The sequence below is a fragment of the Aotus nancymaae genome, unplaced genomic scaffold, assembly GCF_030222135.1.
Source record: "Aotus nancymaae isolate 86718 unplaced genomic scaffold, 86718_ANA_hifiasm-v0.15.2.pri h1tg000046l, whole genome shotgun sequence".
In the NCBI taxonomy this organism is placed as follows: Eukaryota; Metazoa; Chordata; class Mammalia; order Primates; family Aotidae; genus Aotus; species Aotus nancymaae.
The window spans coordinates 13,012,510-13,084,598 of NW_026988460.1; the positions used below are offsets into that span (position 1 = coordinate 13,012,510).

At 39.7% G+C, this 72,089-nt stretch overlaps 1 protein-coding gene across 2 annotated transcripts; it reads left to right on the forward strand.

Annotated features, from left to right (window-relative positions):
* The first annotated feature begins 13,540 nt into the window (after nucleotides 1-13,540).
* LRRN1 (leucine rich repeat neuronal 1) lies at nucleotides 13,541-52,007 on the forward strand. 2 transcript variants are annotated; one of them, XM_012468501.3, is made up of 2 exons: nucleotides 13,541-13,572; nucleotides 49,431-52,007. In XM_012468501.3, the coding sequence occupies exon 2, from the start codon at nucleotides 49,706-49,708 to the stop codon at nucleotides 51,854-51,856; it is 2,151 nt and encodes a 716-aa protein (XP_012323924.1). In that variant the 5' UTR covers nucleotides 13,541-13,572; nucleotides 49,431-49,705; the 3' UTR covers nucleotides 51,857-52,007. The 2 variants fall into 2 exon arrangements, with proteins under 2 accessions (XP_012323924.1, XP_012323925.1); XM_012468502.2 differs by lacking the exon at nucleotides 13,541-13,572 and adding an exon at nucleotides 14,666-14,726.
* Nucleotides 52,008-72,089: the final 20,082 nt, after the last annotated feature.

Here is a 72,089-nt window from a genome sequence, read left to right on the forward strand (position 1 = left end):
ACTGTTTTACATCCTAGACAACCTCTCAGTCCGAGGCAAACTGGGATGGTTACTCATGCTATCTGTGGTTTCCCAACGCACATGGGGCAGAGTCAACCCTAATATCTCTTTTTTAACATCATTCCTCGTGTCCCCACCTCAGTCCCCAAATGATCCTCTCAGGCCCTGTTAAAGCTCAGAGACAAAAAAAAAAACAGTGCTTAGAACACAGTAGAAACTCAACAAATATTTGCTGAATTAATGTCATGTTTGTCTAGTCTCCAGTTCATAGGCCATCGTGTTTACATGTAGCTGATGTTTGTCAATGTCTACTGAGTCAAATATAGATGAAAGCAGTCCATAATTGATATGGTTTTGCTGTGCCCCCACCCAAATCTCAATTTGAATTGTAACTCTCACAATTCCTACATGTTGTGAGAGGAACCCGGTGGGAGGTCATTAAATTCTGGGGGCGGGTCTTTCCCTTGTTCTCATGATAGTGAATAAGTCTCACAAGATCTGATGGTTTTAAAAACAAGAGTTTCCCTGCACAAGCTCTCTTTCTGCCTGCCACTATTCACATCAGATGTGACTTGCTCCTCTTTGCCTTCTGTGATGATTGTGAGGACTCCCCAGCCACATGGAACTGTGAGTCCAATTAAACCTCTTGCTTTTATAAATTGCCCAGTCTCTGGTGTTTCTTTATCAGCAGCTTGAAAACAGACTAATACAGTAATAAACAACAAGGGCAATCTTGGAGTTAAGGGAGACTCTGAGGGAGCCTCTGTCCCTATGTCTTGGTGATGATAGAGGACTTGTGGTTGATGGCACATTTATGAATATCACATCTCTGGCTTTTCCTCTCCCCAGCAGTAGGCTCCCCAAGTCACTGCTCAGCTGCTAACACCATTTAGGCCCCATTTGGGCCCCCAAAGGTCCAAAGGCTAGACAAAATATCTATTGTCTCAAGCAATGTGCTAATAATTTAACATACATTGTCCCATTTAATTCTTGCAACGTGATGCAGTTACTATTATTATTCCCATCTATTCATTAACTAATGCTTCCAAAAGTCAAGGGAATAAATCCAGAGCCCAAGCTCTTGGGCACAATGACATGGTGTATCCCAAGTTATCATACAGTGATGGACATGTTATATCTAATAAGACGCCACCTCATCGATATCTGATGTCTTCGGGGTACTTTGATAACAGTTATTTTCTGATAATTGAGAGACTTTAAAGAGCCAAAAGATTATATAAACAGACGTCTGTGTAGTTTAAGGTAGCTTAAGCTTGCCCACTGCTTCTTTTGACTTTTGGAGCTCTGTGCTAGGGCTTGTAAATTTGAACTTAACTGTAGGCAGTTTTCCTAACTGCAAGTACTCTCAACTTAAAAATGCTTCTCTTGAAAGGCCCCAAATCTGCTCTTCTGAAAAGAAATCCCATAGAAGACCTTTGTCAGAGGTTTCTTTATTTTCTCCCTTACACTCCCTTTCATTTTATGTGAATTGGGTAATCTTATATTGATACCTAATTGAAGAAATCAACTAAAATGTAAATGTAGACAAAGCCATACTCCTTGGGTATAATATTCTTACAGGAAAGTACTTGTTTAAACACTTCTACTTTAATTTAACCTTGGAATACATAGAATCAAGGAATTTTAGCAGTGGAGAGAATCTTAAAAATAATTTAGTTTGGTCATTATCTGACTTGATCTGCAAAGCTTTGGGGACCTGTTCAGTGCATGACCAGCCAGCAAGGCACCATCATCTCCAAAGAACAGTGACAAGAGAAAGCTGAATAGGAGCTCCTGCTCTGGCCATCTTAATGAGTGCAGATGACAGGGACAGGCCCACCCACACCCAGTCCTGGCTTCTAGCTGGCTTCCTGTTCTACACTGGGCCTGGGTTTAGTCAAGCAGCACAGAGGCACAGAGAGCTGCATAAAATGACAGCTACGGCTAGGGGCTTAGATCTTCTGGCAAGGACAATGGCAGTATCATTTGGGAGAGGCGTGCAGAGTTTCTGACCACACTAGACCATAGTGTGATAGGTATTGAATGATGAGCAAGAATGACAACATTGATTCTACCAGAATAGGCACATGAGATGTCAGGGGGTTTTCTCTGGGGGCTTTTTCCTGGCTGGGCAACATTTACATTCTCTAGCCCTTCCAGAGACCATGTAGACTAACTCGCACCTTTTAGTAAATATCTTCCTGCCCAATTAGCTAGAGTAGATTTAGTTGTTGTGACCAAGAACCTGGATAAATTTGCTATTATGTCTTGATATGTTTGTTTCTTTTTTTCTTTCTTTTTTTTTTTTTTTTTTTTGAGATGGAGTCTCACTCTCTTGCCCAAGCTGGAGTGCAGTGGCACAATCTCAGCTCGCTCACTGTAACCTCTGCCTCCCAGGTTCAAGCAATTCTCCTGCCTCAGCCACCCCAGTAGCTGGGATTACAGGTGCATGCCACCATGCTCAGCTACTTATTGTATTTGTAAGTAGAGACAAGGTTTCACCATGTTGGCCAGTCCGTTCTTGAACTCCTGACCTCAAGTGATCCACCTGCCTCAGCCTCCCAAAGTGCTGGGATTACTGGCATGAGCCACCACAACTGGCCTGATACGGTGTTTCCTTATTATTTAATTTAACCAAAGAGTTCTGGGTGGGAAAGAAAGTATGAATACTACAGATACTTTCAGTGGTCTCATTTTACACATAAAGAACTTAGAGGGTCAGAGATGGAAAGTGATGAGTGTTAAGACTGAGTATAGAATCCAGTTCTCACTAGAGGCTCACCAGGAGACATTCCAGGAAGTGATCTGGCAAACCACATCCCATATAACTGCCCTACCCTTAAGAATCAACCATGTGGTCCATGGCTGGCCCTCCCTGTGCCCCAGTCAGAAAGCTCTAGTATCACAAATGGAAATTTCATTACTTTTTATACATCAAAAATTTTCAAATACCCTACTATTTACTTTCAAATATTATTTTGTGAATATGCTGATGAAATGTGAGCAGTATTCCTTATGGTCCTCATTTTAGAAAGAATTAATATATCTGGGGACAGCTCCTTGGACACTACTTCAGTCCATTTTGTTTTTTGAATTTAGAATCTTTTCCCCCAGTAGGCATAGTATCAGTGTTGATATGATCAAAATAGTGCAGGCCTTTCAGATTCTGGTATTATGGCATAGATAGAATCTGGGACTATAGATCACATCAGAGTTGAGAGCATGAGATCTGGTATCAGCCTGGTGATCCAGGGCACGTGATCTAACTTCATTAAGGTCTCAGTGGCCTCATCTGGAAAAAATGAGTCATAAACAGCATCTGTCTCTTGGGATTATTCTAAGAATTACATAGAATTCATGCAGAAATTGCACCATGCCTAGCACACAGTTCATCCTTAATTAGCCATTATTATTACTATTATTATTAAAACTAAATCTTACCTGTGATGGAAAAAAATTCCACTGTAAATCGCTTCCTGCTTTCCAGCCCCAGATTCCTTCAGGAAGAACTGAAGTATGAAAGGCAGAGAACTCTGAAATGTCTGGAGGGCATTTAGTCATTTGTCCCAAGGTGTGCTGGCAGTTCTGTTTTCTTCCCAGACACTGTAGTGAAAGGGAGCAGGTGCATTTGGGTGGTGCAGTCTACATTAGACATCATACACATGGCACAGCCTGCCACAGTCTGTGGGAACCCCATTCTAGAAGCCCACCGCTCACAGAGCCTTCCACTATCCCAGCATCATGAAGACATGGTCTACACATTCCGCCATTTGCAAAGTACTTCCCTGAACAGTTTGATTTGATCTGGAAACTGAGGAGGCAAGCCAGATGGATGTTTTTACTCTGACTTCTCAGGGAGCATGTGAAAACTGAGAGCCTGTCAATGGCACATTGAGAGGTACATGGCTGGCAAATGACACATTCAAATCTTCTGACTTTGGTTCAGGACTCTAGAGATAGCTCTCTCTCTCCTCTCTCTCTCTCTCTCTCTCTCTCTCTCTCTCTATATATATATATATATATATATATTACAGTTAACATATTTGGGTAGTCAATTCTGAACCAATTTATACACCAATGTACAGGAGTTTGCTTTTCTCCACAATCTTCCTAAAACTTATCTTTCATCTTTTGATAATAGCTACTATAGCAGGCGTGAAGTGATAGCTCATTGTGATTTTGATTCTCATTTCTCTGATAATTTGTGATTTTGAGCATTTTTTAAAATCTACATATACCTTTTGGCCACTTGTACATATTCTTTTGAGAAATGTCTATTCAGATATTTTGCTTATGTAATTGGGTTATTTTATTACTATTGAATTAAGTTATTTATATATTTTGGATATTAACCCATTATCAGATATATGGTATGTATCAGACATATATATTTTCCCATTCTGTAGGCTGTTTGTTCACTCTGTTGATTATTTCCTTGGCTGTGCAAAAGCTTTTTAGTTTGATGTAGTCCCACACATATACTTTTGCTTTTGTTTTCTAGGCCTTGGGGTTCATATATAACAAAGTAGCAGACTCTTAAGAATATATCCCCCCAGGAGGCAGAGATTGCAGTGAGTTGAGATCACATCACTGTACTCTAGCCTGGGGAACAGAGTGAAACTAAAAAAAAAAAAAAGAATATATCCCATGAAATTCTGGGAGGCCTGGACATCCTAATTAAAGTTACACGAATATAAGAGAAAAATCAAGAAAACTAGATTTTAGCCCAGCTCTCTTGTTAACCAGCAGTGGACCTTGGGTAAGGATTTAAATCCATTCAAATTTCCCAAATGCACTGAAGTAAATAGAAATGTTGGTCTTCTTAAGACTTCAGTTTGCTCATCCGTAAAATGAAAGGGTTGAGCCAGATCATCTCTGAGGGTCTTTACAGCTCCCAAACCCTCTGGTCCTTACAGAACTGAATTACAATATGACCTTGCTTCTAGTAACTAGATAAATCACCATTATCTGCAGCCTTCTTTCTCCAAGGCTACAAAACTCAAAAACTCAGTCTCCTTTCCAAAACATAGCTAGTATGTGATGCAAAGTTTGAGCAAAGTGATACAGACTCAAGAGTACAATGTGAACTGAATTCAAGAAAATATGGTTTTTAACAGATGATTGGTCCAGTAAGTGAATACTCAGTTATCCATGAAAATGCAATAAGGGCAATGTTTTACTCAAAAGAGACTGTTAACATACTCAGAGATAACAAGCATGAGAGTTCACTATTATAAAAATAAAATAAAGTGCAGGCAAAATGGAGACAAACTTGACAAAGAAGGTACAAAATGAAATGTAGAGGAAATTCTGTAGGCTTCAGTGTTTCTGCAAAATGTGTATAAGCCAACTGTGTCTCCTCTAACTGCCAATATTTCTTTTATAGCCTCATAGGCCCCCAGGACTAAAAGTAAGTGTGGATATTAAATTTATGATAATAGGGACACTGAATTCCAGTGCAGTAGTCTCTAAGCACTTTCTTGTGAGGAACAATTCTGAACTTCCTTAAAGTTTTATGGTTACTGAAAGAAGAAAGATGGTACTGAAAGAATAAGGAGTACATGCTTCTGGCGAGGCAGCTGACAGTCTTCCTCTCGCTGCTTGAAGTCTCTGAGAACTTTGAGAAGGCACTATGTTGATGGTAATTAGAATAGCAGTCAACCAAGAATAGTTTTAAACAGAGGACTTGAAAGCCCTGCCCTAGTTCTATACACATTTTGTTTGCTGTAATGGTGCCCTCCTACTTACAGGATGTCCCTGAACTAGTCATTTTCTCTCTTATCTTACTAGACTTGTTATGAAGACTAAGTAAGATAACAGCCAATATAAGGAGAGATGACCGTATTTCTAATATATGTTACTGTAATGCTAATACAGACTGCAAAATGCTGCAGAAATTCTTCCTCTACTTTCTAGGCACATACCTAGCCTACATTCCCCAGCTTCCCTTGCTATTAGACGTAGCTACGTAACTGAGTTCTCACCAATAGTAATATGAGCCATTTCTTACGCTGGCCCATAGAACGTTCCTGTGATCCTTTAATCTCTTTCTCTCCCTATCCTCTGTGCAAATGGAAAAAAAGCCTACAGCCATAGAGGAGGAAGAACCAAAAAGTGGAAGTCACCAGGGCCTGGACTGACCAGGTAGAGGCCACAGGGCCCAGAAACACACTCTGTTACTTGTGTATGAAATAAACTTGCCTTATTTAAGCCAGTGATGGTCTTTGGTTTATTTGTTCTCAGTGACAATTATATTAACTAATAATATTAGTAAGTGCTTGCTATATGCTAGGCACATCCACACCTTTTTTTTCCTTTTTTTACCTTGGGATAGAATATATAAACATAAAATTTACCAACCTAACCATTTTAAGAGTACAGTTCAGTGTTACTAAGTACTTTCCTAATGTTAAGCAACTATCACTACTGTCCATCTCCGTAACTTTTTCATCTTACAAAACTGAAACTCTACACCTATTAAATAATAACTCCCGATTCCCCACTCTCTGCATCCCTCACTATTCTACTTTCTGTATGATTTTGACTTCAAATAGCTCATATAAGTGCAATCATACAGAATTTGTCTTTTTGTGACGAACTTATTCCATTTAACACAATGTCCTCATTTCATATTCATGTTGTAGACATGTCAGAATTTCTTTCCTTTTTAAAGTTGAATAATATTCCATTGTATGTTGATATCATGTGACTGTGTCCCCACCCAGATCTCATCTTGAATTGTAGCTCCCATAATTCCAATATGTTGTGGGAGGGACCCAATGGGAGAAAAATGAATCATGGGGGCAGTTCCCCCATACTGTTCTCATGGTAGTGAATGAGTCTCATGAGACTTCATGGTTTTAGAAGGGGAATCCCCTTTCACTTAGTTCTCAATTCTCTCTTGTCTGCTGCCATGTAAGACATACCTTTCACCTTCCACCATGATTGTGAGGTCTCCCCAGCCACGTGGAACTGTAAGTCTATTTATTAACCTTCTTTTTCTTTATAAATTACCTAGTCCCACGTATGTATGTCTTTATCAGCAGCATGAAAGCAGACTAATACAAATGTATATACCACATTTTGTTTATACAGTCATCCCACAATAGGTATTTGGGTTGCTTCCATGTTTTACTTATTGTGAATAATGCTGCTATGCATGTGGGTGTACAAATAATTCTTTGAGACCCTGCTTTCAGTTCTTTTGGGCACATAGTCAGAAGTAAAATTGCTGGGTCATATGATAATTTTAGTTTTAATTTTCTGAGGAACTCTCATACTGTTTTCTACTGTGGCTGTATCATTTTATAGTCCCATCCATAGTGCACCAGCATTCTGTATTAGTCTGTTCTCACACTGCCGTAAAGAAATACCCAAGACTGAGTAATTTAAAAAGAAAAGAGGTTTAATTGGCTCACGGTTCTGCAGGTTGTGCAGGAAGCATGGCTCAGGAAGCTCAGGAAACTTTCAATCCTGGCAGAAGGCCCAGGGGAAGCAGGCATGTCTTAAATGGCCAGAGAAGGAGAAAGAGAGAGATGAGGGAGGTGCTACACACTTTTAAACAGCCAGGTCTCACGAGAACTCTATCACAGGAACAGCTCTAGGGAGATGGTGCTAAACCATTCACGAAGAATCCACTACCATAATCCAATTACCTCCCACCAGGCCCCACCTCCAACATTAGGGATTACAATTTGACATGAGATTTGGGCGCATACACAAATCCAAACTGTATCAGGTTCCAATTTCTCCACATCCTCGCCAACACTGGTATTTCTTTTGTTTGTTTTTGTTTTGCATCATAGCTATCCCAACGAGTAGGAGGTAGTACTTCATTGTAGTTTTGATTTGCATTTCCCTAATGATTAGTGATGTTAAGCTTCTTTTTTTATTACTATTCTTTCAACTTTTATTTTAGACTCAGGGAGTATGTGTGCAGGTTTGTTACATAGGTATGTTGCATACCACTTCTTTAATCCTCACAAAACTCCATGATACAGGTACTATTACCGGCCCAGAGAGCTTAAGTAACTTGCTGAAATTCACACAGTCTGTTGGGCTGGAAGGTAAACCTAGGAACCCCAACAAGAGCTCTGGCTCTTAATTGTTACACTAGACTACCTCTCTCAATACAAAAAACATGACTAGGTGTGGTACTTGGCCCAGAGTTAGTTCTTAGTTTATGTTAACTATTGTTATACAGACAAAAGACGAATCACAATGGAGAGCAAATAATTAAAAACAAAGAAAATTCTAAAATTCTTCTGTCAACTGAAATCTTTACAAAAGCAACCAAATATTCTTTTATTTTTTAGTAATTTTGGCTCACTAAAGGTAGAGTAAGGAAAATAGAAAAAGTTGTATATGTTAACTTGATAATCCAAAGTGTAGTTTATGTCTATAGATCAATAACCAAAATAGCATTTTTTTTTTTTTTTTTTGAGATGGAGTTTCACTCTTGTTACCCAGGCTGGAGTGCAATGGCGCGATCTCGGCTCACTGCAACCTCCGTCTCCTGGGTTCAAACAATTCTCCTGCCTCAGCCTCCCGAGTAGCTGGGACTACAGGCGTGCACCACCATGCCCAGCTAATTTTTGTATTTTTAGTAGAGATGGGGTTTCACCATGTTGACCAGGATGGTCTCGATCTCTTGACCTCGTGATCCGCCCGTCTCGGCCTCCCAAAGTGCTGGGATTATAGGCGTGAGCCACCGTGCCCGGCCCCAAAATAGCATTTTTAAACAAGTATGTTTATTATATGTGGTAACAAATAATTCAGAAAGTCCTCATTTCTCACCAGCAAAACATTGGTGGAATTATGCAGACATTAAGCATTATAGCTTCAAAGACTTTTTAATGATACGAAGGAAATACTCATGAAATAATGTGATCCAATTACATAGAAACATTCATTTATTAACTGATTCATTTATTTTTAAAAAGTTTACCAAGTACCTATTACACAGTATAGGCCCTGGGCTAGGAGTTGGTCATATTATCCCTTTCCAAAGAGTATATGGTCTAGCTTTCAGTGTAGGTTCTGTAAACAGACTGGCAGAGTCCCTCTTCTAGGACTTAGTTTCTTTATCTATGAAATAAGAAAGTTGGATTTGATGACTGATATGGTTTGGCTGTGTCCCCATCTAAATCTCATCTTGAATTGTAGCTCCCATAATCCCCACGTATTGTGGGAGGGACCCAATGGGAGGTAATTGAATCATGAGGGTGGATTTTTTTCCCTGTGCTATTCTCATGATAGTGAATCAGTCTCAAGTAAGATCTGAAGGTTTTATAAGGGGCAGTTCTCCTGCACATACTCTCTTGCCTGCTGGCAGGTAAGGTGTGCCTTTGTTCTTCCTTTGCCTTCTGCCATGATTGTGAGGACTCCCTTGCCATTAAAACTATGAGTCTATTAAACCTCTTTTGCTTTATAAATTACCCAGTCTTGGGTATGTCTTCCTAGCAGTATGAAAATGGACCAATACAATGACTGTCAACATCTCTGCAACAACTAAGTTCTACAAGTGGGAACAGGACCCTTTATTAAGTCAGGAATAAAACATTATTTGGTATATTTGCAAAGTTGCAATTCGACTAAAATTGTAACAGCATCATAAACCTATTAATGTTAGTTTCATTTAGAACCACCCCCATCTTGGTTTACCCAAGACTAAGGGGTTACCTGAGATGTTGAGACTTTTAGGACTAAAACCTAGAGATTCCCAGGCAAACTAAGATGCTTAGTCACTTTAGTTCCATGTCAAGTTTTTAAGCTTAAATGCAAAACTAGTTTTAATTACAGAAACCTCAATTAATGCCTTTTTTGTGTTGGGATATTTTATGTACAGTAAAAAAAAAAAAAACTAGAACAGGAACTATGTGTAAACCCACTCATCAAAAATTCTTAGAGAAACAAAACATTTGGTATGAAAGTTAACAATGACACAACAGTCACATAATTTTAAGTTGCAGTCATCACCCTCTAAGAACTTGGTGGTAGTTGTTTTAAAACTATAATTTTAGTTCAGAAATTGGAAAGAACTCTAACTACTGGCACTCTATTAATATTTCAATTAGAGAGAGACATATTTTCAACTTTGAAAAATTGCATTTAAGTGGCATATGATAATTATCTTTTCAAAATACAGATGTTCTTTTAAAGATTATTCAAATATGACTATCCTCTGAAGTTTCTTTTTTTCCCCTCATTTACCACATAAATCAGTAAAATTACGCTAATACCAATTATAATGTTCCTTCAAACCAAAGCTAAAGAACCTCAAGGGGCTAGTGAAGGAATCCAGAGAGGTTTGTAGTGTCTCAACACAGCCAATCTAGGGGCAAGAACTCTTTACATCAACAGTAAGACTTTGCTCTCTTGGGAACTCTGGGGCTCTTGTCTCCAATTTTGTTCTCCTTCAAAGATTCCAAGGTCTTCTACCATACCTTAGTAAACAACCATTAAGTGCTTTTTTACTAACTAATAAATTCAGGATCCCAGGACTGTGTGAGCTGACTAGGAGTAATTCCGAGGGATCTGAGCTCTTTAAGTAAGAAGCAAGTGCGAGATTTGGTTTCGTTATGCTGGTACACTGACTTGGTGTTTCCTCTTCATCCATCCCAATGACAAGGAGTTTTTAAGTATCAGTTAACAAGATAGTCTCGAAACCACTTTGCAGAGTTAAAAAATGGTAATTTCTAAAATTTGAACCAATTACCAGTTTAGGCAATTGAGCAAATTCCTAATAATTGCACCAAATTTCAGACTCTTTTATAATTGCCATGCTCATCTGTCCTCTTCTGTGCACAGCAAGCCCCATCCTCTCACCCAAATTCCTTCCCCCATCCCTGACACACATGTCTTCCTAATGATAATGCTCTCTCTGTCTGGAACCAAATACATGCAGTGGTCAAGTAGAAACAGGCAAAGCTGCCTTTCTCACTCTTGTTTTGGGGAAGAGGGAAATTAGTTTAAATAAATGACACGCTAATTTAAAAATAAATGAATTGAACAGTGGGGAGACAGAGTCCATATCCTCCACTGGAACAGCTAGTGCCTTTGAGATATTCTGTCACATGTGGAATCATCAGCCCACCTGTCTGAACTGATGTCTTCTTTTAGTTTTCAATACCTGCCTAATAATGCCTAGAGTTTACAACTGTCTTTGAATGCTTACTGTATACTAAGCACTCTCCTAAGCATTTGACGTGCTTACTCCCACTTAACCATCATAATCCTTTGGGATAAGTACTGTAATTAACCCTACTTTAGAGCCAAGGAAACGAAGGCTTAAAGAGATAAAGTGACTTACCCACAGGGACACAGCTCATAAATTACAGGGCTGGGATTTAAAACAGTGTTGGCCTGGTTTCAACATTCATACATTGGTCCCTGACTCATACCATTCTCACAAAGTCTCTTCCAAAACCTGGAGGCTGTTCTAGATTTTGTCTCCTAGGAGCAACTGTCACCATCATTAATTGCTCCAAATGCTCCTCTAAGACTTCTCTGTAAAGCTCCTCCTTGAAGGGCACAACCTCATCTCTCTTCCACTCCCAGGAAGACAGGCTGGAAACCTAATGGAGACTCCCTAAGGAACCTGCATTCTATCTTTCCCTGACCATTCAAGTTCTGTGCTTCTACCAGAGGCCACCTTCTGTCAGACAAACTCCATGCTGTCTGCATGCTAACTCCATGGATAATCTGCATGAAAAGGGCGGAAAGAAACAAAATCATGTTACAAAACTTGGGTGAGGGTCTAGACTCAACTTGCTTTGAAAGATCTTAAATCTTATTCATTTGTAGACAGCAGTGGGCCTTTTTCTCTAGCTGTTCCTCTGGTCTGCACGATGTTCTAGCCCAAGTGCTAATATCATCTTTTCTTATAGCCTTCTAAAACACAATGTGACCATTGATGTCTACATGACACAATTTCAGGATAACAAAGTATGTGAACACATAAGGACATCAAACGTTTATCAGACCTATGCGAGACACCAAGAAATGTTAGAAGGATCAAGAATATGATTACTGACATTGAATTTATCCCGTGGCTTAGAAGAATCCAAAAGATTATTCTCCAGTAATATATCCTTCCAAATTCTCCGGAAGTTTTAAGCTTAGACATCATAATGAAATGTCACCACAATCCTTTGTCCAAAGTGGTTCAGTACCGAGGGTCTAATGATGCTTTCGCTTAAAGCAGATTCCCCCAGTAAAGAGTGCCAAGGCTTCTCTGGAGCCCTGCTCTGTGCTTGCTGGCGACTTTGAAATTGAGACGCAGGTTCACGTGCAGTTTCCGAAGACCCATTCTCTCCCGACCCTCCACTTAAGACTGCGTTCTCAGTCCTCTGCCGCCTATTTAAACACAACTTTTACACCTAACTAATCAGAAAGCTGTAATTTCAAAGTTTCAGAAACGTTTTCAGAAAGCCTCCTCAAATGGGGAGCGGCTTCGCCACTGAGGTAAGCGTCCGAATCCTCCTTCCCGCGGCAAGGGCACCGGCCCGGGCCAGGTCCACGGAGGACGCCCCCGGGCGCGCACACACAGCCCGAGGACGCGCCCTATATTTTAAGACTCAGGGTCGGATTTCACCCGGAAACTTGGCTGTCACAATCCCGGGCCCAACTGTGTCTGCTTCTCAGCCCCGGAGCCCAAGTTCTGCGTTGCACAGAGATGTGGCCCCATTGTGCCTAGCTGGCCTCCTAGCACGGACGTTTTTTTCCTCTTGGTATGTCTTTTGCTAAGAAACAGCAGTGCGCCTCGCCTCCCTACCCAGCCGCAGCCTGCTGTCCCCTAGACAAAAAGCGGCGGCCGGCTGCTCCCTGCAGCGGCGACCGCGGCGGCGCAGCGCGGCCCGACCACCCGAGGCCCGCCGCGCTGCGCCTTTGTTGGGCGGGCTACAGATGGTGCCCAGCACGGGGCTACGCCGAGGGCGGGGGCGGGGGCTGGAGGGGGAGTCCGGGAAGGGGGTCGGGCGGGAGGGGAGGAGACGGCGGAGCAGCCAATCCGCGCGCGGCCCATCAGCTGACCGCCTTTGCTTACACCAGGTGCACGCCGGCTGCGGGGAGCACAAAGCGGGGCGCACCGAGGGCGCCGGCTGCGAGCAGGGAAGCGAGGCGAGGCCCGTGCGCCCGCGGCTGCAAGCGCCCGCCAGGCGGGGAAAGGGGCCGGCGGCGTCAGACCGGGCGATCGCCAACGCGCAGCGGCATCCCTACGCGCCTGGGGCGCCTTCCTCCGGACCTGGCCGCTCGCTGCCCCGCCCTCTGCACCCCACTTCTCCGACCCTCTTTCCCAATCCTGCCTGCCCCTGCTCTGGCCTCCAAGAGCCGACTGAGCTCAGCCCCGTGCAGCAGCTGTTGCTTGTGTCGCCGCCTCGCCTCCTGTCTTGGTGCTCTGCCGGGGGTCCCCCGAGGAGCCAGTGCGCGCTGCGGGCTGGGAAGGAGGCGCCGCTCAGCCCGTCCTCCTCCACCTCCTCCTCCTCGTCGTTCTCCTGCAGCTGCTGCTGCCGCCGCCGCCACGGGTGTCAGGTCCGTGCGCACCCCGACACCCCCCACCAGCTGGGCCTCGGGGTAAGTGCCCTGGCCAGCCGGGCCGCGGCGGGAGGTGTGGGAGGCAACGAGGTGACGTCGAGGCAAACTTGGTGGCGTGGGGGACCCTAGAGGGTCTGGGGAACCGCAGGGTAAGATCGCGGGCCTAAGGGGGACCAGGGGGCGCGGCTCATGGAGCTGGGGAAAATGAAGTGAGGAAACGGGAATATAGTGCCCCGTCTACCCCTGTTTCCCCCTACCAAAGAGAAAAAACCAGGGTGTGGGAGAGCGACAGTTGGGAAGGAAGGCCGGATAGAAACAGGCAAAAGGCAGTGACTGGAGCCGAGCCCGCTGGATTTCAGGGGCCGACCAGGGGAGGGTGGTGCCCAGGGACTGGGAGGGAGGAGGGCTACCGGGATGTGAACTAGGGAAGGCAGCTGGGGCTGGAGGAAAGCGCGGAAAGGGAGGCAGCTCAGGGAGTTGGAAAGAGGGCCAAGAGGAGGGAAAGGAAGGTGGCGGATTATGGGGAGAGAAAAGAAAAAGGGTGTCTTGGCGGTGGCCTTGGTAAGAGAAAGGGGCAAAAGGCATAATTGACAAGGCATTGAATGTACTGAAGTCAGAGCCTTGGGAAGAATCTACCCAACTATCGGCGGTCCACGCGGGGATAAACCTCAGCTTCTGAGCTTTGAGCCCGGAAGGAGTGGCAGCCTCAGGACGCTTGCCAGACAGCCCAAAATGTTAGGGAAGCCTCATCCCCGCCAGGAACCGAGCTGGCGCTGAGTTCTCGGCTCGGCCTGGGTCAGAAGCGAGGAAAGTTTGCCAGCGAGTGTCCTTTGTGCTGTGTGGAGAGGGGTGTGGGCAGCCGCCGACTCGGCGCTTCCCCGCCTCCTGCGGCGCCCGCGTCCCGCCCAGGGAGTCCCTGCCTGGCTGGTTGGGGTTGGGGGGGAAAGTCCAGCAGCGGGAAGGCCGCTCGTCCCGGGACGGTTCCGGGGGGAGCCCGCGCGGATACGCGCACTGGGCGATTCGGCAGGATGTCTGCTCCAGGAGGAGGGGACCTTGCCTGCCATGTTCACCGCTGTAGCCTCAACACCAAGAACAGAGCCTGGCCTTGAGTGAATGACCGGCCGGGGTGCAAATGGTTTTGAAGCACTTGAACCTCAAAGGCAAAGGCTAAGAGTCTTAAATCCCATCCCGCCGTAAGTATTTTCATTCCCAAACCTAAATCGTAAAGAAGAGTAGAATTCTAACTGGGTGAGGGAACACGTACTACCGACTCGGGCTTTTGCGTGTAGGATTTTCTAAAAGACAACCTGTTTTGTATTGTTTTGCCATGACAGTCCAAGTAATATTAGCGGAATAGACTCATTACTTCATTTGTAAAAGCTAGGGCTGGAGGAGTGGAAAGTTCAGGAAGGCACTTTGATCAGTATAAATCTAGAGTAAAAGTGTTATTGGCTCCAGGGCCATATGTGTCCTGAAGTCTCTGATTTGCATGCAAATGTGAGCGGATCCTGGCAGATGTCTGGCCTCATCCATTCACATGAAGGAATTTGAAAAGACAAGGAGTCTTCAGTTAACAATAGACCTTAAGAAAATAGAATAAAGAAGCAGTGTGAGTTTTTCTGTTTGAGAATTCCATGGCTTGCTGACACCTTTATTCAAGAGCCAAATTCTTTAAGTGCTATTGTATTGAAAGCTCAAAGTGCTGCTTGCTCTTTACCTGGCTGTATATATTCATGCAGTATTCAAGCTGAATATTGTGAGCCAGTTAGGAAAAGGTTTATGTGAGGCTAACAGTAACTTTAATCCACTTCTGGCGGCTTGAAGTGATTCCTGAATTGACCCCTCAACTTCTCGAGTTTTCTTTTAATAATTTGACTCTTGCTCACATTTGGTCCTCATCGTCAGAGCTATTCATGATAGTAGAAGATCATTGTCATTGACTGACATGAAGATCTCATGAGAATGTCCACTGTCTAGTCAAAGTCATTTCGGTTCTTAAGCTGCCAAACTTGTAGAACTGCAGGTGATGCAGATGCCCCATCCCGTTACCCGAGTAGTTTTCAGGTCACAGAACAGTGAATGGGGAGGCAGTCATGCAATAGACTCTGGAGCAAGGGCCTTTCTGCCGTGTCTAACGTTAGCCGAGTGATCACACTGCACTGTTCACCTCTTGGCGTTGTGTGACAGCCGAACAAAAGGCCAAACGTGAGGCAGGCGATTATATTAATACCTAGGACTAACCAGCCCAGTGGCCTCTTCTTTTGTCAACCTCAAACACTGTTGAAGGGAAAAAGAACCTATTCACTGAGCAGCATTTGCCCTTGTATTCTATATATTCACTGAAAGGGACATTAAAATACAACACCCCCCACCCCCACCAGAAAAAAAGACAACATTGTTTCGGAGGGCTCAGTGTTTGGGGGGAGGGGTAGACAACAGATGTTAGTCTGCTATTTTACATGTTCCCTTAAGTTACTTTTTGCTGGTTCAGTGCCTTTTAGTACATAAGGCAATATTTTCCCAGGAGGGGAAAAATGAATTGAATCAAATTTAAGTAAGAAAATGTGATAGCCAAGTTTGCATTTTCTGTCTTAGAGCTATACAGAAGTCAGAAAGTAACAAATTATTGTAATAAACTCTTAATTTAACTCTTCACACCTGGGATTCTGTCTCCTTGATAGAGTTGAAAGGTAACTTAAACTTGACATTTCTAAACTAGACTATAAAGTGGTTTCTTGTAAAGTTATCATCTGTGTGTTTTTGAAACCTGGTAACTTAAAAATGACCCTCGCATTTGTGAAACCTTATCTTTGGCAAATAACCTCCCTGTGTGTAATCTTTTTATTCTGCAAGTCTCATGAAAGAAAAGATTAGAACATGTTTCTTGGTAAATAAAAGTAATAAAGTGTTTAATTATTAGAAAAGGATCATTCTGCTAAACATCTCAAGGCCAGATCCACCTGCAGACTGTGGTTCTAAAAAATAACCTCAGCTAGCACTGGTTAATGTCTGAAATTCTGAAAAAGCAAGGAAAAACTCAACCATTGATCTCTCTCTGGTCAGTCTGTGCTAAGGCCACCTTCTTGACCTGAACTGCTAGAGCTATTACCACATATTCTAAAGCAGTGACACTCATGGGAATATACTAGGTACTAAAGAAAATCTAACTCTACAGAGTTATATTGCTAAATCTCAAGCCAGTGGAATATAAATAATGATGATAAATAATCAGACTGGTGGGCTTTTTATACCACTGTAAGTAGGCCATAAGTCATAAATAAAATATGGTAAATTATAGGATGCAGATGTCATTTTTATGAGACTTTCACAATGCTTACTTAAAATTTATTTTTAAGTTACAAAATAATAGTTCTCTGAATGATTCATTTCAGCACTAATGTCAGGTTATTCAAATATTGTATTTAATTTTTAAAAATTATGTTGAACATCTATTTTGGGTTAAGCCACTCTGGAGATAAAGCAAATTCCATTTTAGAATCATATGATCATTTAGAATCATATGTTTCTGAGAACAATGAAAGTATCTTTACCTCATGAATAGAGCTCTGATTAATATTTAATTCAGGATGAAATTATAATTATATAGATGAAGTCAGAAAAACATTTATTCTCTCTTGTTTTGGCTCAAAGTACAGAATAGAGACAAAAGTTAAACCATATCTGTAAAATTCAATACTTTAGTGACCAAGGGATCTATTTGTTCTACAAGTCTTTTTAAGTGAAGTTTGCTTTTTAATTTTTTGTTTTAGCATATTACCATTCACCTACTTTATAGATTACAGAAAGTAGCTTTCCGAGTTTTGAAATATAGACAAATGCATGATAAATAGTTTATTGACATGCATTATAATCCACGATAAAATGATAAAAGTTTCCAGACTTTATGGGCACCCTGTAGAACTGTGAAGCATATTATCCAATAATTAAAATAGATACTATTTTATGTTACAGTTTTTTAAAAGAAACAATATGCAAGCTTACTACTATTATATTTTTTACTTTTTGAATGTTTTCAAAGCTCTAGGCAAATGTCGAGTTTTATTGACAGTTTTATCAATTGATTGGTTGGTTAACAAGCTATTATCCAGTCATAGCTGGATGATCTTGGATCAGCTGTTTAACTCCATACCAACCCTCACTTTTGTCATGTGTAACATGATAGAGTTGCGAGAATAAGGCTGGAAGAACTGACTGCCGTAATCAGTGAGATTACCAAAATGTTTATGTAAGCTATGCTTCCAGTACCACAATTAAACATTTAACTTATATGGAACCATTGTACCTAATGAACTGAAAATCATCTCTGAGATGCAAAGAAGCCAGGAGTGAACTTGGAATAATACATTCCCAAGTTCTTGTCCACTCTGCCTTCAGAGTACCTTCTAAAGATGCTGCTTGTATCAGCTTAAGACACTTAGTTTTAAAATCTGTGGAGTGAAAACTGCTTTTAGAGTGGCTTATTGCTTTCCATTTACACTCTTTATTGCTCAGAGGTTGAGTGTTATTTGAAAGCTCTGATTAATATAAATGAGTTGTAATTTTCCAGCCCAGGCTGTCGTAGCTCACATCTATTATACCACTGGCAGACATGTGGACTCCACAGCTGTCCCCTCATTTGTGTATGAAACAGACACACTGGTGGCATTTTTTGGTTACCATAGTTACATTAACAATATACATGTGACATGACATCCTTCTATGTGAAAGGTTTCTGTGGCAGATATTTTGTAGACCTGGGAGTAAAGGACAACTATTTAAAGTTTGGGGAACACATAACTTAGTCTGCCATTGTATTCTGGAGCCACCATTTCAACCCAGGGAAGAGAGCCATCCTACAGTGGTGTTCAGGAAAGGGCAATCTTGGAAAAAGATTTTCAAGGGAGGCACTTCCAGCAGTGCCTAACCTCTTCAGGAGAATGTCCGTTGAATATTCATTTCAAAATATTTGCTCTTCCTGTTTATGACCGCCCTTTGTGAGATAACATATTAGCATAGTCATATTCAATTTGTTGGGGGACAGTGGACAGCACCAATATTAGCATCTATCTCAGTAAGACCTAGGAAACAAAAAATGAGTTTGCACTATTAAGCAGGAAGCCGCAGTGAGAATCATCATTTACAAAAACTAAAAAAGCTTTAAAAGAAAGAAAGGTAGCTTAATTGGTTTCATGCCTGTAATTTTCCCCTCTAGAAAAAAAAATGTTAGCATGGCAATAAAGAATATCATTAACCTGCATTGTTATTTCATAATAGTGATGTCTTAATTTTCATCCATAATAATCAGTGTAATCGAGTACTGTACAGAGAATCGGAAGGCGCAGGCTCAATTCCCAGCAATGACACTAATGACTCAATGTCTGACCTTCTGGATGTCCTGCAACCCTCCTGGTGCTTCACGGCCCTATGAGAGTTGTGCACTAAAGGATCCAGGAACACTGGTAAATGATTTAAATATTACCAGTACAAATAATTTGATTTCTGCCCTAAGTGCTTGAATTAAATAGAGAGCTAGTGGTCTGGGTACAGCCCCACCTTTCTGCAAGGTGATATTTCTGGTCCCTAATCCCATAGCTAAGAGATTTTGTTGTTCTTTTTAAAATTTTCTCTCCCTATCATTGACAGTTCCTCACCACCTCACCTGGGCCCTCTTGAGGGGAAAAATTTTACCAGGGGTACAGGATGCCATTTACAATCATTAAACATTTGTTCACCCCACAAGTATATATTGAGTACTTGCTGTATGCCAGGCATTACAGAAGGCGATAAAACCAAAAGAAGTTAGCTTGATTTCTCTGCAGCTTGTACATTGGAGCATTTTGTTTCCATCAACCTATGCATTCTCCTACAAATATTGAGTGCTCTGTATGAAAAAGGCATTCTAGACCTGGAACCAACCCAAATGCCCATCGATGATAGACTGGACAGGAAAAATGTGGCACATATACACCATGGAATATTATGCAGCCATTAAAAATGAGGAGTTCGCGTCCTTTGTAGGGACATGGATGAACCTGGAAACCATCATTCTCAGCAAACTGACACAAGAACACAAAACCAAACACCACATGTTCTCACTCATAGGAGGGTGTTGAACAAGGAGAACACATGGACACAGGGAGGGGAGCACTATACACGGGGGTCTGTTGCGGGGGAGTGGGGGGGGACAGCGGGGGGAGGAGTTGGGGAGGGATAGCATGGGGAGAAATGCCAGATATGGGTGAGGGGGAGGGAGGCAGCAAATCACACTGCCATGAATGCACCTATGCAACAACTTTGCATGTTTTTCACATGTACCCCAAAACCTAAAATGCAATAAAAAAAAAATAAATAAATAAATAAATAAATAAATAAATAGTTATTTCTGGGTCAAAAAAAAAAAATAATAAGAAAAAGGCACTCTGCACAGAGGATTTCAACCAAGGGTGATTTTTGCCTCTGAGGGGACATTTGGCAATATTTGGAGACCTTTTTGGTCAGTTGCTGTCACAAGTGAGGGTGGGGACAAGGGTGCTATACTGGCATCTTACGTGTAGAAGCCAGGGATGCTGCTAAATAGCCTAAAATACACAGCACAGGACGGCCCCCATAACAAAGAATTATCTGGTCCAAATGTCAGTAGTACCAAGGATCCTGCCTCTGCCCTCAGTGAGCTTCAGTTTAGTTGGAGTTATAGAAGGGAGACTGACAAGTACAGCATGGTGTGCTATGATGGCAACAGTGCAGGCTACAGACACACAGAAGCAGCAGCCTTAATTCAGATGTCAGCTGCCAGCAGAGGCTTTAAGAAACATACTGGTTAATTCACACAACAGGCTTTCACCTGCCACACAAGTGCTCAGCAGGAGACGATTTTTGATCTAGCCTCATTGAACATAAGTGGGTTGGATGGTTGCTTGAGAGAGGGTAGACTCCTTAAGTTTGTCGAGAACTTTAAACTGGAGATGAAGTCGTTAATTCCTTGTAGCACTTGGTCAGAATTCAGTGTGTCTTGAGTAAACAGGAGAGGAGGCTGGAAACAGAAAGTCGATAGCAACAAACATAGGACCGCACAAGCTGCATGAAGAGAAGATGCAGCTGGGCTGACAAAGCTGACACGGCCTCATATTTTAGAGCTTTAAACTTTGCCGAATCCTTAAATATGTGCCTCATTTGACCTGTAGCATCCTGAGATGCCAAATGTGATTGTTCTTTCTCCTTTTCCCCAATAACTGAGGGACCAGAGGGTTCATTGTGACTGTGGACAAGTCACTCGATCAAGTTTATCTGTAAAAACAAGAGGTCTTGCAAGGCTCCTCTTCCTAACACTAGTTGAATTTGTCTAGGGTCACGCATCTAGGGAAAGACAGAGGTGGGATAAGACCTGAGACTCCCTGCCTATCTCAGACCTAGTGTCTTCCACTCAGATGGTAGCTGCTTCCTGGACTGTGGAGTCCAAACAGGTAACAAGATGACAGTGACTCTGCATTCTAGCTCTTGGGTTACCAAAGAAAGCAAGGACCTGTGATGCATCGATTAAAAAGTATCAAGCAGGGAAACTTAAGCTGGGTTTCCCCTACACCTAAGGATTAACCACGCCCTCTCCCTAATGGCTTATCTTAAGCTGATCTTAGCCACTTAAAAAAATTCTTGTGACAATCTGGAAAGAAAGGTTCATAAGAGAGTACAGCTAGAGTTAGAAAATGAGAAGGAAAATGGTATAACCCAGAACATGTGGAAAGAATGGAGGATGTTCTGCCTAGAAAAGATGTTATAGTGGTATCATTTTCTCTTTTTGTTGACTTTTGTTTTTTCTTTAGTAGGAGCATTTTAACTTTCCTATCAGAATAATGACCAATGTATACAGATATGCACACATACACGCACACACGTCACACATATAGAGCAGGGGAGACAGATTTCATACAAGTTTGTTTGTTTGTTGTTTGTTTAGAAAGACTTGCACATCAAAATGAGTTTTGGAGAGAGCCTTCCTTCAAGGTCTTAAAAGTATACTGATTTCTGGTTTCTCTGGGATAGTGTAAGGTTTCCTATGAGAAGTAAGACTGAGAAGCCACATGACTACTCAGAGTTCTTTTCATTCTCTGTGGTTTCCAAGATCAGAGTTAGGTCAGACTTCAGCCATATCTGGAGAGTTTCCAGGACATATGTGGAATCTATATGAACTCATCAGACCGTCAGAGAACCATGAGGACAGTGGAATAGCAATGACTGGCTTTTCCAGATCGTTATTCCAGCTCACTATGGTTCTGTGCAGTGAGGACTACATGTAAGGCCTAACTCCCCAAAGTACCAGTTAGCTTTGCTGTGTTATACAGGTACATAGCCAACTTTCTCACATACTCAGAAATTCATCCTTTCTCACCAGGAGGCCACTTGAAAAACATAGGTCACTTCAAAGCCATCTGAAGGCAAAACACAAAATATGTGGGCAAATGCTGGTGGAATAGTTTTCTCTTCATGCATTCATTCACAATGTCAAATTGGATTCCTGGTGAAGTTCCCAAATGGCTTCACTACCAGGATTGAGCACTGGAGTGAGAGATTAGTTCTATGCAAATGAGATGCTTTAGTGATTGGGAGGAAAATATTACATAGGAGTCCCAAATTCTATCCCCATAACCCACCATTTTTCCTAACATAGCATATAGTAGTAGCAGTAGAACGATGATATCCTACACTGTGCCTTTCCAACGTGTTGGGAGCCATCACCAACACCTTATGTGGATTAGCTCCTTTTAATCCGTGCAACAATTCTGTAATGTAGACACACACCTTATAGCTCAGGAAACTAAGGCAGACCACAACTAAGTAACTTGCCCAAGGTCAAACAACTGGTGTGTATGTAATAAATATTCGTCAACTGAATGAATGGATACACATCTGTTTTGGAGGAGAGAATCCTTTATTTGAATTCTCAGGTTACGGCATTCCTGCTTTCCAGGCAGGGCATTTTCAAAAACAGCCTCTGTGACTTGGGAATGATAGGAGGAGAGCTGGTCATTAGAGAAGCAGAGATTGAACTTGGGTCTGTCTGACTCTAAACCTGTACTGTTAAAGTGCTTGGCTATGTTTCTTCCTCTTTAATTGCAGCTATAAAACAAGAGGACTAGACTATGTTAGCTCTCTTAGCCCATTCTGCTCAAAATATTATATATTTCCATGTTAACATCTATCTAAAATCACTTTGTTTAACTACTTTTAATTTTGAAATCTAGTTTGGTATGTTTATTTAACCAATCATTGAATTATCTTTTAAGATATTACAGTTATTAACAGAACATATTTATAAACCCTCTTTAAATCATTTTAAATAGATGAGAATGCATAGTTACAGATTGCATTCTCCTAACCATTACCATCTCACTGCCTATTAAATTATATCATCATTGTCTAAATTTAGAAGGTTTCTAAAAATTCAAAAGCATCTTTCTGTTACACAGGGAAAAGATAGGTAAGGTGATTAATTTTGAAAAAAATTACTGCCAATATTTGCCAAAATAAGTAGGTTGCTGACTCTAATGAATAGTACTGAATGATTTTCTTTAATATGGAGCCTTGTTTCTGTCGCCCAGGCTGGAGTGCAGTGGCACGATATTGGTTCACTGCAGCCTCTGCCTCCAGGGTTCAAGCGATTATTGTGCCTCAGCCTTCTGAATAGCTGGGACCATAGGTGCCTGCCACTATGTCCAGCTAATTTTTTAATTTTTTTTTTCTTTTGAGATGCAGTTTCGCCGTTGTTGCCCAGGCTGGAGTGCAATAGCTCTGTCTCAGCTCACTGCAACCTCCGCCTCCTGGGTTCAGGCAAGTCTCATACCTCCTAAGTAGCTGGGACTACAGGTTCATGCCACCATGCCCAACTAATTTTTGTATTTTTAGTAGAGATGGGGTTTCATTATGTTAGCCATGCTGGTCTCAAATTCCTGACCTCAAGAGATCCACCCACCTTGACCTCCCAAAGTGCTGGGATTACAGGCATGAGCCCTCGTGCCCGCCCATGAAAAGCAGTGAATGATTTTTATGAGCTTCAAACTGCTAGTAATATTAAAAACTACTACTTGAGATTCACTTCTAAAGATTGTTTTGCTTTAAGGTATCCTTCTGACATGAAAGTGAAGCATCAGAGCAATGTGTCAGTCATTGCCACAGTGTTAAAGGACATGCAGCCCAAGGCAGGGGAAAGAGTGGGTAACGAGGCATGTCCTAGATTTGGGAAGAATTAATTTCAAAACTGCTTCTCAGCTCTGATCTATGGTGATTTCATGGAACCTCAGTATCTACATCTGCAAAATGGAAATAATAATAGAACCTGCCTCATAGAATCATTAAATGAGAACATGCGTATAAAGCTCTTAGCACAGCTCCTGTTCCAAGGTGCATACTTAGTATACAATAGCAATGAGTAGAAGTGGTATTATTATGTTCACATCTGACATTTCTAACTGCTACAAGGTCTGCAATCTGAGGATGCTAATGCCAAGGCAAGCGGAGAGATTTTAAGGAACAGGAAGATTCAGACTAGATATTTTTTGAAGTCAGTAGTTCATATGGTTGTCACCTTTTGTGGTGGACCCCTAGAGTACTTTATATTTGTCCAGACATGGGAAATTGGGATTCCACTCATGTGCTTTGAAAGAACTGGCAAACAGGTGAATACATTGGAGCCTTTTTTGTTTGTTTCTAGATTCTCTAATGTATCCAACTCTCTCTTCTCTCTGGAAATATTATAATGCCCCTAAATAGTAATTCATGGAATCACATTTTCTAACTAAAAAGAATAGGTTAGGTTCAGAGCTATCATTCCACCAAGAGGAGCTGAATTTAAGACATTTTAATGAACAAACACAAAAGCTTCATCTCTCTGCATCCATTGTGATATGAAAGTTGTTGGCTACGTAGAACTCTTAGAATGCTGAGCATCTTGGAAGTGGATCATAGGCAATGCAGCTACCATTGTTATTGTTAATTCTTAGTATCATCATCATCACACAACATCATCATCTTGTGTCTTGACCAAACCACAAAGCTCCTGGTTAGGACCAGACTAGAACAGGGCAGTTTAACCACAGATCTTTCTGGAAGCAAGAGAAAGTCACCAGGCATGGTAGTGCGCACCTGTAGTCCCAATTACTTGGGAGGCTGAGGCGGGAGGGTCACCTGAACCCAGGAGGTCCAGGCAGCAATGATCCCTGATTGCACTACGGCACTCTAGCCTGGGTGACAAAGCAAGATGTTGTCTCTTAAAAAAAAAAAAAAAGGAAAGAAAAGAAAAAAAATAGAAAGTCACCAGGCAAGCCAAATCAGGTATGGCCTTTAGAGAGATTCCTGGTGAACCCACAGAGGCCAGTTGCTATGAGTTGTTCTCTCTAACACCTCCTCTGTTTCAGCTAGCTGATTTTCACTTACACATAAAGGGAAGAGTTGAGAATACCATTAACCTGATATTCTTCGAATTCTTTGTGAGATGGAAGTAACAACTGCAGAGAACTCCATATTCATTGTCTTGTATAATCCTCATTGTCAGTGCTTCCCAATTGCTGTGACCACATTTACAGGTAATTGTAGATATTCACACTCTTCACTCTGGGGGAAAGCCAGTACCACACAGCTAGTCACCTGGCTACCCTTGCAGGCAGTAAGTGGAGTTTTCTAAGTGTGCTGAGAGGAACACATATCAACTCTGGGAGTTGTGTATTATCCCCATTTTAAAGATGTAGGAAAAAACCCGAGACAAGGATCTTGCCCAGTATCTTACAGCTAGTAAGAAGTATGCGTAGGAACAGTAATTCTGGTTTTCCTCCAGACTGAGTCAGTCACACTGTCCTTGATTTTCCCACATCTCCTTGTCCTCACTCAAGTCTAGCATGTGTTATCTTAATTTAGTAGCATTTCTTTACATTCTGTAATACCACCACCACCAAACAGCTCCTTAAGGGAAAAGACTATGACTGAGTTTTAGGTCCCTGGCACCTATGAAAGCATTTGGCACATAGAAAATGTACCTAGTGAATATTCAGTCATTGAAAGAGAAAAGAGATTTCTGTGTCATATGTCTATTTCATTTTGCCACACTGCTTCTTTAAATTAATTTTTACAAAGTTATTTCCTTTGTATTTTGGTAGAAAATGAGTAGTTTATAAACCTGTATTATACTCAGAGATATTACTATGTTACTGCTTTAGAGAGGTTACTATAGAAAGTTGAACTCATTTGGGAATGCTTTTTGTGATATTGCCAAGGAAGTGTTATTAATCAAAAAGTATTCATTAAATGTATGTAGAATATCAAGTGCTATTGGAAAGGTGATATGAGGGTTGAAGAAAATGGACGTTGTGTTATTTCTGTCCAAATGAGCTTCCAGACTCATTGGTGAGATGGAGTGAATAGAAGCAAATCAAAATAATTAAGTGATCATCTGTAGGAATTCTGCAACAAAGCAGAAAAACAGGAGCTCAGACCAGACAGGTTTGAAGCTCAACTCTGTCATGTAATAGCTGTGCTCACTATTGGTTAAAAGACTAAATTTATTAACCCCAAACTCATCTGTAGAATGGAAAAATAATGTCTACCCATAGGGCTGCTATGAGAATATATGGGAAAGCACTTGGTACAATTCTTAGAACATGACAGTCATTCACTGCAATCATTTGGCAGATATCCACAGCCCCATTGTGTGCAGATCTATTTCTATGAGGTGGGAGTATAGTGGAGAGCAAAACAGATGACTTGTGCTCCTTTCCCATGTGGAACTTGCTGTCTGATGTGAGATAAAAGCAGTAATCCAATTATCACACAAGTAAGTGTAAAATGATGGCTGTATTAGTCCAGTGAAAAAGAAGTACACAAGTACAGGAGAATATAACAAAGCCCTCTAAGAGAAGACCTCCCCAGACAAGTGACATTTAAGCCAAAATCTGAAGGTCAAGGGAGAGTTAGCCAGGCAAAAGATAGGGAGAGGGAAGAGCTTTGTAAGCCAAAGCCCAGAGGTGAGAAGGACTTTGGTATGCTTGATCAGCAGAGAGAAGACCAGTGTGGCTTAGAATAGAATAAAATGGGACCTTCTTTTGTGCCTACTTCCAAAGTGCACTTGGAGTTCAGAGAAGGCAGAACTTGTACAAAGTTCAGCAAAGGAAGAGACTGCATCCTGTACTGAAGAGACACCATGGCAGAACGCTTGAGCTGGTGGAGAGGGAAATTGCGTGAGCAATTCTATGGAGTCTTGGCGGGTTGGGTGGCATGCCAGTGTCTTACATGTGTGGACTGGCATATGACAAGTCAGGCACATGAGGGAGAAAGTTTCTCCTCCATTTCTGTGTGGCCTTGAGCATGCTGATTAACTTCTCTGAATCTTGGTTGTTAAAAAAAATGTAGCATCACAGGTTTGTGAGAATGGGAAGATATAATACATGTGAACATGGCACAAAGTGTCTACTAAACTAGCTTACCTTGTTTTCTTTTCTGCTCTTCATTGCCCTTTTCTTCCCTATACTACATTTTCCTTTCATTGTAGATGAACCGCTGATTAAGACACTTGCTAATTGACAACACATCACCTGTGTTGCCCACAGATGTAGATTTTTTATGGTAGTTTGGTGATAGCTAAAACATTTCTCTTGCTTGGCATGCAAATGCTCCGTGCATGTACTATCATTCTCATTCATGAACTCATTGTGCAAAATGCACTTAGCCACATCTGGCTGGTGTTCACATGAACAGAGGTGACTGATAGTGGACAAGATCCTCCACAAGCTTTAGATGTTGAGTAATTTCAGTGGGGCTCTAATGACCATAACACTTAGTTGTTATTGATTTGCCGATAGTGGAGAGATGTACTTTTCTGCCTGATCTTAATTGTCATGGCTTATGAGATCATTTCAACACTGAGTTAGCATTTTGCCCCTGTAACAATTTGTTTTAGTTCCATCTTTGTATTAACTTATAACTAAATTTAGAAACTATTACCAAATACTTAGGAAGAAGAGATAGTGGGGGTAGAGTTGGTCATTTTTCAGCAAGATGCTGAGTTATCCTTTATTACATGCTTTATGGCAGTCAATCTTGGGCTCCCCTGCACCCTTTTATTACTAACCTACTTTTCTATGTCCTTTGAGATCTTAAGTCTTCTACTTACTAGATCATTATGAGAAAACTCCGAAATTTCTCTCCATAACCTCACTTCCAAACTCCAGTCCTATGTTTCCAAATGCCTGCTGGATATTTTCATCCTGAAAATCACAACATCACTGAAGGAGCAAAAGGAAAAAGTGGTTTCCAGGATGCAGAGTGAACTGTGGCTATACAAGAGGAGAGAGAATGTTCCTTCAGCAGAGGAACGAAGCCCCTGCCTATTGGGTCAGCAGGGAGGGAACCAGGAGGAGAAGTACTCCAGCCTCTCTTTTCCCACCCTCTTCTAATCATTCAAATGGAAATTCATCCCACTCCCAAAATGAGCTCCTGCCCTTACTGGCCCCTATCTAGTTTTGAGAACTGCTATCATCACATCACCCAGGCTCAGCCTCAGCATTATTTTTAACTCGTCCCTCCCCCGTCTGCACATCTAGTCAACTGCAGTATCCAATAGATCCCTCTCTAGTTATAGTTCCCTAGTGTCTTTTAAATATGGCGCTTCTTCTTTTTTCCTATCAATACCACTCCAATTCCAGCCCTCATTGCCTCTCCTTTAGCTTACTGTAAGTTCTTCTTAACCAGTTTCCCCATATCTAGTGTGCCTCCTCTCCAGTCTGTCTTACATACAGCTGGTGGATTCATCTTTCTCAATTACAGAAATTATCCCATAGTCCCCCTGTAAAGAGGCATTAAATGGTCCCCCCTGGCTATAGTATTGTGCTTGATATCCCTGCAGTTCTGCCCAATACCCTTTCCACTTTGCTTTGTACCCTGGGAATCAGATGGATATGGACTGCACCCATAAGTGGGTCCCTTGCCAGCTGGCTTCTTGTTGGGTTCTGCATCCTGCAGTAGCTCACTCAGGGTTGCTTGCCCCTCTTTTGTGAATTGACTTTAACCTTACCCATCCCTTAGGCTATTGTTTGAATGTATGTGTCCCTCCATAATTTGTATATTGGAACTTAAACCCCAAGGTAATGGTATTAAGAGGTGGGGCCTTTTGGGAAGTGATTAAGTAATAAGGGCTCTGCCCTCTTGAGTGGACTGTGCTCTTATAAAAGAGATTGAAGGGAGTTCTTTAGTGTCCTTTTGTCTGTCAGTCTCCTCTGCCATGTGAGGATGTGAGGACATAGCCTCAGTTTTGTCTCTGTCCCCTTGTCCCACGTGAAGACACAGAAAGAAGGCATCATCTTCAAAGCAGAGAGCAGCCCTCACTAGACACCAAATCTCCTGGTACATTGATTTTTGGACTTCCCAGCCTTCAGAACTATGAGAAAATAAATTCATGTTCTTTATAAATTACCCAGTCTCAGGTATTTTATTGTAGTAACAGGAATAGAGTAAGACGTCTTATAAAGGTCCCTTTTTAAAACCTTTCTTTATTCATTCCCTTTTGAATGTACCATCTGTTTTCTTCTAAGTCTCTGACAAAGATGTGAAATTAGAGAAAACTCCTTAGTGAAGCATAAAGGTGCTCCATATCTAGGCACCATCCTACCTTTCTGTCTTGATTTCCATTGCTGTTGTGGCATAACCAAAATCCCATTCAAAATGAAAGCATTTCTTTTCTGTCCCCTATTCCAGGTCTGCTCCCTTGGCACCTTTACACCAGTGGTATTCCTGTAAATGTTTAACAACTGGCTCTCCAAAAAGATAAGCCCTTATTTTTATGACCAATTTTAAGATACCAATGTGATATATCTGAACTCAGGTTTGGAAAGAAATGCTCACAGCTGGCTCAGAATACCAATGCTTTGTGAACAACTTCCCCTCCACCTGGGATGCTCCACAGCTCCCCCGCCTCCCCTGCCGCTGCCCTCAGTGCCTTACGCGGAAGAGTTGCTCAGTAAACTATTTTCATTCATTTGTATCACTCCTGTGGGCATTTGGAATGGTACAAAAACCTCATTACCAGCCACATGTTGATGGTAATATTTGTGTACCCAGAATTTTTTGGTGAGTGCCAACATAGGTACTAGTTGGATTTTTGAGACTTGAAAACCCTGAAGTGAAAATAAACTAACTGCTTGCTCACATTTTATGCTAAGTTGCTGAAGCATACTACTTAATGTTGCTTAATTCTCTAATAAAATAATTCTCATTTTCTGGTCTTGTTTTCTAATTATGTCTTCATTATCCTCAATTAAATGTAATTTGAAGTAATAATAAACCACCATTAAAATATATTTCCTCACTATTATAACCATTTGAATGTTCTATAGTTTAAATTATGTTCTCTTAAACCAAAAACTCTACAGGAATTTTTAAGGCACATGTTCATCCTAGGCATATAAGACTGCACTGCAATTTACTCTAAAATGTATTTTATTAAGAAACAACCCTTTTTTAGTCTAAGAGATAACTTGAATTTTGCTTCATTTAAACAATAATTTCTGTATTTAAAGTTCAAAATGCAACTACAATTTCTATTAGAAAACTAGGAGGTAAACCAATAAAAATGATCTTATAATAGCATTGGATTTTTTTATATTTTAATGGTTACAAAGGACAATGTCGATATTCAACTAAAATTATTTTTACTTTTAATTTAATAAACATATTAGTTGAAGAGATACAGTAGAATGCACTATGATTTATAATGCATTAAAATGAAGAATGCATTTCAAAGAACATTAAAATGTTCTCAGCTATTCCTTTGCACTATTTGATTACACAAGTCCTAAACTGTGCAATTAAGAACTATCCACTAATGTGCACTAGTGGATTTATGGTGTCCAGGTCATTGACGATCTGAGCACTTTGAGTACTGGACCATTAGTTTAAAATGCATACTAAGATAGGGGAACACACTGGCATCAAGGAAAATCTATAATAAGAAACTATTTCAAATTCAGGGAGGTAATTTTCACCTGATTTTAATTTACCAAAACAATTTAAAAAGCTGATTAGCAGAAATCCTAATTAACTAGATCCCCTCCACCCTCAGTCCACTGTTAGAAGAAAAGGGAAGACTGGAAGAAAATAATTTAACCAGGGCTTTCGATTAAGAAACAAAAAATTCCAATATGAGTTTATTACTAAGGCCTTGAAGAAAACTATGTCTTAGTAAAAACACATGTTTTATCAAAGGCAAAAATATAGGTATCACAATTTGAGACTATAAAAGCTTTCTAGGAAACCTTCAGCCAAACAGAAAATTAAATTTGTAAATTCCCTGAGCCCTAATGCTCTAGTTAACCAAGGTTTCACTCTACAAGTTAATTTTCTTCTATGTGTCTAAAAGAAAGCTGCAATGTACTCTTCAGGTCCAATAAGACAGTTGAGGTAGGTGAATTCACAGAAAGCGCCCTGTGCAAAAAACCTGGCTTTAACCTCAGCTGCTTCACCTATAGCTGTGGGAATTGTGACATCACTTGAATTAGTCGTGATTTGCGAAAGAGAATGAATAGGATGGGCAGATGGATGATTGATAAGATACAACAGAGAGATTTATTATAGGAATTGGCCTACATGATTATGGAGGCAAAGAAGCCCCACCACCTGCCATCTATAAGCTGGAAAACCTGGAAAACTGATATTCTGTCCCAGTGTTCTAAGAACGTAGGTAAAGCACCTTCCACAGTTGCTGTTTTGTATTCTGTACCCCTTCCCTATGACCACTTCCTTAGAGAGCCACTGTGGTCCCCAAGCCTTCCTTCAGCAGAGAGGTTTCAACCGGCAGGCACACCTCTACTTCATTTTCTTGCAGTGATTGAAAAGTCTAGTTCTTTAAATCTTTATTAGAAATCGTCATAAAAAATAGTTTAGAAAAGGAATTTGAAATAAAGTTTAAGAGTTCAGGGACAGATGGCTTTACTTTGCTTCTTTAAAGAGATGGCATTCAATGTGGTTGGGTATTATCAAGTCAAAGGACAAGTGTTGTCATTGACCCAAACACTGCTGTCTTTAATCTTAACTAGCAGGAACTTTTACGTTAAATGTATGCATACTTCTGTACATCTGTCTTCAAATTTTAAAGGACCATTTTAATGTGGAAGGGGCATGTTCTTGACATTTTCTCAGTCTAAAGTTTAAACAGCACTTCGTCTTCTAATTAGCAAATCCTAAGCAGTCAGTTTCTTTAGAGAAATATCACTAGATCAGAGCTAAAGGCCCCCATCTTAAGGACATTAGATGTTAGATTTTTAATAAAAATGTTAAAATGTCAGATAATTAGTACAGATTACTACTGGCTTAAAAAATATAACAAAAGATAGTGCAGAGCTCTAGATGAGCAGAGAAAACTGCAGTCAGTGTTCTGAAATAAATGTGAAAATGTTAGCCATTTTCTTGATGAGGAGAGAATTATTCTCACAATTACAAACTAAACTTTAATTCAGTCTGGGAGCAAAAGCAAATCTGATATAGTCTAATGGAATTGCTTGACTTGGTCAGCATCCAAAAATCCGTGGCTCGGTATTAGCCGCCTACATATTGGCACTTTTAGTGCCCACAGTGACAAGTCTATTTTTTCGCTGGTGTATATGTGTAGTGTTGAATGTACAATCTGGAAACATTGTAGCAACCAGTTCCTTATGCAACATTTATTAACAGGGCATGGTCAAATCTGTCCGAAGTGGGAATACCCAGCACTGTACTGTGAAATACTTAAACAGAAGTAATGAAACTGGGCCTTCCAGGCATATTAAGGCTGCCAAAGTAAAGATTTAGCATTTATTAAACATTTAATCATGCTGCTAATTACAAAGCAATTACTTCATATAGACATATTACAGGAAGAGAATTGAAATCTGTAAAAGACTAAAATTAATTGATTTCACAGTAGTTTTTATATCATTACACTTGCTGGTGCTATAAAGGAGCAATAAAAATAGCCCAGTTGTTGGTTGATGTTTTGTTCTGTGCAGGCTTTCTGTCAGTTTCTCAATTCAATAATGTTAAATTGCTACTTTGTGATTCCAGCTACGCAGATAGTCCATTTCTTAAAAAGAAAAACAAACAGAAAGTTTCTTGATCTTACAAGTGATTTAAACAAGTGATTTACAACTTTCTTTGCCTGTCATAGAATCATTGAAAGATGAAAGGCTCAAGATTCTTCTAACTGTATCTGCTGTGTGACTTCTCAAAACATGGGAGGAAAATGATTTGGGCACAGAGCAAAGGTAGTTCATGAATACCTATAAGTTTAGCCTGCTCTGTCCTAGAAGAAGTTACAAAGATCACAGCGCTTACCACAGCTTTTAAAGTTAAGGAACAGGTACCTCTGTCTCCCTATCTGTAGGATTTACAGGCAACAGTAGAAAGCAAACTCTTTTCATAATCAATTACGTGTACTAAGAATGCAATAGGGAGAAGTAGGGTAAGGAAAGTCAGGACCCTAAGTATTTGATAAAATAAGCATTCATATAAAAATAATTTAGAAGGTAGTTTGACACATATTAACTACTTTACTTTTTATTTTTTTCTTTTAGAGACACGAGTCCCACTGTTTTGCCCAGGCTGGAGTGCAGTGGCATGATCACAGCTCACTTGCAGCCTTGAACTCCTGGCAATCTCCTACTTTCGCCTCCTAAGTAGCTAGGACTGTAGGCGCATGCCACCACGTCCAGCTAATTTTTGTATTATTTGTAGAGATGGGATCTCGCTGTGTTGCTAGGCTGGTCTTGAACTTCCAGCTCAAGTAATCCTCCTGCCTCAGCTTCCCAAAGCACCGGGATTACAGGTGTGAGCCACTGTGCTCATCCCAATATGAACTACTTTAAAATATTACACTTCTTTGGTTTACTAGGTCTGTCGGGGCAAAGCACCACAAACTGGGTGGCTTAAAACAACAGAAATTCATTATTTCACAGTTCTGCAGGCTGGAAGTCCAAGATGAAACCATCAGGGTGTCAATAGGGTCATGCTCCCTCTGAAACCTATAAGATAGTGAGTCCTTGCCTCTTAGCTTCTGGCTGTTTGCTGGCAAACTTTGACATTCCTTGGTTTACAGCTGTGGAACTCCAATCTCTGCCTTCATTGTCACATGGTGTTTTTGCTGTGTGTCCTTGTCTTCACATCACTTTCCCTCTTCTTTTAAGGATACCAGTCATATTGGATTGGGGCCTAGCCTACTCTAGTATGACCTCATCTAAACTAACTATATCTGCAATGACCCTATTTTCAAAAAAAGGCCACATTCTGAGGTTCTTGGGATTGGGATTCAACATCTCTGTTTTTGAGTCCACAGTCTGTAACTAACAAGCACTTCGACCCACATCATGGGATGGACTCGTGGTAAGTGATGTAGGCATTTTGTGCATATTAACGCATTTCATCTTTTTAACAATCACATGAAGCAAGGATGCTGACACTACTCTCAAAGGAAGACACAGAGACTAGAAAAGTAACATGCATGGAGCTGGATTTTAATCTCAATCTGTTGACTCCAAAGCCTATGTTTATTGTCATATTCTGAAGAGCTGCCTTCTCCGGGATCCTGTTTTCCCATCCTCATTTTTTTGTTGTTGTTCTTTTTGGAAAATCTAGAGATAATTTCCTGAGTTCTCCAAAACCATATCTACCTTTCCCACAATAATATTAATCTGCCCTGCTAGCTTTTAGAATTACTTTTACTTTATATCTTCTATAATTATGTGGTCCAAGAATCTGATCTGGAAATGACACATATTTTTAATGAGAAGTAACTAAAATGCCTAAAGTACAAAACAAATTGGTATCACCTAAAAAGGCTTATTTGTTCATTCAACAATCATTTTCCAGTAACCCCTCTATGGCTAGCATTCTACTAGGCCCTGTCCAGCAAATTTGCCATCAAAAGCTCTTAATTTCTAAAAAGTTTCATTCAACTTTTTCTTTAGGGAATATGGTGGGACTCATGGCATTTCATACAGGGCTAAACATTTTTTGTTTAAGTTATTTTCTGTGTAAACTATTCAGTTATTATATTTGAATACAGTAAGTAAGGAGAGCAATGGTGTACTCTGATACTTGAAAAGAGGAGCTCTATTCTGATGAAAACCTTTGTTTGCTTCATCCTAAGAGTTTAGGCAAAAGAATTCTTATGTATTTCCTTCTGGATTCAAATTATGTGAAATTTATGAGTCCATACACCTGTTTCAGACAGCCTTTGTTCTCTCTGGTATAGCAAGAAAAGTCCAATAAATGAAGAACGGTTTGAATATATTTTGTGACGTACTCTGGTTGTTTCATTGAACACTTGCAGGCTAGTCACTGTGTTAAGTGCAGTACCTACCAGGATGAATAAAACATAACCTTGGACTTCAAGAGTTTGAGTTACCTCTGAGAACACTATGATGAGTGACTAGAAGAACGAAACACTGTGGCTTAGAGCAAGCCACAGCTACCTGTGTCTTTGCAGTTACCAAGCCCCGGCTGACATGCCTGCTGGATCCTCTGAGCCTGTGAGTGGTGGCAGAGCAGAGCCATGATAAGGCTGGAGTCTTTTAAACGTGCTCTTCATGACGGGACTCTGGTGCTTTTAAAAATATACAGATATTCCCAGACCCCATCCCAGACTTATTAATCAGAATCTCCATGAGGCATGAGAATGTGCATTCTTAAAAAGATCTCCAGATGAATGAACGACTAAGTTTGGAGATCTTGGACTGTGCTGCCTAGTGTGGTAGCCACTGGTTATATCTGGCTATTTAAATGTAATTCCAGTCAATTGAAATAAAATGTAAAAATTCCATTTCTCATTCCCACCGGCTACATTTCACATGCTCAGTAGCCACTCAGGAGCTACTATGCTGGAGAGTACAGACAGAGGATTTCTGCCCTTGCAGGAAATTGGATTAGATAGTGCTGATAGAGCAAACACAGGTTGGCAACTCTCATTCCTCCTTCCCAAAGATCCACCTATCTCTGTATTACTCCCTTTGACATGTACCTTTTATTTTTTTTTAGAGTCACTTGTGTACTTGTCTTATTCATACCCCTTAAGATTAGAAGCTTTATAAGGGCAGGGTCTGATCTCCCTGACCCTGTGACACAGTAAACACTGAATGTATTTTTTTTAATTAGTGTGATTCAATTTGTACCTATTGGATCTCTTTTGCATTTTTACGGACACTAGATTTCATCAGAGTCTAGAGAAAAGGATGGATCACAGAGCAGGTTTTCCTCAATCACAAATTGTAGGATGGATTTGTGCTAAATTACAAGGTTTTCTTAAGCACAAAATGTAGCAGAGACCCACCGGGGCTGTGAGTATTTGCAAGCCTAAACCTGCAGTTTTATTTGTATACCTGGAAAGCACATTTGAATTGATTCGGCTAGCTGTTTGATTTATTTATTGAGTACCCACTATGTAGATGCCAGACTCAGTGCCTGACCTTGGAATGACTCAGAGTGAAGAAGACAGAAACAGGTTCCTCGTTCCATGAGATGGACACTCTTATACTGGCATACTAAAATATTGGCAAGGACTCTCCCTGTCCAGACGGATTGGGATAAAAAAGGGATGTGATTTGGGTTCTGGCATCAGATGCCTTGATTCACATAGAACCTCAACCACTCTACTGACCTGGTTCCAAGACCTTGGGTAGTTCATTTTATTTTTCTGAGTCTCCATTCCACCACCCATAAAAATAAGAAGATGATAGTATTCACCTCATAGGCTTGTGAGCATTCCATGAAATAGTTCATGTAAAGGATTCAGTGCAGTACATGTTACGTAATAAGAGCTTAATAAGTACTAACTGCTGTTACTCTTACAACTCCTACTCAGTCAAAACTACCCTGCAATTAACATTAAGATGTAAAAAATGAGGTGTATGCAAGGTTAGAAAATAATTCATTATTTCGAAAGGGTGCTTCTTGTCTTTCTTGAGCTAGCAGTTTAATTCCCTTAGCTTATTATTTACATCCTCGCATCTTGAATGACTGAGATGGATATATAAATGTTTTGGTAGATGCTTATCTCTTGTTTTATTTTTTGTATTTCTTTGGTGAAGGATTTAACTTGTTTGAAACACTTTTTTCCAAGACAATTAAGAACATGGAAATGCTTCAGGTATCATTCAACCTATCTTTGTGTAGAGAGATAACAAAGGAGAATTCTTTAAAGAAGCTCACCATTAAACTGCAGAACTGAAATCCTAATAACTAGAATGCAAATATTTAATTAGCATTTGTCTCATTATAATAAACGTGTGAGTTTTTTCTTACCTTCAAAAATGACATGGCCTTTGAAAATACATACTAGAAATGAGCTGGGAAGAGAATGATTGGATTTTGAAGGCAGCCACTTGAAAATACATACTGGAATTGAGCTGGGAAAGGAAGGATTGCATTTTGAAGGCAGCCACTCCATACTGGGGAGTTTGCAAGTTGAGCCTTCCTGAGTCCTTCCTACTCTTGTGTGTAGGAGAATACTTGCTTGTGCACCTGTATATAATAGTGAAATTAATTTCAAATCCAGGACCTGCTTTATTCTCACTTCAAATTCAATGAAAACTGTCTTTGCTTTAAACTTTTTCTAGTATTCTAGAAATCTACTCTAGAATCCTTACCCAAGGGATAGAGAGTGTTTCTGTGGCACCCAAGCTGTTCGGTGAACAGATGAACTACCCCAGGTTCTTCATTGTGATTGGTTGGGCTCAAATCATTTGGGGAAAATCTGTTGCCTTCAAGAGCTATAAATGCTCCTAGGAAGCCCGTCTATATTGTTGATACTTTATTTCATTCAAAATCGGGGGTTCTTTAGGATGCTTGTGTGGCATGTGGGAGGTGATACTTAGAGCAAAGGCTTTGAAACCAAGATGATTCCATTTGATTCCTTCTTTCACCACTTTCTAGGTATGTATCTTGAGCAGGTTATTTAACATCTCTATCCATCTATTTTCTCAGTGTAAAAAGGGGACAATAATAGTACCTAGCTCCTGGGGATGTTGTTAAAAAAAAAAAGTAAAAAACCAAAGAAGGTCAGGTTAAAAACAGGAGGAAAAGTTCCAGATAATTTTTTTTTCATCTAGAAATTATCTGGAACTTTTCCTCCTGTTTTTAACCTGACCTTCTTTGGTTTTTCTACTATATACTTCTGAAATACATTAATTTTCTTATTGGAAGACTAAATATTAACTTAGGTTTTCAGCACCTGACCCTAATTGTCTAAGTTGACACCAAAGAAAATTTGTTGAGATCCTGCTGTGATCCACTGCTTGAGACATGTTCTCTCATTTAATCTTCAGAACATCCAAATGAAGTAGGTATAACTATGCCCTTCAAAAAGAGGGGCCTAGAGAGGTGGAATCATGTCCCAGGTGGCACAGGTAGTGTCAGGATATGGACCCAGCTGTCTGCCTCTTGAGACTGTGCCTTTCTTTTTAATTTTTTTTAAAGCTAAACACAGCTTCTCTTTAAAATCTGGGATCAATTACTTTGCTCCCAATCAAGAAGTGCTGATTACATGTGTTAATAGAAACTTGAACAAAGCATCAAATACCCAATATCTTGGAACTGGAGCCCTAATTTCAGCCCAACTTCATCATTTAGAGGCAGGAAAGGTGACTAACTAACAGGCACTGAGCTGGAGGCAAGACCAGAGGTAAGGACTTGGGTCTCCTAACTCTTGGTTCAGTGCTCCAACCCCTGTACCATGCTGCTTCTCAAACTGCCTGAGAACCAGATAGGACTCAGAGCCAGACAGCATTCAGGCATGGTCCCTATGTCCATGACTCACTAGCTCACTTGGAACAAATAAGTTGACTTCTTTTTAAAGACTAGGGATGACCATACCATATCATCCCTATTCTTTACAAAGTCAAGTGCAGTGATTTAAATCAGGGTGGTAATTAGTACATAGTTTTTTTTTAAGAGTAAGCTTACTAGTATAGTTAGTTTCATTCATATTATTCATGAGGGCTTTTCTATCTTGAACGCCCAACTCCAACTCCTAGTTATTTAAAAAATCTACTATACACTTCTTTCATTTGATTTTTTTTTTTTTTTTTTTTTTTTTTTTTTGAGATGCAGTCTCACCTGTTGACCAGGCTGGAGTGCAATGGCATGATCTTGGCTCACTGCAACCTCCACCCCCTAGGTTCAAGAGATTCTCCTGCCTCAGCCTCCTGAGTAGTTGGGACTACAGGCACATGACACCATGCCCAGCTAATTTTTAGTATCTTTAGTAGAGACAGGGTTTCACCATGTTGGCCAGGCTGGACTGAAATTCCTGACCTTATGATCCACCCGCCTCAGTCTCCCAGTGTGCTAGGATTACAGGTGTGAGCCACCACGCCCAGCCTCATTTGAATTTGTGTGCCCTCACAGACTGCAGCACATGTTCTATCACCAATTAAGAAAAGTTTAACTTATGCATTTTACAAATTATACATGTAATTTGGCTGTGCTTATACAGCACACATCAACGTTATGATCAATTTACTGCCATGTTAAAAAAAATCAATGAACATTATTTGACTGACCGGACTAATATTTTGGAATAAGTTTGCCATCAGTGTGATTGATTAAGCTAGCTACACAACCCAACCCCCCCAACTACCTGAAGCAAAAGTCAAAATAGAGGTTATTAAAGAAAACCAGCCACTGAACGATCTCTAAGTTGAGTGACATTTTCCTATGCTACTTATAAATGGTTGGTTAATGGATCACTAAAGACTAATGTCATTCAAAGAGTTGTAGACCCTGCCCTCGTGGTAAAGAATCTGAATTTAACCTTAGACAAAGTCAAGCAATGTGGGGTTGTCTATCTAGAGTACAGGACAGGATGCTTGGAGACTGGAGCTTGGCCTCCAAATATACGACCTCACCTCCTGAGGTGTCCTCTGCAAAATGAGAGGTTATTGTAGATGTGTCAGGTGATCTCTAAGGCCATCTCTACCTTTCAGTTTGTGCTTCTGTGAATTTCACAGAGAGGCTACCCTGTTTGCCTTTGATCAGTTGAAGTCAAGTCAGACTCTGAGGTCAATATTATTCCCTAGGGCCCTTTCATAGACACCCTTCCCGTCCATCCCAAGACACCTTCCTGGGTTTGGATTCATGCCAGCTGGCATTGGCTTTTCATTTTTCTTTTGCTTTTTACATTTTCTGTTGTAACTCTTAAGTCCATCCAGCCCAGCCTACCCTGCTTCCCATGCCTGGCCAACCCTCCTGAAAGGGCTAAAGTGCCATCCATGCCCAGTTCCTCTTAGGAGCTGAATCAATTGTGACCCCAGCTTTTATGCTCGACTTGGAGGCCAGCTGCGCCTTTGGGCTTTTCCCAGAGATGTTGGCTGAGACTGCACCTGCAGTGTGATGGATTTGCCCTCGCCTGAAAGAGGAAGGAAAATGAGGGAGAATCAAAAGATCACTTGTATCCATTCCCTTCTTTGTACACTAGTACATTTGTATCACCCAAGCACACCAGAGAATTTTCGTCTCAATTAATAGTAATAACATACAAGAACAAGGAGAAAAGGAAAATAAAATTAGGGGGAGGACAATCTGATTTTCTCTGGGAGCCAGTAAAACCACCTCAGAAGTTTAACATGATCAGATTAGGAAACACTGAATTTGGGAGCAAGGCATTTGGGTTTTATTTTGTTCCCTTGGCAATTAACTGGGTCAATTTGGATCACTTAGGGGATCTCTAAGGTCCTGAGTAACTTTTAAAGTAGGTCTTCTGAAAGAAAGGAGTGTAAAATGAATTTTTGGAAATGTAATGCTTCTTAAAAAAGCACCAGAGTAGTTTTTTTCTGAGCAGAGATTCACACCATAATAAACTCAGTTTGTGATTCTAGATTTTCACATATGGAGTATTTTCCAATAATATGAAAATTTATATCTAATCATCTAGTTATATATTCCTTTTAGCTCAGCATTATAGGTTCTATTTTTATACTTACATAATTCAGACGTTACAAAGTGGCCATGAGCTGTAAAGGACCTCCGAAAGCAGACAGTTTCTGTTTGGCCTGCACAGCTAAAACATGTTGGGATGCCTTTTGGAATTCATGTACTCTCCAGCCTTCTGCATGGCTAATACTTCTCACTGTTTTAGACTCAACCCCCTACACCTGCCTGGACCTAGAAAGCATTAAGTTTGAGATCCCTGCCACAATCAAACTCCATCCCTTGAAAACAATTTAATAACACAAGAGGAAGAAAAAAAGAAGGGAAGAAAGGAAGAGAAAGGGAGGGAGGAAGCATTGCGTCTCTGAAAATGGTTGGAAGTAAAGTTTTTTTCATGACATCAGAGGAATGGGTTGATGACTTCCCTTAGGCCTAGGAAGCTATAACTACTTAAGGTAGGGTAAATAAAATAGGATGCAAAGTTACATGACCTATTCAAGGTCATCCAGAAAGTTTGTGGTGAAGCCAAAATTAAGAATCCCTTACCTGGCAGATATCCTTGTTCTGTTGCCTGCCCCACTGAGATATGCGGTCACACTGCTTGCTGATGAATAATGTGGGCTTTTAGGAAGAGTTCCTTATGCAAAAGAGCCTCAGGAAGCTCCGTTATGTCCTTGCAAGGGGATAAACTTTATTGTTTCCTTAATGCAGTATGGAAACTATTATAGCTGTTCCTTCCATAGGGACCCTCCATCTGTGATCACTAACACACGCTACAGAGTGTTTGGCTTTGGATAATGCGTGAACCAGGAACATAATTTTGGAAAATGGTTGGAGAAAGAAATCTAAGAGTCAGAAAGGGTCAGGGGCCAGACAAAAGTCTAAGAAATTAATGTCTTTAAAAATAGTCTGTGCAGATTCAGCATTCAGAATGTATGTGTAAGGCCCTCTTTCCTTCCCAAGGGGAATAAAATGTACCCTCAATAAAGAATTTATGGTAGTTTCTCTCTTTGGCCCCACCTGTATTGGCTATCTACATTATTTAAGGTACAGAACTTGTACTCGATCACACCACAAAAGGCATCCTCTACTGATTTCAGCTATCCACATCTTACTTTCATCTTATGAAAAGGACTCAGATTCAATAGGAGACATCAATCCTGTAAATAATAGTAGCTAACATCTACTGGGGACTTGCCATGTGCCAGGCCCTCTGCCAAAGGCTTTACATTTAAACTTTCACTCTTATTCTCTCACAACCCTTGCTAAGCAGGTTTTATATTCTCCATTTTCTAAAAGAGGAAACTGAGACTTAGAAAGTTTTAATAACTTACTCACGGTCACAGAGCTGAATTTGAAACCAAGTCTGTCTCTCCAGAAGCCACATTCTTAACTCTAAGCTATACTCTTGTTTCAGACAGCTGAAAGTCCTTGTTAAGTATCACAATCTGTACTGGGACTTGTAGCAGAAGGCAGAGTGGCCTTCAGGGACAGGAGGATCCTTCTGCGAGGTCATTCCACACAGTGGAATTTGGGTCCACCTTGCCCAATGGAGTAACTACAGGAAATGTTTGTGTTGAGGCAATCTAGTTTTTAAACATGTAGGGACAGAAGGAAAATTTGCTTGAACAAAAATCCCATTGCCCCATTATTCAAACCATTCGAAAAGAAAAGCAAAGTTGAATGCTGCATTAGCCCTGGATCTATTTGGAGCCTGAGAAAGAGCTAAAATAATGATTTGTAAAAAATATTATCTACATGATATGAATTTGGCCAATCTAGAAAGGATACATAAAAGCACATGCCCTCAAAGGCATTTTTTTTTCATTTAGGGATCGAAATTTTAGTTCTTTGCTGTGACTATACAATCTATGAGATGGTGATAATTTCCAGGTTGGAGGTTGTGTTTTATAATTTGCCTGGATAGGGCTTCAATTTAGCTCTAATGCAATATTTGATCTCTGGATTTCTAACACTATTAATTCCAATGATACTGGTTGAAAATGTAATGGAAATGACAAATAATAATGCTAATGACTCTTTATTAAGCATCTTCCATGCTCAAGGTCCTTAAAGAGATTATTCATTAACTCCCAATAACAAGATGAACATAAAATTTAATAGCAAATCTGACAGGTTTCCAGAGGTTCAAAAATAAGTATTTGAGGACTATGTGCTGGATGTTTTTCCAGTGTATTAGTCAGGTTCTCTTAGAGGGACAGAATAGGATACACACACACACACACACACACACACACACTCATATACATATATGGTGTGTGTGTATATATATACACACACACCATATATACATACATATCCCATTAATAATGTGACTATTATATATAAAGGGGAGTTTATTCAGAACTTAACGATCACAAGGTCCCACAATAGGCTGTCTGCAAGCTAAGGAGCAAGGACAGCCAGTCCGAGTCCCAAAACTAAAGAACTTGCAAGTCCGATATTTGAGGGCAGGAAGCATCCAGCACTAGAGAAAGATGTAGGATGGAACGCTAGGCCTGTCTCTCTTTTTCACATTTTTCTGCCTACTTTATGTTTGCTGGAAGCTGATTAGATTGTGCCCATCAGATTAAGGGTGGGTCTGCCTTCCCCAGCCCACTGATTCAAATATTAATCTATTTTGGCAACACCCACACAGACACACCCAGGATTAATACTTTGTATCCCTCAATCCAATCAGGTTGATACTTAGGATTAACCATCACAAGTCCACCCCTTATCAACTTGAATCCATACACATCTCCTGAGAGCATACATTATCTTCAAATAAAGATAATAATGAGGTCATAATTATACCCAACATACAACTATCCTTCCTACAACCAGAAACATACCAATCCCCAAGCCAAATACTATTATATAAAGTTAATAATACTTAAATGCTGATATGAAGTCAATAAATCTTATGTCACATGATAAGGAAAAGGAAGTAAAATGGTATTTTCTTATTATAAATGTATGTGTGCGCAAACATGTTTTTAACAAGGAGGAAATACTCATGACAGTTACAGTCTTTGTTTCTGCAGCTGGTCACATGGTCATAGCTGGTCACATGGTCATAGCTGGTATTGATGACTACCTTCTTGTATTACACATTCTGTATTCCTTTTGCCTTTAGCAAGCACCTCAGCAGGTTGTGGGTTTTTTTGTTTGTTTGCTTTTTCCTAGAGTGACTCAAACCTTCATTTCTGAAGGGTCTGGGTCATTTGTAGTCCTATATGGATTGGGCTGTTGTAGTTTCCCACTGACCTTAATCACAGGGCATGGTAATACTAAGAGATGCCCAATGGATCTCCTGTGTTCCATGCATACTCCTCCTTACCTACATTGTGGAGTAGTAGACTGATTTCATCTTGATAGTCCAGGTCAGTCACCCCACCCAACACTGTAACTTCCTTCCTAGCCTGTTGACTTAAAGGCAGTAGAAGCCCAAAGTGTCCAGGTGGCAATCTTAACTTCCAGTTTAATGGAATTGTTGTTGTGTATCCTGGTGGCAGCGTTCCTCCTTCTGGAACTAAGACCTCTAGGAGAGCAGAACGTAATGTGGGAACAAGAAGCAAAAATACTGCCAGTGGATCACTAGGGGTGATGATGAGTGGCGCCACTTCTACCCCTTAATTCCTGGACCCGTGAATCCTAGCTATGGGAGAAACAGTACCATGTACTGGATGCTGATTCAGAGCATACACAGCCTTCTGGAGAACTTTGCCCCAGCCCTCCAAAATATTGTCACCTTATTGGTATCATAATTGTGACTTCAAAAGGCCATTCCACTGTTCTATCAATCCAACTGCTTCAGGTTGATGGGAAACATGGTAAGGATGGGCCCGCTGCCACACTTCCTTAGCCATAAAGTGAGTGCCTTGGTCAGAGGCAATGCTGAATGGAATACTATGACGGTGGATAAGGCATTCCATGAGTCCATCGATGGTAGTCTTGGCACAAGCATTGAGTGCAGGATAAGCAAACTCATATCCAGAGTAAGAGTCTATTCGAGTGAAGACAAACCTCTGCTCTTTCCATGATGGAAGAGTTTCAATATAATCAACCTGCTACCAGATAGCTGGCTGATTATCCCAAGGAATGGTGCCTTATCGAGGGCCCAGTGTTGGTCTCTGCTGCTGGCAAATTGGGCACTCAGCAGTGCTGGAGCCAGGTCAGCCTTGATGAGAAGTCCATGTTGCTGAGTCCATGCATAACCTCCATTCCTGCCACCAGGGCCACTTTGTTCATGGGGCCCATTGAGTAACAAAAGCATGGCTAGGAAAAGTGGCTGAGTGATGTCTACAGAACGGGTCATCCTATCCACTTGATTATTAAAATTCTTATCTGCTGAGGTCACCCATTGGTGAGCACTCACATGGGATACAAATATCTAATGATCTTTTTCAAGATGACTTTGGCAACTTAAAATCCCTTGATTTCATATGAGCTTTAGAATTTTTTTTCCTGTAGAAATTACCATTGAGATTTTGATAGAGATTGCATTCATTCTGTAGATTGTTTTGGGTGTTATAGACATTATAACAATATTAAATTTTCCAGTCTATAAACATGGGATGTTTCACCATTTTTTTTCTATCATCCTTGATTTATTTTAGTTATTTTCTATAATTTTCATTGTACAAGTCTTTTGCCTTCTAAGTTTATTCCTAAGCAGTGCATTATTTCTGATACTTTTGTAAATATTGTTTTCTTAATTTCCTTTTCAGATTAGTTATTCTTAGTTTATGGAAATATATGTGTGTTAATTTTGTATCCTGCAAATTTGCTGACATCATTTATTAGTTCTAGCAGTTTTTTTTGGTAGAATCTTTAGGATTTTCTATATATAAGATTATGTAATCTGGGAACACATAATTTTATTTCTTTTCCATTTGAATGCCTTTTATTTATTTTTCTTGTCTGATTGCTGTGACTAGGGCTTCCGGTACTATGTTGAATAGAAATGGCAAGAATAGGCATTCCTTCCTTGTTCCCATTCTTAGAGGAGAGACTTCAGTTTTATGCTATTGAGTATGATTTTAACTGGGCTTTTGATATGTGACTTTTATTATGTTTAGGCACTTTCCTTCCATTCCTCATTTGTTGAGTGTTTTTATCATGAAAACGTATTGAATTTTGTCAAATAGCTTTGTGCATCAATTGAGATGATCATGTGTTTTAACCTCTTCATTCTGTTAATATGGTATATTATACTGATTGGTTTTCACATATGGAATCTTCCTCGCATTTCCAGTATAAATCCAACTTGCTCATAACATATAATCTTTAGTTTCGAACTTGTTTTGCTACATTTTGTTGGGAAGTTTTGCATCAATATGCATTAGTAATATTGGTCTGTATTTTCTTGTGATAATAGATTTACTTTTAAACACTCTTAGTGAGTAGCTCCTGGGAAATGCCCTACATTGTAAACATTTAAACTAGTGTACGGACTCTATGAAGTTGTTCTGTGCATAATGTCATGTTCAAAAATTTGTCTGGTGAAACTTGCTGAAGAGAATTCAGAATTAAATACAAATAGAAATATCTTAAACACCTCCTTTTGTGCTAAAGAAGTTTCCTTCCTTGCTGCCAAAGTAATACCTTGTAGGACGTGGAGAGGAAATTCTTATACGTACATTCTTACAGAATGTAGGAGAAAAAAATGTCTTTTCTCTGTGTTTGATCTGCTACCTAACATTCTGGATTTCTATGGTTGGTTAGTTGGTTGATTGGTTGAAAAAGGTATATATGTATGTCAAAGATAAAATTGAACATTTCAACACAATTATCTCAAATCATATAATTTAAACTAAAATGCGGGTATTAGCTATAATAATGTTCAAACTATAGCCCCATAAAGGCAATTTCTTAATACTAATAGACTGTTTTGGTCTTGAACCCACAACCTCAGGTGATCCACCCACTTTGGTCTCCAAAGTGCTTGGATTACAGGCATGAGCCACCATGCCCGGCCTAATTGTTTTGGAAGTCTCTCGTACAACTTTAATACATATTTTACTTCTTGGTACATTTTCTTACATTCAATCAAAACATAAAAACTAGTTGAAATTCTATCTCAGTTTTGAAAGGTAGGTTTATTCTTTTGGTTTTCTACTTTGAGTTATGATTGAGAAATAACCTGTGGCACAGGTTTTCTTAACAGTTTATTGTGGCCATTGCACCTGTTTCAGGATTACTCTAAACAGAAACAAGAGTGAAATAAATTTGCAGTGTTACTAATAAAAATGTTATTCTCTGCAGTATGTTTTCTTTTTCTTTTTCTTTTTTTTTTTTTGAGACCGAGTCTCACTCTGTCACCCAGGCTGCAGTACAGTGGCATGATCTTGGCTCACTGCAACCTCCATCTCCTGGGTTAAAGCGATTTTTCTGTCTCAGCCTCCTCAGTAGCTGGGATTACAGGCATGCGCCACCATGCCCAGCTAATTTTTCTATATTTAGTAGAGACAGGGTTTCACCATGTTGGTCAGGCTAGTCTTGAACTCCTGACCTTGTGATCTGCCCGCCTCTGCCTTCCAAAGTGCTGGGATTTCAGGCATCAGCCACTGTGCCCAGCCAGTATGTTTTCATTTTATAGAATTTCCAGATAAAAGCCAGAGTCAGCTAGTTTTATAATATTGAAAAGTTTTGCAAATACAAGCGTGTCACTTAATGATAGAGATATGATCTGGGAACTGTGTCATTAGGTGATTCCATCATTGTGTGAATGTCATAGAGTGTACTTACATAAACTTAGGTTGTATGCAGCCTATATGATATATGTATATGATATATATAGCCTATATCATATACACTATGGCTCCTAGGCTGGAAACCTGTATAGCATGTTACTTTCCTGAAAGTAATAGGCAATTATAACACAATGTCAAGTATTTGTGAATTGAAACATAAAAGTATAGTAAAAATATGGTACTATTAATATAATCTTATGGGACTACCATTGTATATGTGATCCACCAATGGCCAAAATTTCCCTATGGTGGCACAAGACTACATAATAAATCATAAAGTAACCAGACTTGGAGATGGGGAGGAGGAAAAATGCCAAATGTATAGTACTGGCTACTTATATTCTTACACTTCTTAGTCACAAAGATAACTGTTTTACAAAGTGAAAAGGTTAGTAATAGCAGGTAGCATGAATTCAGAGCTTGTTATGTATTGAGCACTGGGTTTAAACACATATACTCTATTTTCTTAGCTCCTTATAGTAATCTTAGAAAGTTAAAGAAAACACTAGTCACTGAAGTTCCTTCAGTGCTCAAGACTCAAGTGCACTATAGCAAGACAAACACCAGGAAACACGTAACTCTGCTTTGAATACTTCAGCAAGTAAATGGCTGAGTTTGGGAAACCAAGACAAACACTGGATCCATAATGGCTTTTTACACCTGATTGGAACGCAGAAAAATAGAACCATTAACTACTAATATTGTCTTTATAAGCAGGTGAGTAGTACACATCTGACCTCAGAGGATTTTATTGAAACCAATTGATGATGGTTAATAAAAACCAGTATCCTTCGCTTTCTTTCTTTCACTTGTCCTCTGACAACCACTATTTAGATAAAACTAAAATGGATTAGAGATATAAGATGATGAATAACAAATATTAATTTTTGTGAGCATATAATGTGAGTTAGCTACTACACTAAGGACTTTACCTAGATTCCTTTTATTTTCTCAATAATCCTGTGAGAACTCTACTTGTATGAGCAACCCCATTTTATAGCTGAAGACACTTGAGGCTTCAAGAGGTTATATGAACATGTTCATGGTCAACAGTTATTAAGCGATGAGTGACATTCTTATGAGATTAATGGAATCATCTATGTGAGATACAGATACATCTATTGTGTATGTTTGTGTTTTTAATGGAGACCAGTGGTATGAGAGAATGAAGTCCTTTTGTTATTCAGTCAAGATCTGACGTGGCTATTCAAATATAGGAAATAGTGATGTTTTCCTTTTTTAGTTATGTTAAATTAACTTTAAAAATAATAGCTTTATCAAGATATAATTCACATAACATAATTTGCTTATTAAAATGTTTGAGTCAAGAATTTTTAGAATATTCATGGAATTGTGCAACCATCACCACAATCTTTAGAATGTTTTCATCATCTCAAAAAGGTACTTTGTAGCCTTTAGCACCCTTCCCACTGTGCCCCCCATCCCCCTGGCCATAGGCAACTACTAAATTACTTTTTGTCACTACAGATGGTTCTATTTTGGATACTCTGTATATGGAATAATGCAATATGTAATCTTTTATTACTGGCATCTTTCAAGCATGTTTTTTATGTTTTCATCTATGTTGTAGAATATTAAATTAACTTTTTAAATAAGAATAATTGAGTTAGAAAAGCATTGGCTGAATATGTCTATAGAATGTACCTTTTAGAAAAGAAAGAATTCCTGGAGACAATTGAGGTATTAACTAAAATGTAAATAACTAAAAATTAGCTTTGAGTATTAAAATACCTTTTATGTTTTGCTTTTACTAGGCATGAACTTTTTAAGTTTTTGGAGCTATAAATATATGTAGTTTCTAAAGACATCTTTATTTTTAAAGAAATGACATCTGTAGGCTTTTAGTATTCATAGTAAGTGTGTATGAGTGTGTGCATTTGTGTGTGAGAGCGCATGTTTAGTGACTGTACGTGTGCATACATAGAAATGTACACAGTCATATATGACTAATAGTATGCGTGGAGTCTCAATTTAATTGTAAAAGTGAAGGAGCTCTAAAACTAGGTTTAGCATAATAAGTGGGATATAGTAAGAATGTCCTACAATTTAAAAGCCTGTTTGGTTATTTTGAATGAATTTTGAATGTTTCTGATCCAAGATTTGCGAGTGACTGTGCCTTTTTAGTAAACAAAAGAAAGGCTATAATGTAGAAAGTTTATGGAATAAGCATAACATCTGTCCTAATCTAATTTTCAGGCACATCTCCAGACTTCGATTTGGCTGAAGTGACTCATGCCACGGCCCTGTACACATGCCTGGAATTGAGAGACATAGTTAAAAGACTCCACATTGCTTTCTGCCTTTGAAAACTCCCCAAAACCATCCCTTTGGACTGGAATTCTACACAGCTCAACCAAGACTTTGCTTGAATGTTTACATTTTCTGCTCGCTGCCCTACATATCACAATATAGTGTTGACATTTTGTTAAAACTTAGGGGTGTCGGGAGTTGAGCTTGCTCAGCAAGCCAGCATGGCTAGGATGAGCTTTATTGTAGCAGCTTGCCGATTGGTGCTAGGCCTGCTAATGACTTCATTAACTGTGTCTTCCGTACAGAATAGTGAGTGTCCACAACTTTGCGTATGTGAAATTCGTCCCTGGTTTACCCCACAGTCAACTTACAGAGAAGCCACCACTGTTGATTGCAATGACCTCCGCTTAACAAGGATTCCCAGTAACCTCTCTAGTGACACACAAGTGCTTCTCTTACAGAGCAATAACATTGCAAAGACTGTGGATGAGCTGCAGCAGCTTTTCAACCTGACTGAGCTAGATTTCTCCCAAAACAACTTTACTAACATTAAGGAGGTCGGGCTGGCAAACCTAACCCAGCTCACAACTCTGCATTTGGAGGAAAATCAGATTACAGAGATGACTGATTACTGTCTACAAGACCTCAGCAACCTTCAAGAACTCTACATCAACCACAACCAAATTAGCACTATTTCTGCTAATGCTTTTGCAGGCTTAAAAAATCTTTTAAGGCTCCACCTGAACTCCAACAAATTGAAAGTTATTGATAGTCGCTGGTTTGATTCTACACCCAATCTGGAAATTCTCATGATTGGAGAAAACCCTGTGATTGGAATTCTGGATATGAACTTCAAACCCCTTGCAAATTTGAGAAGCTTAGTTTTGGCAGGAATGTATCTCACTGATATTCCTGGAAATGCTTTGGTGGGCCTGGATAGCCTTGAGAGCCTATCTTTTTACGATAACAAACTGGTAAAAGTCCCTCAACTTGCCCTGCAAAAAGTTCCAAATTTGAAATTCTTAGACCTCAACAAAAACCCCATTCACAAAATCCAAGAAGGAGACTTCAAAAATATGCTTCGGTTAAAAGAACTGGGAATCAACAATATGGGAGAACTCGTTTCTGTCGATCGCTATGCCCTGGATAACTTGCCTGAACTCACCAAGCTGGAAGCCACCAATAACCCTAAACTCTCTTACATCCACCGCTTGGCTTTCCGAAGCGTCCCTGCTCTGGAAAGCTTGATGTTGAACAACAATGCCTTGAATGCCATTTACCAAAAGACAGTCGAATCCCTCCCCAATCTGCGTGAGATCAGTATCCACAGCAATCCCCTGAGGTGTGACTGTGTGATCCACTGGATTAACTCCAACAAAACCAACATCCGCTTCATGGAGCCCCTATCCATGTTCTGTGCCATGCCGCCCGAATATAAAGGGCATCAGGTGAAGGAAGTTTTAATCCAGGATTCGAGTGAACAGTGCCTCCCAATGATATCTCACGACACCTTCCCAAATCGTTTAAACATGGATATCGGCACAACGGTTTTTCTAGACTGTCGGGCCATGGCTGAGCCAGAACCTGAAATTTACTGGGTCACTCCCATTGGAAATAAGATAACTGTGGAAACCCTTTCAGATAAATACAAGCTAAGTAGCGAAGGTACCTTGGAAATATCTAACATACAAATTGAAGACTCAGGAAGATACACCTGTGTTGCCCAGAATGTCCAAGGGGCAGACACTCGGGTGGCAACAATTAAGGTTAATGGGACCCTTCTGGATGGTACCCAGGTGCTAAAAATATATGTCAAGCAGACAGAATCCCATTCCATCTTAGTTTCCTGGAAAGTTAATTCTAATGTCATGACATCAAACTTAAAATGGTCATCTGCCACCATGAAAATTGACAACCCCCACATAACATATACTGCCAGGGTCCCAGTAGATGTCCACGAATACAACCTAACACATCTACAGCCTTCCACAGATTATGAAGTATGTCTTACAGTGTCCAATATTCATCAGCAGACTCAAAAGTCATGCGTAAATGTCACAACCAAAAATGCTGCCTTCGCACTGGACATCTCTGATCAAGAAACCAGTACAGCCCTTGCTGCAGTAATGGGGTCCATGTTTGCTGTCATTAGCCTGGCATCCATTGCTGTGTACTTTGCCAAAAGATTTAAGAGAAAAAACTACCACCACTCATTAAAAAAGTATATGCAAAAAACCTCTTCAATCCCACTAAATGAGCTGTACCCACCCCTCATTAACCTCTGGGAAGGTGACAGCGAGAAAGACAAAGATGGTTCTGCAGACACCAAGCCTACCCAGGTTGACACATCCAGAAGCTATTACATGTGGTAACTCAGAGGATATTTTGCTTCTGGTAGTAAGGAGCACAAAGACATTTTTGCTTTATTCTGCAAAAGTAACAAGTTGAAGACTTTTGTATTTTTGACTTTGCTAGTTTGTGGCAGAGTGGAGAGGATGGGTGGATATTTCAAATTTTTTTAGTATAGCGTATCGCAAGGGTTTGACACAGCTGGCAGCAACTCTAGGCTTCCAGTTGGTGTTTGGTTTTTATTCTTATCATTATTATGATTATTATTATATTATTATTTTATTTTAGTTGTTGTGCTAAACTCAATAATGCTGTTCTAACTACAGTGCTCAATAAAATGATTAATGACAGGTTGGGGTTCCCCTGTGCTTTTACCAGTAGCATGACCCCTTCTGAAGCCATCAGTAGAAAGTACCTTGTCCTCCAAAAAGCTAACATACAGTTTTGAAGCAGCATTGAAACTTTCATAGCAATCTGGTCTACAGACTTTTAACTCAAGAAGCTAAGGCTGGACTTGTTACCTTCATTGAATGATGTTAGTTGACTGTACTGTAATGTTGTATCAACTGAATTGAATGTTTGCCTTTAAACAATGAATTTCCTTTTTCTTTCTTTTTTTTTGTAATAGTTAAAGAGGCTTAGAACAAGCTAACAGGCAATAGAAATATGTATATCAGATTTTTTAATGTAACACACTACATGTTAATTGTTATCTTATTCTTTTTATCTTTAGTAGACACTTTTAAAAGAAAAGACAATTTTGTTGTGTTTAACTCACCAACACATGGTGTATAATGAAGACAGAACTATAATAAATTAGTTTTGTTCTGGTTTTTTAGAACACTTGCAATAATGTATCATTTATAGTTCTTGCTAGTTGCAGTGGTAATATTTTTCACATCCATAAAAACCACCACCAAAATAAATCAGCTGTAGCATGTTGCTTTTTAAAGCTAGGCCCTAAAAAGTTTTAATTCTTTTTCTAAGGGAAGAAATGTCTATTTTAATTAAGATATTTTAATCAACAGGATTTCTGTATTTTAAATAGTACTGACTAGCACCTAATGGGCAGTGGGAGGGTAGTTCACATGAAGAAAAAAACGTATATTGTTGTATCCCATGTGTAAAGGTAAATATATATATATACATATATTTACCAATAAATTTATATACACACACATCCCAACCTGTCACATACACATAATGTGTGTGTGTATATATATATGACTATATTGGGTATATAGTTCCTTTTCTGTAAAAGTTTTGTTAAAACCTGATTTTCTTTTGTAGTATCCACATTTTTCATCAAAATACAAAAACATCTATGGAGTGTCCCAAAATGTATTACATGTTATTTCTTTTTAACAGTTGTCTATATGCTTCGACCCATATTAGTCTATATCTGTGTGGCGATATCTGCTGAGACAAGTAAATGATTCATAGAAAACAAAGCTTCTGTACAGTTGACATTTTTCATCCAAATATATATAGACAGTTTTGGAGAATTGTTTCAAGATTACAGAGGAAACATGTGTACCATTTAGAGCAGATGGAACTAGGTTTAGGTAGAAGGCCAGTTCCACAAAGCGTAGAGGAATGGGATTTAAAAGTATAGGTAAAGAAGAACCCATTTGAAAATTTAGATTGATAAGTCAAAGAAATAAAGAAAGGGTCTTTCAAACACACCATTCCATCAGACAGGTGCCAGATGAGCACACACAAAGAAAAGTTAGCAGAAAGAAAGTCCAGGTAATGTAGGCTGATGGATTTTTTTCTTTGGCAATATCCTGGTTTTGTGAATCACTTTTAAAAAAATTATCACTTTCTTTCCATTCATAAGGGGTCTTGGCAAACAGAATTTCAGATCTTGAAACAAATGAGCTGCAACAGAAAAATAAGTAGTACCTGAGCTCAAAGCATTCCTTGCCAAAGCTTTCATTTATTGGTGAGAAAAACCTGGGCCCAGGGAGGTCTTGCAGCTTACCCAGGTCAGACTCCTGCTGCTTCAGCACTCTGCACTCCATCTATTGTTCTAGGCCCAGCAGCCTTTTAAGTTCCTGTGCAGGGCCGCTCTTTTACAGTTCTGAATAACGTCTGGTGCCCCTGCTTCAAAAATGCAGTACATCCTTAAGTTCCCATTTACTCAGGATAAATTTTAGCACAGGGCAGATCAGAAGGTGTCTCTATTGTTAGTAGTGCCAAGTATGTATGGGAAACACAGAGAATTGGAGCTGCACTGAATGCAAATTTGGTGTGTTTCCCATTGAGGAATTGTTGTCTTCAAACGTCTGCAGAGAGTAGTGGACCATGTTACAACTTTCCTGTTGATCTGTGAACCATGAAAAGGGGTGGCACTGATGCATTAGACCCTCAAGAGCCTGCAGTTGCAAATCTGTGAGACTTCATTCCACCCATAAAGCACATATTTGAACTTACACAGAATGAGCACTTAAATACTTACTCAGAATGAGCACTTAAATACTGGTGCAATAAAGGATGGGGAAAACCTCAGCCATTTCTCCATTCTGAAGATAGAGCAAGCACCAGGAAATCCAAAATTTTTCATCAACAATATCTTTTGCCAGCCCAATTTGGGGGAAAAAATCCCTTTACGTGTTTCTTCAGCAAAATACTGGAGCTTACTTTTCCAGTATGTCTGTGCTAATGAGTTGATTTTCATCTGACAGAAAGCAAAATGATAGAGTACTTTTTTCCTTGGCCAAGTATTTTCTCATTTGTATTTAATTTAATTTGATAAATTAGACAGCCAGTGAAATTAGATATCAAACCAGGTCCTGATTGATAATGAATGTGATATCACCTTTAACAGTGAAGTGGTTATTATAGGTCACTTTCTAATTTCTTATTTTCCCTTTTGCTTTCTCCTGCCCTCAGGGCATATAGTGTATCTGTAACCTGATTTTTCAAGGTTATTTTTGGAGCAGTTTCTTAAAACAGGCATTCCCTAACTTGCTCATTTAATTAATGAAAAATTGAATTGATGCCATGTACATAAAAACAAATGCAATGTTTGATTGTCAGTGTTTCTCATTTGGCAAAAAGGAATCATTTCCATTTTTTTTTTTTTTTTTTGCAAACAATATCAGAGTGCATATTTTCTCTCATGTGGTTTCTATTTATTTAATCATTCATTTGTTTGCTAAGGACACTATAGTCAACCCTTTACTTGGTGTTTGCTTTCTATCTCTTTATTCATTTTCCAAGGCATTTTCTTTTGTTTATTACTGTTTTTACCATTGATGGGGTGGGGGGAAGCATTTTATATCTCCAGCACTTTGCTGGGAAAAACCATACTTTCTCCCTTTCTATTTATTGAAAAGGGAAATGTAACTACTTCTGATGCATTCTAAGTACAATTGAAAATGCTTTCTTCACCTCAGTTCTTTCACTCTCACCTTGCTTGCAAATAGACTTTTTTTTTAATTATTCAAAAGGGATTAGCTTGGAGGGAAAAAAAATGTTTCTTTAAAGATTGGTGATTCAGAATCACCATCTGGAAGTCTAGAATAATTGTGGCCTGGCATCTCTGCAGGACTTGGTCTAATCTAGTGTGGATAGTTCTCCTGCCCCTACCCCGATTCCCCCATATGCACAGTTTCTTTAGTAAAAATAAGGAGATGCTGAGGGAACTAATGATTTTTATATCTGCTGGTTCAACATGGACCAGAACAGGTAAACAGAACTAAATGGGTTTCCCATATTAAAGAATTCCTAGGAGACTTGATGGGGGGAGATGACATTGAAGGCTTTGTGTTTTCAAATTTATTTATCTTTTCTTCTTTAAGAAAGCATATATACTGGGAATCTGAGGTATATTCCAAAACTATAATTATATCAGGCTGAATTTTAATCCTAACCCTGAAATCCCCCATACTATTCTGTTACACACTCCTAAAATTTTTAAATGTATAGTGTATAGATTTTTGTGGAGAAAACACCAAATGCTTTCTTTTCTTAGCAGGAAACCACGGAAAGCTTTTATAAAATTTATGACAAACTCAAGTGTTTAGCTTTAGAACTTAAATGAGGAAATGTGAAGTTTGTATAAACTGAGCAGTTTGTAAGGGTATCTGACATACCTGAAAACAAAAACAGCCAGACACAATCGATCTTGCATAATTACCAAATTGTGGGGTTTGTGGATATGTTTATATTTAGGAAATCATCTAGTCCCCCTCTCAAGTTTATATGGATGCCATAAGACATTAAAGTGGCATTATGCAATTTCCCTCCTGACAGCCCATTATGTCAGTTACAAATTAAATATGAAGCAAATCCAGTATCATGCACCTCATAAAGTAGTCCTGGTCACAAAGTGGGTCAGATCATGCCTCTCCTTTCCAACTTGGCCTCCCTGTCTCCTTCCCATAAGATTAGTTGACAAAGTAAGTTTCAGCCTGGGCCCTCGACAGAATGATCATGAATTCCTAATAAGAGGGGTTTATCCTGAATTAATAAGGTAGCATTTTAATGCATCAGTCTGCATATTAGCATGTCTCATTCATATAAACAGAAGACAGTGGTCATGAGGAAAAGGAAAACCATGTAATTGGGGCACACAGGACTACATTTTTATAGCTGTGACTTAAAGAAGGAAAAGTGGGGAGAAGCATTTATTGTGCCTCTAGCCCTCTGCTAGGAGCTTCACATCGATTACTTACATTGAATACCTGCAGTTGTGCATGTCGTCCCTATGTTAGAGAATAGTGTTCACTAAGCCTCAGAGAGCCAACCAACTTGCCTGAAATCTCACAGCTGGTAAGAAACAACTAAGACTTAAATCAGGACTATATGACTAAAACCAGTAGTTTTCCAACTGTATAACGGCCCACAAACTAAATCTAGGTCAGGAATAGAGAACACATAACCCCAAAATATTCGGCATTTGAGTCAGGCACTAAGGAGTAAAGGGAGGGTAATTTAAGACTCAAACCTGAGATCAGTATACGGAAATCACAAGCCAGAGAGGAAAAAGTAAAGGACAACTTTTCCATGGTTGTGACAACAAATCCATACAATGAACTGGAAGAAACTGAAGCTACAAAAGAAAAAAAACTAGTCAAGCAATCAGTCAAAATAAGAGTGGGTGGGAATAAAAGTAGGTCCCAAATATGGCCATATTTTGAGCACTTGTTATGCTTCAGATGCTGTGCTGAGCACTTGGCCTGTAATATCTTGTGGAATCCTCAATAGCTTTGTAAAGTAGATATTCATGTCCCCATTTTTCACATAGAGAAACTGAGCCTCAGTTCATCACTTATAAGTGATGAAGTCAAGCAACCCTGGCTGTTAGACTCCGAGGCCCAAGACTAACCACAAAGCTGTTTTCTGGCTGAAGAGGCACTCAGAGTACCAGCTGGCCATCTTATTGCCCGGGTGGATTTAGTTCTTTCTGAGAATGGGAAACAAAGAAAAGGGTAGGTGTCATCATCTTGCAAGGAACCTCCCCACAGAAGGTTTGTTAATGCGGCATTTAATGCCACAGCCTTAGATAAGAAAGAAAATGCTACCTTACCCTTTTTCTTTAACTGTAAGGCTAGTCTCCCATTTTAGTCATTTATCTGATCTACTTTTTAAAGCTATACCACATTATCTAGAGCAAAGATTTGTTCTAATGCTGTAAGTAATCTCAACTTTCCTGTAGATCATTCTTGGGGCTAGGGGTGCTAGGAGGAAAAACTCCCTGGAGAACTGTTAGCCAAGAGTTTTATGTCTAATCCTGTAACTTTCTAATCTCAATAGCCCTTAATTTAAAAATATATTACTTTCAATCTTCTAAAAGACAGACTGGTTTAAGTATCTCCTGTGCTACTGATGAAACTATGAAAAGAAGGCCACTGTGAATATTAACCAAAATATATGCTTTCAGATTATTTTCCCACTTATCAGAGCACCACACACTTATTATCATCAGCACTTGATTTTACCAAATTTTATTCTAACTGGCTTAGAGGTGTCCCTGCCATCATAAGATGGTTCATGTTTGCAACTCATTTAAAAATTGTATTTTTTCTTCTAACAGTAGTGTATGTTTACTATAGAGAATCTAGAGAAAAATGTTTATTAAAAATAGCCTATAATTCCACAACTCAAAACCAGATAAGATTTTGGTACACTTCCTTCTAGTCCTTTTTTCTGTGTATACATTCATATATATGTATATATACATATAATTATAAAAATATATACCTTTATGAGTATAGAATTAGAATCATGGTATATATGGCTTTGTACACTTTTCTATCAGCAAAATGTAAGCGTATTTTTATATTATTAAACTATCTTGGAAAGCATGGTATTAAAGGCTGTATAACCATCTATCACATGGATATTCAGTAATGGAACAAGTGCTTTTGGAAGCATTTTGCCTCTTCCATGTCAAGCACCAGGGACATAAAGCTGAGCTTACCCTGACCCTGCTCTCCAGGGTGTAGTCACAGAGGAAGATAGACATCCACGTAAAGGACCATCCAGTATGATGGCTACACTGAGAAGATGAAATGGCACGACAGCATAGGGAAGAAGAGCTCTGGTCGGATTGGGGAGCTCAAACTTCAGATCTCACTACTTAAGCTCAGAATGAAAAGAAGAGCTGAGGCTTCACAAGCAAGAGTCCAGAGGGAGGGTATCCTAGGCAGCGAACAAATTGCCGTGATCACAGGCTTTCTAAGGATGTGGAAGAAGCCTTCTTGGAGGACTTGGGGATTCTGGAGGCCTTCCAATAAAGGGGAAGGGGCTCCTAAAAATACAGAGAAACTACATTGGAAGCTAAAGTAGGAGAGAAACTATAGCAAGTTTTTGTGCAGAGGTGAGAGGGAGAGGCTGGGTTATATGAGGAGCCGATGGTCCCCAGATGTAGCTTTATTCCCAGTTTAATTTTTTAAGCCATTCCACATAATCACTGCAGGGAGTTCCTTCCTGGTGAGATAAGAGAAGCTTGCAAGAGCAATTTGATAAAGCTTCCAAGCCCGGGGGCCTCAGTGTGGAACCTTAGCTGTGGTACTATGTAAGACACAAGCATGTGAGATTGTCCTAATTGCTAAAGACTATCCCAGTCAGTGGCCTACACTTAGTACAGGTTTTCTTTGGTGTCTGTGGTGTCAAGAAAATAGAAAGTGCATGTTTGGAAAATTAAAACTGATTATGTGGTGTTTAAAAGCACAAATGAATCCTCTGTTCATCGTGTCCTTTGCCCACTAAATACAATATTTCTAGTTCACTTGCTTAGACACAATTCTGATCTTTTGTTGGGGGGGGGTGTGTGTGTCTGTGTATAACAAACAAGGCCTTAGACTAGAAATAGTAATAAAGAACAATCTGTACTTGGAAACATGTACCCCCAAACTCACAAATTGCACCCCTCCCTTTGTTTCCAAAAGTAAAACAGGTGAAAGACATTGTAGCATAACAATGCAAAATACTTCTGAATCTAGATTCTATTCCTATGGGATTTTCCTTGGGTTTTTAATTGGATTGACTCCTGATCATAGAAATTCCTGACAGCAAGAAGGGATTGATAGAGAAGGTTCTTTTCCCCAATTGCAAGTATATGGGTAGACAAGTATACGGGTGGACATCATACTTCTTACTGTTTTGATCATTAGATTTGTCCCAGGCAGATTCCATCAGCACCTCCTCTGAATTATTGGTCTCTCTCTGGAGAACTACTCAATTGACCATCTTACAAAAAGCTTAATTTCAATTCATTTCCCCAGAATTACAAGTTTTAGTTAGCTTCCCATTAACTACATAAATTATGAGTATTCTGTAAACAATGAAAAACACTGGACAATCCAAAAGTCGATAGAGGTTTGTTGAATGAACGAAGTCATTCACAACTTTGACTTTGGAGTGAATAATACATTTTTGCTATAAGCAAATGCATTCATCTCCCTGGTTATAGTTTGTTTTGCCTGGTAATAGACTTTTGGACTGTTGCTGAGAGCAAGCTGGCATTTGGTTGATTCGGGGGAACAGATTGCATTTCTTAAATTTGCTTTCCTTTTTTTCTTCCATATTGAGACCTAGGAAAATTTCCCTTAACTTCATTCCAAGTTTGTGGAAATCATGCAACCCAGGACATCTTGCCTGGGCTGAACCACTTGTAATGATCTGGGATTGTTTGGATTTATGTTCAGCTTCCCAAGATACTATTCTGAACACACAACACAACAGCTTACATTTTCTGGGCACATAGCAACTCTCAGCAAATTTGGTAACCATGCAGATGAGTACCTATTCTTTTTTTTCTTTTTTTTTTTTTTAATTTATTTTACTTTAGGTGCATACTATATCTGGCATTTCACCCCATGTTATCCCTCCCCACCCTCCCCTCCCTCCCCATCCCCCATTGTCTCTCCCCTACCCCACCCCAACTGTCCCCTGTGTGTGATGCTCCTCTCCCTGAGTCCACGTGTTCTCATTGTTCAACACCCACCCATGAGTGAGAACATACGGTGCTTGGCTTTCTGTTCTTGGGTCAGTTTGCTGAGAATGATGGTTTCCAGATTCATCCAAGTCCCTACAAAGGACACAAACTCATCGTTTTTTTATGGCTGCGTAGTATTCCATGGTGTATATGTATCACATTTTCTTTGTCCAGTCTATCATTGATGGGCATTTGGGTTGGTTCCAGGTCTTTCAGTGGGTACACTTTCACATTTCCTCAAACTCTGGAAGCCTTATTCAAAAGAGTACAGCCATCTTTTCTATCCCAGCAAATCTTGAACTTTGGAGATGACGACCAGGAATTAACACACAATCTTCCTCTTGTAGCACAACTCCCAAAGGTCAGGTTTAGGGAAAAGTTTGGGAAAGAGGAATGACGACAGAGGAGGAAGGGAAAGAAAGCCATGCAGCCACTGTGGAAATGTCAAACAGTGGAGATGGTGTAATCAGAAAATACTACTTAGAGGCAGAGTGGTAGACATCAGTCTCTCTCCCTAAAAGCTCTGTAACACGAGATCCTGGTGGGAGCGGACAAATTATAACTCAGTTTGCTGAAAGAAGAGAATTTTATAAACTGGCCTCTTAGGAAACAGTCTCTCCTTTTCTCTCTCCTTTTTCATTTTCTCTAAGCAAAGCTGTTCAGAATTTCTACAATTACTCCTAACACTTGTCTCATTTGGGTTCTCTCCTTCTCTGTAGGCAACATCCATTCTGGGGAGTTAAGAAAACTCAAAGTTGGATGTAGAAGAGTGGAGGCAGAGAGGTCTGGACCCTGAGTATCCTGAAGTTTTCTTTTTAAGTTGTCCTGGCCAGTCCCTCAGGGAATATGGAAAGAGACATCCAGAATAAAAGCTCTTTCCATAAATTCTTAAAAAAAAAATTGCATATGATTGGCTTGAGCATCCCTTGGTTAGTCATCCTGAAGGTGAAAGAATGATGGATAAAGTCTAGAATGGCTAGTGGTCAGAGCCAAATGGGTTGGACATTTCCATTCCAACCCTAGTGTTTTCTCTTCCTCCATGAAAAGTATTAAGCTGTTTGTCTTTTATAATTTACTGGCTTATACTTCCACATCCCTGCTTCTTGTTCTCTGTATTGCAGTTCCAGTAGGCTGCTTTTCAGAACCTTGGTCATAACTTCTCACATTCACACAGATCCTCTCACTGAAAGGCCTCCCCCTTTTTTCCCTGCTTAATCCTCACTCTTTCCTTGGAGCTTCTTAGACAAGGCCTTCAAAGAGCCCAGATTAAGTTAGCCCAGATTAAGTTGCCTGTCACACCTTCTCATATCAGGCTGTTTTCTCATTCTTAGCAACTGTCATGGCTGCTGATTTTATTCACCACTAAAAGATACTTGCCTTATTCACTACTGCATGCCAAAGGCCTAAGACAGTACCTGGCCCCAGGTAACTTCTCAATTGTTTTGTCTCCCATTTCTAAATAATGAATAAATGTATGTCCAACTTCTAACCCAAGGACTGGGCACTTAGGAAACAAAATTTTGGGAGCAGCCTTGCAAACACTTTTCTCTTAACCTAATTTTTTTCTGGCTATTCTTCCCCACCACAATAGCATTTATACTCTTCCTTAGACAGCACAGTCCTTGTATTTATTTGCTGGGACTGCCATAACAAAGCACCACAGATGGAGTGGCTTAAACAACAGGAATCAATTTCCTCACAGTCCTCGAGGCTAGAAGTCCAAGGCAAAATGTTGGCAGGGTTGGTCTCCTCTGAGGTTCTTCTCCTTGGCTTGTAGATGGATGTCTTCCCCTTATGTCTTCATATGAGCTTCCTTCTGTGCATCTGTGTCCTATTTCCTCTTTTTTTTTTTTTTTTTTTTTCATTTGAAAACAGAGTTTCTCTCTTATTGCCTAGGCTGGAGTCAATCCAATGGCACGATCTCAGCTCACTGCAACCTCCATCTCCCAGGTTCAAGTGATTCTCCTGCCTCAGCCTCCCGAGTAGCTGGGATTATAGGCACTCGCCACCATACCTGGCTAATTTTTGTATTTTTAGTAGAGACAGGGTTTCACCATGTTGGCCAGGCTGGTCTCAAACTCCTGACCTCAGGTGATCCACCCGTCTTGGCCTCCCAAAGTGCTGGAATTACATGCATGAGGCACTGCACCTGGCCCTATTTCCTCTTCTTATACGGACACTGGTCATATTGTATTAGGGTCCACCCTAATGACCTCATTTTAACTTGATTCTTCTCTAAAATAAACCCTGTCTCTAATTATAGTCACATTCTGAGGTGTTGGAGTTAGGGACATCGGGGGGAAAATTCAACCAACAATTGGGAGTCGTTCTTGGATGAGTATGTCCAGGTAGTTGACTATCATTGTGAACCCTGGGTAAGCCACACCCTTCACAATGACATATGAATAGAGTTCTGCTTATCTCACTCACCAAATGGGTGCCCCCAACCTGATATGTCTCATCAAGGCATACTGATAAACAAAAGTTGGAGGACCTTTATAGACCGTTTAGTTCAATACCCTTGCTTTGCAGATGGAGAAACTGAGGCCCAGGGAAAGAGAATAATTTAGCCAAGCACTCTCAACCCATGAGCGGAGAAGCTGAAACTAGAACTAAAGCCTCCCAACATTTAGAAATAGGAAAACTTAAGCTTTCCCCCCAAATTTTCTCACCCTGCATTATAAGGAAAATTGCCTAAGGCTAATTTAATTATGTCTATTGAGGAGGAATAATCTACAGTTGTATATATTTCTGGCTGTGACACTCTTGCTGTTAGCTACTATAACATGTGTGGAGTTACATTCTGTTTTCGCCCCAACACCCTGCCTACATCAATTGCACTGAGCAAAACCACAGGCAGCAACCCTCAAGCCCTTTTTTTTTTTTTTTTTTTGGAGATGGAGTTTCGCTCTTGTTACCCAGGCTGGAGTGCAATGGTGCGATCTCGGCTCACCGCAACCTCCACCTCCTGGGTTCAAGTAATTCTCCTGCCTCAGCCTCCCGAGTAGCTGGGACTACAGGCGTGCGCCACCATGCCCAGCTAATTTTTGTATTTTTAGTAGAGACGGGGTTTCACCTTGTTGACCAGGATGGTCTTGATCTCTTGACCTTGTGATCTACCCACCTCAGCCTCCCAAAGTGCTGTGATTATAGGCGTGAGCCACCGCACCCGGCCCCTCAAGCCCATTTCTATTCTTCTAGATAAAAAAAGACTTTTTTTTTTTTTTCCAAAATATAGGGGATGCCATTGTTTTCCCTGCCATCTTATAAGGGAAGAAGATAGCAAGACAGAGATAACTCATCATAATCTTTTCAAATACCAAAGCATTCCACTTCCCATACAATCATTTTGAACCTCTAACACAAGCAAAAATGATAGCTGTCTTACAGAAAAGAACTCTTAGTTTGAAAAGATCGAGTTCTAGCATAAAGAATCCCCCAAATCATTTAAATCCATGAGTCATACAATATATCTGACATGTCACTAAATCCTCCCCAGACCCAAGGCTAATGGTTTTTGAAATCTCAACACACACTTTCTGAGGAATCCCAGTTTGGGATGAAACTAGGGCTTCTTGTGGATTGATCTGTACAGCAGTCATGGAAAACTCCTTTCACTGAATAAATACTTTTTGAGCATCTATTATGTGTTCGACATAATTACAGGTAGTCCTCTTTACTGGTTAGAGTCAGCATGGTAGAGAGGACTGACATTACCTCATCACAGAAGCCCATGGGAACAGAAGACACATCCCCCAGACCTCACCTAAGTGGGAGTCCAGAGAGCCTCATTGATGTAAGTGGCTCTGGCTTTCACCTTGAAAAAAGTATTATGGGAATTCAGAGAAGGGAGAGATCCCTTAGAACTCTAGAGGGAAAAAGAGGGGGAAATTTTTTTGTGGAAGGATTTAGAGATGAGGTAACACTGTGGCAGGGCCTCAGAGAATGGGCAACATTTGAAGTTGGGAAAGTAGGGAAAGGAGTGAAGAAAAGCATGAACCAAGGAAGTCTGAAGGAAACTGTAAATTATGGAGTACTTGCAACAATAATTAGTTCAGTTGCTGGATCAGGAGGGAGAGGTGGGAAAAATAACAAACTTTTATTGAGATTTACAATGTTCCAGGGACAATGGTGAGCACTTTATAGGAATAATTTCATTAATCTTCAAAACAATCGTATGAGACAGGTTCTCTTGTTTTCTCCATTTTATACATGAGGAAACAGGAGGCTTAGAAAAGTTAAGCAATTTGTTCAAGGTCACAAGAGGCAGAATCAGGTATTTAACCCAGAATTGATGCTCATCACCATGACACTATCCTAGAATTAGATTATGAGGAAAATTGTGTGCTGGAGTGAAGGCCTGAGACTATATTTTCCAAGTAGAGGGGAGCCAGTGAAGGACTTTGAACAATTAGAATGACATAATCAGTGTCATTCTTTAGGAGGGCCAAGGTAGTAATACAATGATCAAGGATCAAGTGTCCAAAATACATGCAAATAAGACCCCCACCAAGACTTCTTACAGAAAGTTAAAAAAAAAAAAAGAAGAAGAAAAATGTGTAGCTTTCAAGCACCAATGTCATTTCACTGTTTCAGCTACCATTAAAGAACTGATGCAGTTGAGAAAGAAGAGCCAGACAGTCCTCCTCCTTCCCCACCTGTATTTTATGAATTGTCTCAGGACATCAGGCACCAGTACAGAGGAGGCTAGAGAGACATGTGAAGCAAATCCTCACTGGTGGCTGTGGGAAGGTGTAACACACAAGTTTCCTCATCTTTAAAACCATCATGGAAGCAAAGACCAATACCCATAGAAGTATGGAGACAAACTGTGACAAATGATTCATCCCAGTGTGTGGCCCTACTGCCACCTTGCTTCCTTTCTGCCAGCAGTGGTATGAGCCCCTTAGCTGTTTGGGTATAAAGAGATGGATATAAAATGGATGATGTGCTTTTTATAGTGATGTAACACAACAAAATGTGACAAGATATGGAGTAGAAAAAATAAACAGACATAAAAATTACCTCAAGGGTGCAGGGTTCACTCTTGTAATCACAGCTACTTGGGAGACCGAGGCAAAGGAATGCTTAAGGTCAGGAGTTTGATACCAGTTTGAGCAACATAGCAAGCTCCCATCTCTAAAAACATTATTTTTAACTTAGCTGGAAGTGGTTACACACACCTGTATTCCCAGTTACCCAGAAGGCTGAGACAGGAGGATCCCTTGAGCCCAGGAGTTCAAGGCTGCAGTGAGCTATGATTATGCCACTGCATTCTAGCCTCAGTGACAGAGCTAGACCTTGTCACTAAAAAAAATATTACTTTCCAAATATAAAAAAAAACTACATTCTCAATTATCCATTTCACTGATACTAGGTATACATACATGCTGAAGCTTCTTAAGAAGATTGTGCTGATATATGAAGTTTTCACTTTTAAGCATCCCATGCCAACTTATTTATTTGTTGTCTACAATTGGTATCTTAAAAATCACAAGCATGCGAAATTACCTATTCGGCTATGGAAATTCAAATGCTCATGGGCAATTATAAGTATCTTGACAAATGTGCTCAAATTCTGTCAGAATAGCAAAATTGTATCATGGATTTTCTAATTCATTCATTCATCTCTAAATTAGTCTCCATTGAGCTCCTACCATTTGTCAAGGGATACAAGAAAACAAAGCCGACTTGTTTCTTGCCCTCTTTGAATTTATGCTTTTGAAGGGCAACTAGATAATAAATAAGTTAAATAATTAGTTAATTGCGGTTTATGATAAATGCTATGAAAAAAATAAGAGTACTGAGATAAGAATACTTGGCGTGAGAGAGGGAAGGTAGCCTATTCCTTCCCCCACCCCCACAGCTACCTACAGCACATTCTAGATCACACTACTATGAAAAGACTCAGTCCCCTGGTACTGGCTTTGTAGCAATAGCTGACTATACTCTGATGAGGATGCTTTGTTACTTAAATATCTCCCTAGCAGAGGACTCACAGCAGTTTTCAAATGGCATTTCCATTCATCACTGCAGCACTCCTGAGAGGCAAGAGAAGTTCAGGCCTCATTACCTCTATTTAAGAAAGAGGAAGGGCAATGGCTGGAGAACTACCCTCTGCCAAATATTAAGGAGCAAAGCAGCTGTGGGGTTGATGTAGCCCAGCTCAGGTCCCCTGTTCCTAGCTTTCTACATTAGACCATTTATTCTATCCTTCAGTGTAAGTTGGGAACATATGCCCAGAGGTTTTAGAAATAAACCAACTCAATCCCAACTCAACAAATAGGGTGTATTTGTTACATAAAGTAAATTGTTTTCAATAATTATTAATATGAAGTTTGTTTGCCTAAACTCATAATATTTCCTATGTGAGAAAATCTAGTCAACAGAATCACAAACTGAATAATTCTGTCGACTGTTTCAGCTGGCTTTTTCCTACTTTAAAACACAAACTAATAATCTTACAATGGAAATTTCTTTCACATGAATTCATGGGGACTGCATCAAGTGGAATTTGTTATAAGGCAGCCATCATGAGCCACATTCAGAAGAATAGACTCAGTTATTTAAATACCCAAAGGACATTAGAGAGTCATAAATTAATGTTCTGGAAGGGTTAACATTCCAGACATTCCTTAACATTCCATACATGGTTTGAAGCCAAGAAAAGTGAAATCACTTATCAAAAGTCTCACGACTTTTGAGCAAGACTCAAATTCTGGTTTCTTTAATACAAATTCTGTGCTCTGATACAGGTATTAGAAAGTCTGCTTAATAGTCAGTGCATCCTTGCACTTTCCAATGGACATATATAGACAGAGATATCTTGGCTTAAGAATTCTGAGGACACTTCACTTATCTCATAATGACAAGATCCCTCATGGAGGTAAGCAATCACAAACACCCAATAACTCAAAACACAGTAAAATTTTTGTGTTTTTAAAATTTTATCATAATTTTAAAGACATTCAGGAAAATTACAAAAATCGTACAAAGAATTCTCAGATACTTTTTATCCAGATCTTTCAAATGTTGACATTTTACTACATTTGTTCCATGTCTCTCTCTCTCTTCTGAACTCTTTAGGAGCAAGTTACAAACATGATGTCCGTTTATCCTTAAATACCTCAGTGTGCAATTCCTAAAACTAAGAATATTCTCTTACATGATCACAGTATAATTTACAAAATCAGGACAACTAATATCAATAAAATACTATTATCTAATCTATAGCCCTTATTTGGATTTATCTAATTGCCTAACAATGTTCTTTTAGCAAAAGAAAAATCTAAGATTAAGTGTTTCACTTAGTGTTCATATCTTTTTAGTTTCTCTCAATCTGGAATAGTTCGAGTCTTTCTTTGTATTTTATGAAATTGACATTTTTGAAGAGGGCAGGCCAAGGATAAAGAATGTCCCTCAATTTGGTTTTGTCAGATCATTAGATTTTTTTTCAAGATTAGATTCAAGTTACACACTTTTGGCAGAAATATCACAGAAGTGAAGCTGAGTTCTTCTCAGTGCATCATATCAGAAGGCACATGCTAAAGATATGTTCCATAGCCCATAAGCCAATTAGGTCATTTGGATAAGGTGGCGAATCAGGTTTCTCCACTATAAAGTTATCTTTTACCCTTCGTAATTATCTCATGAGGGAAATGCTTTGAGACTATGTAAATATCCTGTTACTCCTCAAACGTTCACCTACTAGTCTTAGGATCCAATGAATATTCTTGTCTGCATTAGTTATTATTATGTTGGCCAAATAATGATTTGATAATTTCATCTTCCTTTCTACATTTATTAGTTGGATTTTGACTATAAGAAAGAGTTTTCCATTTTCATTTATTTGTTTTTGGTTTATCTGTGGACTCATACAATACTTTATTCAATACATTGTAATCTTTTATGATCATTATTTATTTTGGTTCTCCAGCTGTCCTAGATTTGGCCAGTGGGAGTTCCTTCAAGCTGGCACCTGTGTCCTTTTGACCTGTCCCTTTCTCCATCATTATTTGAACATTCAAAGAAATTCACTTCACTCATAAGAATTTATAGAAGCTAAGCAACTAAGCTATAGGAAGCAGACCCTGAGAAAAGGATTCAAATACAAGTATTTGGATTTGGGAGGTAATTCTGGAAGCCTTTGGGAAGGAAGTGAGGCAGTGAAACAAGAAAGGGAAGGAAACCAGGAAAGGGTATTTATTGAGCAAGTAACCAATATGAACAGCTAGGGCTAAATCCCATTGGGAGACTCTGAAAACAGTAGAACATATGCTTCAGTTACCCCTCTTAAAGAATGAGGAAACTAGAATATTCACACATTGTGGTAGGCAGAATAATGTCCACACCACACCCCAAAAGATGTCACTGCCCTAATCTCCAGAACATGTGGATACATTACAAGGCCAAAGCAACTTTGTTGATGTGATTAAGTTAAGGACATCGATACTGAGATGGGGCACTTAGACTGGATTAACTGGGTGGCCCCAGTGTAATCATAGGGTCCTTACTACAGGGAGGCAGAGGAGTCAGAGTCAGGAAAGGATATGTGACCAAGGAAGCAGAGGTCAGAGCAGTATGGAGCCACAGGCCAAAGAATTCTAGAAGCTGGAAAAGGTAAGAAGACAGATTCTTCCCCAGACCCTCCAGAAGGAACACATCCCTGCCAGCCCATTGAGATAGCCTGGTGGGATCTGTGTCAGACGTCTGACCTCCAGAACTATAAGAAAATAAATTGGTGTTGTTCAAAGCCACCAAACGTGTGGTAATTTGTTACAGCAGCAATAGGAAACGACTACATATACCAACTCTCATTAGCCATTTTTAAAGGACTGTTTCTGGGGTGTTTCTTCACCAGCACTTCCACTCTGCAGGCTGTGACTGGAGGAAGCCTCAGGCAAAGAGACACAGGTGTAGACATCTATACTCAGATAGTGTAAATTCAACAACATACAGGCAGAGCACTGACTGCCTGTACTACCAAACTTCCTAATCCCCTCCCACGCTCTCTTCTGTTGCAACAATTCAATCATGAAAGAAGCAATGAGGAGCATTACCAAAAGAGGCCAAAGCAGCACACTTTGATGTGTCTCTCTGTGGATCTTATCTCAACGTGTTACTTTCTTGCTGTGGGTTGTTGGCAATTTAAGAGAGAGGACCTTGTCTGTTATGATTGAAAAAGGGCCCAGAGAAAGACAGAGGCTTATTAAATTTCGGTATCATTGGTAAAACTTAGCTTCATTATATATTCTGCAAAATTTAACATATTTAACAGGTATCACAGATAAGACAAAAGGTCAGTTTACAAACATCTACATGGCAAGCCCAGGGAAAGTGAATTTATACTTGAATCACGAAAGACTATAAAAAAATGTTTTTTAACTTGGAGAATGTTATTTTATGGTACTCTCTATAGAAGGAAATACAGGATATAAGCAATAGTTAAGAAAATAACTCAAGGAGAAATGAAGGCCAAGATAGGTTTGAAATAATCACTAATTCTCAACCTCTGATCACTAAGTTAGTTGCCTGAATATGAATCCCTGAAGTTCCTTTTGAGGATCCTCTGCTTATCCATTGTGCCTCCTTCTACATTTTGCCTTCCTTTTACATGCATGCCAGTAGGGAAGTATAATAGTGAGACAGACAGAATAGGCGGGCTACTCCTTTATTCTAAAGGCTGTAACTTTTACGGCAACCAAGATATGTATAAATCATTGTACTTGTCCAAAAATGCCCATACATTTTAATAAATAAAGCATGATCACTTCCAGAAATTCCTGAAAGAGAAAGTGCATGTTTGACTGGAAACTTACCGCTGAGTCTAGCTTCTGTTTTTAGGTCAATTAAGTTCATGTTATTGTATTAGTCTATTCTCACACTGCTAATAAAGAGACTGGGTAATTTATAAAGTAAAGAGGTTTAATTGACTCACAGTTCAGCATGGCTGGGGAGGTCTCAGGAAACTTACAATCATGATGGAAGGGGAAACAAACACATCCTTCTTCACATGGCAGTAGGAAGAAGAACGAGAGCCAAGCAAAGGGGGAAACCCCTTATAAAACCATCAGATCTCGTGAGAACTCACTAACATGGAATAGCATGGGGGAAACTCCCTCATCATTCAATTACCCCCATCAGGTCCCTTCTACAACACATGGGGATTATGGGAACTACAATTCAGGATGAGATTTGGGTGGGGACACAGCCAAACCATATCAGTTATTATCTACCCAACACCAGCCTGACTCTACATGGGGGTTTTAGAAAAGTAAAGAGAATATTGTCCAGTCATATTAAAATCTTAGAATTTTAGGAAATCGTGCAGCCCCAAAACATCTAGACACCACAAAGTCAAATATTAAATTGTGTAATCTAGATTCCAATGTCAGGGGTTCAGAGGAAGAGAGAACAGATGAGGAATTTTGCAGAAATACAAAGAAAACATCAAGTGAGCCTCTTCTATGACCTTCTAGGATCTGCTTCATACCAAATAATAGATATAGAAATAGGCTCAGCTGCACACTACTCTTTCTAATTATCCTGTTTTTCCAATTCCGCTTTCATGTATTGTTTCTTTTGCCCCCTCTCTCTCGAAACACAGTAGCTCTGGGAGTTGAAAATTAAGTTTTCACAAACAGATTAAAAGAAGTAACTTTATTCCTAAAAAATAAAACTGGGAGAAATAACTGTACTGATGTAAGAATAGATGGCAGACTTCTGCACTGCACATTTTCAGCAAAACCTATTTTTCACAAAAACAATTTGCAAAGTTGGCATCTTGAAACACGAGAGATGCTCAAAATGTGAGTTCTGTATTTAAAACCCCCATTTTAGTAGCTACATTCTCAGGATTATGTGCTCTGGAGTCAAACTACCTAGGGTCAAATACAGGTTCTGCCAGTTACTGACTGAGACCTTGGGCAAGAATTTAACCTCATCTGCAAAGTTGAGATAATAATAGTAATTATCCCTATGGGATACTACTATAAAAATCTAAAAGAAAATGCACATAAAATAACCACCACAGAGCCTGCTTATAACTTATGTACCTAGCCAATATTTATCAGGCATGTTCTAATTTTGAGGTACTGAGCTGGCCTTTGGAGGTAGAATTGTAAGGAAAACTCATCTTTCCCCATAAAGAACCCATCCTGTAATAATGAAAACACCTATATCCCCTACTATAATGTAACATTATGGTCAATACAAGCATAACTCTATATGCAGAATGCCTTGGAGAGGGGTAGCAGAGACTGAACAATTCAATGAAGACAATGAGAAGGTTCAAAAAGGAGATTATTTTATCATTGGTCCTTTAAGAAAAGTAGAATGTTGCTGTTTGGAAATGTAAGGATGAAATTCCAGTTGACAGAGCAGTATGGCCAAAGACAGAGCTATAGAAGTAAATGGTGTGTTCTTGTACATGAAAATAGTCTGGCATGACTACAGCATGGATTTCAAGGTGGGCAGTGTTAGAAATAAGGCTGTAAAGGTAGGCTTCCTCCAAATAGTGGTGAATTGACTGACTGACTGATTGATTGATTGACTGAGCAAATATTTATTGCATACCTGAGTTAGATCAGAGAAGTACTATTATCTCAATTTACAGATACCAAAACTAACGTTCAAAGGATTAAATGGTTTGCTCAAGGTCACAAGCAAATTCTCCTTTCAACCAGTTTTTTTTTTTTATTATTTCAACTTTTATTTTAGATTAGGGAGTACATGTGCAGGGTATATTGCGTGATGCTGAGGTTTGGGGTATGACTGATCCCATTACCCAGGTAGGGAGCCCAATGTCA

What these genes read in the sequence shown, in the direction of transcription:
- LRRN1 (XM_012468501.3), top strand. Translation starts at nt 49,706, where the DNA reads ATGGCTAGGATGAGCTTTATTGTAGCAGCTTGCCGATTGGTGCTAGGC.